This window comes from Arachis hypogaea, chromosome 12 (genome assembly GCF_003086295.3).
Source record: "Arachis hypogaea cultivar Tifrunner chromosome 12, arahy.Tifrunner.gnm2.J5K5, whole genome shotgun sequence".
Lineage (NCBI taxonomy): Eukaryota > Viridiplantae > Streptophyta > Magnoliopsida > Fabales > Fabaceae > Arachis > Arachis hypogaea.
This window is the reverse complement of record NC_092047.1, coordinates 108,490,974-108,563,062: the sequence shown is the minus strand read 5'-3', so window position 1 is coordinate 108,563,062 and position 72,089 is coordinate 108,490,974. Positions and strand designations below refer to the sequence as shown.

Sequence of the window (72,089 nt, the reverse complement as noted above, 5' to 3'; positions counted from 1 at the left end):
AAAGAATTTTTTTAATTTATTTTCATGTATGCTGAATTATGGCTGTGGCCATATGTATGTGCAAATTAATTAACCATTCTTATCGTATGTACATGTCACGTGATGCATTGACCCTTTATTTCGTATTCTTGTTTGAACTCAACCATTTTTTATCGTGGCCGAACCCATTTTTGAACTATGACGATCTTGCCTCTGGTCGATATTCGCCGGTCATTCTGCTTCTCTCGCACATGCTGCATAGGTTAAAAATAATTCATCACTACGTTCATAGCGTTGCTCGTGACAAGACACACATATTATACGCCGTAACACGGCAAGATCAACACACGGCTAAGCATAAACAGTTGCCCTCGAAATGCTCACTGTTGCACGGCCATTAACTCTCACGAGCAGAAATCGTGCCTTGCGCAGGAGGGTGTGAACAATACTAACGGTGCCATTATTAAAAATGTGATCTAAAAGGGGCGGGGGGCCGGAAGCTGTCCAACACAACCGCTTTCGCTCGCTAAGGTAGGCTGATCATGGCTCTCCAGTGCATGCATCCTTTAAACTTGTACATGCTCGGCCAGGTCAAACGCTAACTTTCCATGTCTTGCTGAATGGCTTCCCAATGCAACGCACATGCAACTGTAGCGGAAGCATATGCCGCGGGCAACCCTACAAGCATCAGATGACACGTGCATGCTGTGCTCCCACCGTCCGCAAGCCAACCCGGATCGAAGCCTACTTTAAACAAGAGCTAGTGAAGCATGCAACGACGTCATGCGAAGCCACATACCAGGACCTTGTTATTTGACTGTTGTAATACCCGTGTTAATATGTTGAGAAAAATTTTATCCATACAAGTATAAAAAATTTATTTTCATGAAAGAAACGTAAGCGATTATAAGCCACAGGATTTCATGTCGGGATTAGGCTTTCGAACTTGTAAAGAAGAAAACAATAACATTCTCGTAAATAAAATTATGAAACATAATTATAGGAAATCATTTTTAAAAATTAAAATTAAGTTAAGAATAATTTCCACCTTCTTTTTAGAGGTTAGGTATAAAATTATATAAAGAGAATAGGAGAGTTTAGTGCCCAATTTTTGCTTTTTCATCTTTACGCTATTAAATAATAAATTTTTAAGTTATTATTTCCAAATGAAAGAATTAAATTTTTTTACTTTATTTTAACATTCGTTATCTAAAATTTGAAAGAATTTAATATGTTTATTTTTATATTTAATTAGGTATTAAATTTGTTGCACAAATAGAGATAATTAATTTTTATACTTGCTATTTAAAAATAATATTTTTTTAGATATATAAAAACATAATTAGATATTAACATAAAAAAAATTTCTACTGATAGTTATAAAATAAATTAATTTTTTTAAAACAATTGAATCTTGATTCTAACTTCTAATCACAACATTAGTATTTTTTTAATTTATATGTAATAAATATTTAAAAGAGAAGAAGTGAAAATATATATTAAAATGATAAGCAGTAAAAATTTAAAGTCAAATAAGAAATATGTATATAATAACATTTTTATTTAAATTATATTATGTTGTTAATTTTATTTTCTGTAGAACATAAAGGTAGAGAAAAATAGAGACTGTGAGAAAACAGAGAGATAAACAAGAAGAATGAGACATGGAGTTTGTTAATTTTGGAAGTTAAAAAAATTTTAATTTTAATTATAATAAAAATATCTGGTGACACATTTTGATTAGTCAAATTACTAATATAAAATATGAATTATAAATTATACATAGAGCGAGAAGAATAGAGAGAAACAGAAAAAAGGAGAGAGGTAGATAAGAAAATATAAGAAGAATGTTTACTAATTTTAGAGGAAAAAGTGTTCTCCAAATTCTAATAAGAGTGTCCTGTGACACATTTTAGTTATTAAATTAGTTAGTAATATATTAATATAATATATATTATAGCTATATTTCAATTCTAGTATTTCAATTTTAATTTTGATTTAATTTAAATACAATTAGAGAATGTTATGTTGTATATTTTGATTGTAAAATTCGTAATTAGTCATTGATAATGATATATACGAGAGATAGAATGAGTGAAGGAATGAGAGAGATAGAGAAAGAAAGAGATAAGAGAGGAGATTCCATTTAATGCTTCCTTCGAAAGTTTTGTCCCTCTTCCATTTAATGCTTCCTTCGAACGTTTTGTCCCTCTTCTCTATCCTCTCTCTTGCTTTTGGTCAATTCAATCTATCAAAGATGAAGATAGAAGAAATTGGAAGTCACGGGAAAAGTCTATGAAGAAAGTCTAACAAAGATCTTTGCTTCAAAAGGAAAGATTTGAAGAAAGTCTTCAAGATTTTGTTACCAAGAAAAGACGCGATCGGATTCGGATAGGAAGCATATCTTCCTTGGTAAAAAGTTCACTTCTATTTTTATTCTACCAACAAGAAGATAGCCTCTGAGTCTCAGGCTTTGAAGAAGATGGATGAAACAATTATGAGAGAGATGCACGCAACAGATTCGGGCTATCTCTCTCTATCATCTGATGAATCTGCCGCTAATTTGATGTTGGACAAGAAGACAGTACTACGGTTGAACGTGATTCAACTTCGGAAGCTTCACTCTTCTATATTAAAGGTGAATGGCCGAGGGTTTAAGGTAAGGAGTGAGAGCCATGGTTCTAAAAACCGAACCGGACCGACTAGTCAAATCGGTTCAACCGGAAACCAACGATGCAAGCGGTCCACTCTTCCACCCATAATCGCTCGACGGAAAATCGCCGGAAAATTGCTAGAAAACCGCCGAACCGATTGAGAACCGGCCCGTTGGGCCAGACCAGTAACCTGCCGGTTCAAATAAACCAACGCCGGTTTTTAATTAGTAAAAAAAAAAACCGAAACGTATCCACTCGTGAACCAACCCCCCTCTTCACCCAATCCTTCATTCATTTGTCATTACTCACTCCCTGTACTGGACAACTCTTAAGCAAAGGAAAACCCTAGCCCTTCATTGCCGCCGCCGTCCCCAGGTCCTCAGCAACACCGCTGCTTCCTCTTCCCTGTGTTGTTTTCATCTTCACTGGCACGTTGTTTTCATCTTCCACTTCCCCAGGTAGCTCAGCACGTCATTTTCTTCTTCGCTACCTTCTCGGCACGGAACCTAGTTTAGTGGCCCTGCTTTCAATTCTTCGCCTCCGCTTCTTCCTTTTACATTCTGAATGTTCAGTCTTCTTCTTCGTTTGAAGTTCTTAAATTGTTGTTCAATTTTTGTTCCATTTCTCTTGTAATATTTTGTAAATTGTAATTCTATGCTGCTGATGGTTCTGTCTTATATTTGCTGGTTCCTGATGGCTGTTAATTTTTTTTCAAATTTACTGATGGCTCGCTGGCTCATGTAGTCTGTTGCTTTCAATTCTTTGCTCTGTTACTGATGACTCTGTTACTGATGGCTCCATGGCTCTGTTAGTTGCTAATGGCTCTTAATTTTTTGGTTCAAATTCACTGCTAACCATCAAATTGCATTATTCATGCAACTGGACTTCGGTTTGTCTCATCACTACATTCTCCCGCTCTTTCATAACTTCAACCGAATCGAAAACGTCCCCCTCCTCCAGACCGATCCGGATAGCTCTTTAGATTTTTCGTTGCAAACTCGGAATACCCTAACAACCAACTGCTTGCTGATTTTACACACTGCCATTCACCAAGACTTTATTCACTTCGGAGGCATACCCACATCTATACTGATCAAACTGACTCTTTCTATTGCCTTCTTTTAATTAATAGTAACAGCTAGAAGTCAACAAACCCAACATCGGAACACTCCATACTAATCTTATACAATGTTCAGTAACTATGGCGCCAACAAATACTTACATATTTAAATCTTGTACTATATTATTTAGTCTACGTTCTAATAAATAAATAGAATCAACACATTTAAACTGCATCTAAACTGTATTTATATTAAGATATTTTTACATCTCAACGTTCCAGCGATATTGCATGAATTATACTTTTACTGTTAATCTAGTAGTACCATACTCAGGTATTTAATATTCGTTATCTTTATTCATTACTTCTTAAATTATACAAAATTAACCTATAACGAGTATAGCACTAAAACAACTACTTCCTCTTTAATAAACTAACTCTTCAATGTTTCCCAAAAATTTTGTCCAGGCGCATTTGTCCTTTCTCTCCCTTTATTTTGTTCGTGTTCATTTGGGTCCTACAACCCTTTTTTTTTTTTGGGTCAACGGTCAAACAACACAAAATCACTTAATCTTGCACTATGCTTTTAACTCATTTCACCCTTTCTACCATGATGCCTCCGCGGCCCACTCATATCCAAGACCTCATATGGAGTCCATCCAACTGGGCCCAATCCTCGCACATCCAGGCACAGCACCTACTATCTAAACGGAGTCAATTTCCTTCCAGCATGAGCTACTCGGCTTCGTTGTCGCTTCACGTTACACCGTTCAGCAAACACTCAGCTACGGCTCCTCTGGACACCTGTCAGCACAAGATAACTCCAAGAGGAATATCTGTATCATCGCATCTGTACACTATAACTCCCCTTCTTTTTATTCAACAACGTCGTGGAGATATAATAAAAAGGAAAAGCATAGGTAGACAATGAAAATACTAAACAATGTGAATAATAGATATATCGGATGTTTATTTTACTATTGTATACGCATGATTATTCTAATATTAAGATTTAGGTAAGTAATTTAGAGGTGTAATATGTTTTGATTTGATTGGTGGTTGTTTATATTATTCAAAAAAGTTATTAGTTACCTAGTATAACTCTAAAAAAAATGGATATGAATATAAAAAGAAAAAGAAAAGAAAAGAAAAAGAAGCTTATTTGAAGGAACCAAGAAGCCTCCCATTCTCGAATCATGGTTCAGACGCGTTGACTCTGTCTCCATACAAGAAAGCAGTTTTGCTAATAATCAACTTGGTACACCAACAAGTAACAAGTAAGAACTTTCTCTGATCTGTTGCTCAAACCTCACACCAATCAATAGCTAAATAATAAAACAATTAAGTATGGCAGCATCACTAGTAGGAGGAGCTGCAGTAGGTGCTGTGTTTGGAGAACTGCTAAAAGCGGTCCTGGCAATGAAAGACAAGGCCATGATGTTCAGACAAACCTTAGCGCACCTGAGAACAACGTTAACAGCAATCGCTCCTGTGGTCAAAGAGATAGAGAACCACAACAATGAATTGGGTCGTCCAAAGGAAGAGCTTGAATCCCTCATGAGAGAAATGGAACAAGGCACCAAGCTCGTCTACAAGTGTTCCAAGATCCGCAAGTTGAATTTCATCGCCAGGATCCGGTACCAAGAACAGCTGGTGGCGTTGGTAGAATCTTTGGTCAAGTTCTTCATGATTGATTTGCAGGCTCAGACAGCCAGAGATTTGAAGGAGACTCTGCTTGAGGTCAGGAAAATAAGCAGTGAAGTGAGTAAATTATCCTCTGCATCACATTTACGGTGCTCTTCTTCTGGTCACGTCTCTTTATCCGCTGATTTGGGCCATTTAGAGATACACGAAACAAGTTCGCCGTCTTTGGGATCTAATGCTTTTGTGAATCGCCAGAGCCAATCCATTTTCAACACAAACATCAAAGCCGACGAGTCAAGTAGTCCAACTGACTCTGTTACAATAACGTTCCCCGATTTCCAAGGGTCTTCTAGTAATTTCCATATTGATGAGTTGTTAGGTGCTTCGGGAGAGGTTCTTGGGATGACGAGTTATGGAACGTTTGCTTACAAAGCGATGTTGGAGGATGGGACGACGCTGGTTGTGAAAAGGCTGAGAAATGTGGTGGTGGGGAAGAGTGAGTTTGATCGGCAGTTGCTGATTTTGCAAAGGCTTTCTAGGCACCCGAATATTATGCCCCTTCTTGCTGGCTATTATTCCAAGGATGAGAAGTTGCTCATTTACGACTACATAGCCAGCTGCAACCTTTCCGATCTGTTGCATGGTAACTGCTTTTCAACCCCTTACTCTCATACCATGAGGTTCTGCATTGGAATTCTTTTATTATAAAAGACAGAGACATAAAATTTTATAAAATGAATTCACTTATTTAAAATGAATACCTTACTCTACTCATACTAAAAATGTAATCAAATTTAACATAAGGTATATAGGAACTTCTTCGATCCATAGCCCCATGACTTTCTTAAACTTATATACCATGTGCAATATGGTTACAGAGAAAAGGAAGAATGGAATGCCACTACTAGATTGGGATTTGAAACTGAAGATTTTACTTGGAGTTGCAAAGGGTGTTGCTCATATCCACTCATCAAGTGAAGGAGAATTTGTTCATGGCAACATTAGCACATCCAATATACTTGTCACAGCAGATATTAAAGGTTGCATATCGTATTTTGGCTTGCATTCTATATTCAGTGGCAAATCAACCAATCTTTTTACACGAAATAAAGGGTATTACGCGCCGGAGGTTATTCGAACTGGAATTCTGACTCAAAAATCTGATGTGTACGGATTTGGTGTTGTTCTTTTTGAGATACTAACTGGAAAATTGTCATCTGAGTATAATAATAATGATCTTCAGAGCTCATTTAACAATTCGATTCGCGATGACATGCATGGTCGAATGCTAAGGAAGATGATGCTACTAGCAGAGGCATGCATGGCAATATCACCTGAATTGAGACCTTCCATGGATGAGGTTGTTAAGAAACTGGAAGTAGTCCAAGTTGTTGTGTCATGTATTGTGTATGGTTTGAAGCCTTTTCCATATTGAGCAGAATTTAAAGTGGTTATTAGGAAAAGTCTAGGGGCCAGCAACTTTGTTAAATTTTGGCCAGCATCTAACCAGCAAAGAAAAGTGAGTAATTGGATGAAATCTCACACTCATCTCATACCATTAAAACTATCATTCATGGCTATTTGATGGCTACAAATCACAAAGTTGCTGGCCACATAACATTCCTCGTAGTTATTATATACACTTTTTTTTTTAAGGAAAGAGAGGGTTAAATTCATGAGGAGCAATGATATTTATCCCTGCCATATTTTGTATATGGTTTGGAGCTTCTTCCATTCTCATTAAATTTGGATTGGTAAATACCCATTTTGCTAGTCCATGTGCTACCCTATTTCTATTTCTTTTCACGTGATTGAAACTAAGTGATCTAAATTCAGCAATCAGAGAGTCTATTGTCAATGAATGACCAAACCAAGTGTCATCTAGCTTACCTTGTTTGAGTGTTTTCACCACTTCCAAATTGTCACTCTCCAAAATAACTTCAGTGAAACAACACTCCCTTTTCCATATTCTTCGTTCAGTTTCATCACTGATGCCACTTCTTCCTCAATTGGCTTCGTGCTTCCTCTGAAAATCAAGAGATTTCAGGCTCTCTAGAGTTAGTTCAAGAGGAAGCAGAATAGGGACCACTGTGAAAGAATTAATTAAGTGCTTTTGAAAAAGTAGAAAGATATGACTTCTTCTTTCAAAAGTTATTTTATTATTTTTATTAAAAAAAAAATTGACTTCAAAATAAGAGAGACCATTGTGCTACTTTTAATTTTGGCTTTGTGAAAAATGTTTCCTATTTCTACTGGAAATATTGGTCTTCCACCGTTATTTTCACGCAATATTAGAAGTACCGGCCTTCCACTATTTTCACGCAATGTTCCATCTACTAGAAGTGCTGGTCTTCCACTATTTTTTTTCAATAGGGTCATTCCCTTATTTTGTAATATCTCTCCACTTTTTTATGTATCTCTTCATGTATGAAATATTTGTTTGATTTTTTTATGTTCTTCCTCAGTAAATTCATAAAAGTGGCAAGTCCGAAAGAAAATTTAAAGTTGATTGAAATGAACAAAATACTCTTATATTCATGAAATATGTAAAGAAGAGATGGTGATTAGAAATAGACATGTTCTTGTAGAGGTTGGCCGGTGTATAGCTCGTCTACCGATGAGTATCTGCAAGCTTTCTGTCGGGATGAGTTATAAATCAATGAGGAGATAATAAGGGGGTGGGTACCTGCAAAAGGCACTTCAAGACTCAAGTCAGTACGTGAATAATAAGTTTTGTAGAAAACGCAATGAATCAAATAAACGTTTTACCTCCCTTTTATATTTTGGGATGAAACATCGGCTGTTATACTCTCAATAATTTGCATTAATAGAGAGTAATAGCATATTAAGACGTTATAATATTTTTTTGTGTACCCGTTATTGATAACTGATCTATAAAGCATGCTGCTGAGTTATAGTATTAAGAACAAGTTATAATGGCCTGCCGAGTTATAGCATTAAGGACAAGTTATAACGGCCATATAATATATACTGTCGAGTTATAGTATTAAGGATGAGTTATAGCAACCATATCAAGTCCTGAAACACATTTTAACCAAACTGGTTGGACAAATTTAAAACGAAAGAGATTGGTTTGAATTATGAGTATAAACAATTTAAAAACAAGTGAGATTAGGTTATGTAAAATCAACATTTAATATTAGAAGGTATTTATTATCATCGTTATTTTAATATCTATTCTTTTGTGTAAAAAAATGTATTTTTTAAGTCATTTATTCAATCCCTATAACTTTAAAATAAATATTTATATAATTAAAAGTCCAAACAAAAAATAACTTATTCATAAGCTATTATTAATAAAAGTCCTTATATTTTAAGTTCTTTTTTCAAAAGAATTTATTTATTATATTTTGTATCTATTCTAAAAAAAAAAAAACAAAAACACTAATAAAAAAATAATTTATTTTTTTTAATATACTTATTAATTTTTTATAATTATATTTTTATTATTATATTTTTTTTCAAAATTTTTGAATGAAAAAATGAGAATTTATTCTACTTTATCATTAAATAATTTTAATATCTTATTTTATCCTATTTTTAGAAACAAACACGGTCTAAAGAGTTATGATCCTTCATTAGCCTCCACCTTTGTGTGGCTAAAAGTCTCCAATTGAAAGCTTCAATGTCTCTAAACTGAAGTAAAAGTGTCAAATTGAAAGTTTCACTGTCTCTGAACTGAAGTCCCCACGCTGTTTTGGTTGGCACAGCTTATCCCATTTAATCCAATGAATTTTTCGCTCCTCATTCCTTGACCCTCTAGTAGAATTGGCTGATCATATGGCTCCAATGTGTTAGCATAGACTGGTAGGTAATTTAAAGCATCCCATTATGCAAGTAAAGATAACTTGAGCTACGAATTTTATGAACACTTTATTTTTACCCTAGACAGCACCTTCTACTTTTAAGTTTTGACTTTTGAGTTTCTTCTTGAACATACTAAAAACCTTGTTCTTTGATCTACCTATATGCTTTATCTTTTATGAAAGTTTATTAATAAAGAGTGAAAAAGAAAATATAAAAAAAGTTTGAAAGATATTGTGTTTTTAAATAGATTAAACTACACAGTTGACTCCTACACTTTTAGTAAAATTGTAAATTGGTCCCTACACTTTAAAAGTTTGTAATTAGGTCTCTAAAGATAATTAAAATTTACAATTTAGTCTCCATCGTTCAAAAAGAGTTTGATTTAACAGCATATTCTTAACATATTCTCTATTTTAAAAGAATATTTTTAGCATATTCTGAAAATATTATGTTAAATCAACATTTTTTGACCGGCGAGACTAAATTAAAATTTTAATTCTCTTTAGAAATTCAATTATAAATTTTTAAAATGTAAGAACTAATTTACAATTTCACTAAAAATATAGAGACTAACGGTATAATTTAACTTTCTAAATATTGTGGTGTGTGCCTTAGAAATATGTGAACTTTTTCAGGCTCTTTATTATTTTATTCATTCTGTTCTATTTTATTTTTTATTGTTATTCTTGGTTCCGATGCATTTGTTTTCAAGTGTTTCTTGTTTTTTTTTTTTAATAAAAACCTCATTTGGTGAAAGTAAGAGTAATTAACCATTTCTGACCATGAAAGATTGAGGCGCTGACAATACTAACCATGACTAATTTAAATTAACTTTGTAACCATAAAAGATATACTCCGTTTGACATTTCTAACCAAACGTCAATTTTTTAAATTTGTCATTAGTAAGGCTTCCTACATGGCAAGTTTCCTTCCAACTTGGCTTTTCAACATGGCATTATTACCTAATTTTACCATAATGACCCTATGTTCTTCTTCTTCTTCATAAGTGTGTGGGTTATTTCAAAATCTAAAACCCTAGTTATGAAAGGTTGAGAATGTAGTTATAAAAGTAGAATATGGATTTATTATGATAGCTGTCATGCTTCTTCCTCTCCGTTTATCTTGATTCAAACGGAGTACATCTTTCATGGTTACAAAGTTAATTTAAATTAGTCATGGTCAGTATTGTCAGCGCCTCAATCTTTCATGGTCAGAAATGGCTAATTACTCGTGAAAGTAATCCATTTAAGATTTTGTTTATACTTTTTTTTTAGATTTTTTCTTTCACTGCAAAATAATAAATTAAATATAAAAAATAATAAAGGATATAAATTCAAAATTGTTTTAAAAGAAATAAAATACTCAACTATAACTCTTTTTTAAATAGATGTGCTAAATTCTTAATACCTAAAATTAAGGACAAGTTATCAAATTAACTAGATGATAACTTTTGAAAATTACATACGTAAATGCATTTTTTATAAATCTATAGAATCGTGAGAGGAGTCCTACGAATTCTAAATACACATAAACCGCTACACCTCTCTAGCGGTTTACATTGAAATTCGAAATGACCAGAAATTGCGACAGAGTCCAGTAATTTCTTCATGTTTCGACAAATGTGCATAAACCGCGATAGAAGTGTAGCGGTTTATGCATGTACAAAAACTCCTATAAATACCAACTAAGAGGGAGTGGTGTGATGGTAGAGGTTCATTTTCACAAATTCACAAATGGATAGTATGGAGAGTTTTTTTGTGCTAGTACATTGCTGTGAAAAAAAATGACATGGTATTAAGTTCACGGATAAAGAACCAGTGAGTGTTTTTATCCGGTCAACATCTACTTTGTCAGAGTTAAAGATGAGTATATTGCAAAAGGAAGGGTTGTGTGGGGTCAAGTGGGTAAAGAAGGTGTTCTATAAGATTTCGATTGCGGTTGTGTCAACTGGTGTGCAGTATGAAACATTTATGACGAGAATACTCCTAGGAACCCACTAACACATCAGGGGCCATCCAGTTCTGGGTCACAGCAACACCCGCCACATTTCTCAATGCTGAACTTGAAAGCCGTCGGCCAACAACCGGATATAGATCCCACTTTCGGAGGTCAAGGATTACACGAGAAAAATCATTGTGGGAAATTTCAGATTGGTCAATCTTTCCAAACTAAGGAGGAAGCTGTGTTGAGTGTTAACGATTATAGCATCCGTCGTGGTTGAGTACTGGGTAATAGAGTTAGATCATCTGAAGTATCATGGGAGATGCAAGGAGTTCGGGAACGGTTGCACGTGGATGATTCGCATCACACTTCGGTAGCATAAGGGTAATTGGGAGGTTAGAAGGTACAACGGACCTCACACTTGCTTGGCCACTTCGATTTCGAGCGATCACCGACAGCTCGATCACCATGTCATTTGTGCGAGGATCTTTCCATTGGTTAGAGTTGATGCAGCGATTATGATAAAGGTGTTGCAACTCATAGTTGTTAGAACCGAACCAGTGATCAAACCGGTCAGACTACTGGATCACTGAGTTACTGATTTAACCGGTGAATCACTAGTTCAACTGGTTAACCCAGTCCCACATAAGTAAAACATATAAAATAGCCAAAAAACTTAAAAATTAAAATTTAAAAAATATATCTCCAATAACATTTTAATAAACATTAAGTCTTAAATCCTAAAAATAAGTAATATGAAAATAAAAAGATTAAGTCTCAAGTCCTAAAATAATAAGTCTCAAATCCTAAGCATTAAGTCTCAGATCCTAAACACATCTCAATTTAACACAATGAAAATAATAATTCATGGATTATATCCAAAAAATAATTTCAAAGTCTAAATATCTTTCTTTATCTGACAAATCTGGAGCTACATCCTGATTGATTTCATTCTGATTTGTATTTTTCACAGAATTATTATTTGTTTTATCATCATCTCAATCATCTTCCAAATTCAATTGATCTAGCATTTCAATAATATTTCACAAATCATAATTAATAATAAGGCAAAACATTTGGTCAGGCATAGACCTAGTAATAATAATGAGGCGCATTTGTCCCCACTGTGATTTTAATTTTTTTTAAAAAATAGTTATATATAATATACTTTTACTTTAAATTTTAAATGACCTATTATAAATAAATTAAATTCAATTAGTCAAAATTGTAAATTTATTTTTTTCTATCATTTTTACTATTATTTAACCTAATCAAATTTAATTCTTATGCCATGACTCTTTTATTCCTTTAAACCATCTTCTTATTTTTATATTTTTAACCTTCTTTTTCTATTCCTTGTCTAATTATTCTTTTCATCAAAAAGACAAATTTTAAATTCTCCATATTTTTTTATATAACTCTCCATAACTCCATGTATCTTCCAATTTTATTATTTTTTTTTTTTGATATTTTCAATTACAAATTTAAATTCAAACAATTATAGTTTAGATATTAATCTAATTTTTTATTCTCTTCATGACTTTATATATTTTATTTTATTTTCAATTTATTCATTTTTATTACTTATTTTTTTATCTTTTGTTCTATTATATATACCTATGTTATATATAAAATTTTAAAATAAATTTATTAATTTAATAATTTAAAATATATTTTTTATTTTTAAAAATAATAATAAAAATATATTTTAATTACAATACATAATTAAACAGATGCATAAATTTTTTTATCTAATATTATTATTAAAATTAAATTAAAAATATATAACAAATTTAATTATTTTAAAATAAAGAAAGAAAAAAATTGTAAATTAAGATTTTATTATTTTATATAAACATACTTTTTATATACATATTTAATTTTTTTAGTATTTATATATAATTATAGTTTCAAATTATAAATACTAATGTATCATTAGGCGTTAATGTGTCAATTGATTCAGTCTTTTATTATTAAATGTGTATAAAAATTAATTAGGATAACAAGTTATCTATAATTTAATTAATTAAAATATTTTAAGTTCAAGTCTTAGAAATAAAAAATATTTTTTTATAAATTATATATAATGAATAGTATTTTAAAAATGAAAAGTGTTCATTAACTCTTTTTAATTTCTATATCTCCATATAATTAATAATGTTCAACAAAATTTCTTTTAGTATATATATTTTTGCCCCCACTCCTAAAATTTTTTAGGTCTGTCACTGCATTTGGTTAAAACATTTCAAAATCATCCCTAACAAAAACATACCAAAGTCATCTAAAGATGATTGAAGAGACATATTTGTAAGATCATTTCGTAAAGCATCAACTTTTTCGAGAGTTAAAAATGGTGGTGAATCTTCCATTATCCATTCTAAATGATCTCAAATGCATCAAGACAAATTGAATCATAACTTTACTTTCTCGTTCATTATTCTTATTGTGACTAAAAATTTAAAATAATACCTTCAAGAAAGAATAATAAAAAGTACCTTTGTTGTAGTCTTAAATTGTAATGAACATAAACAAGATCATTAAGCTATTGATGCTCTAACCGATTTCTTTTATTTGAGTGAATGTGTTAAAAAATGCTCCAGTTACGCTCACAACTTGAAGAACTACAAGTTTGACTCAAAACACGAATTGCTAATTTTTGCAAGTTTGGTGCTTCACATCCATAAGATTCCCATCATTGATCTTAACATAAAAAGAAAATAATATATCACAATCATAAAAATCAAATCATAAATATATCACAATCATAAAAGACTAATTTCAAAAAAAAAATTATCAGGCATCACTGTGCTTCACTCACGTATTGCAGACTGTCTTCCAAAATCTTGTTCAGCATTCTTAAAGAATCTCATCTCACTTGTCAATTTAGAATTCAAATCTGCATCACCGTAAGCATATCTCTCAATGACATCTAGTAGGCCAGAAGTTGTTTGCTTGTGCTTTTTAAATTCTCATTAAATCGAAAAGCTAGATTTAACCAATAACCAGCAGCATGAAGATTTTTTCGAAGTTGTGAATCCTAACGTGTATCTAAAATCTTCAAATAAGGATCAATAATCCTCTTTCTTTTTTGAAACCTCTTCACCATCTCTTTCCTATCCTTATAAATAGCTTGATAAAAGAAACCCATTGCAGCTCTATCTTCACTATCCATAATTCGCAAGACACGAACAAATGGCTCAGTAAGCTTAACAATATCAGTGCATTGATTCCAAAAATTAGAATCTAAGACTTGATTCACAAACTTTTTAGCTTTGGCTTCTTTAGAGTAAGCTGAGCTTGTCCATTCTCTAGATGTTACCATAGCTCTCAATGCATCCTTTTGAGCTAAAATACTTTGCAAAGCAATAAAATTAGTGGCAAACCGAGTTGGAGCTGGATAAAGTATTTCTCGACCACCTGTGAACTTTCTCATCAAGTACAAAGGATGGCAATGATTATAGATATACTTCGTAATCATTGAAGCTTGTGATATAATTTCACTCACTTCCTCTAATTTTTCAATATCCTGAAACATCAAATTAACACAATGTGCTGCACAAGGAGACCAATACAATCTAGGAAACTCCGATTCCAACAACCTTCCAGCAGCAATGTAATTTGTAGCATTATCCGTCACTACATGTACAACATTCTCAGGACCAGCAAATAATACAACATCCCTAAGCAACTTAAACAAAGCATCAATAGTTTTCGAAAGATGAGAAGCATCAACTGACTTTAGAAAAATAGTTCCTTTAGGATAATAAACCAAGAAATTAATTAAGGTACGCCTACCACGATCAGTCCATTCATCGGCCATGATAGTACATCCAGTTTGTTTTAAAATCTCACGATAATCTTTAATCATTTTTTTTACATCTTCAACCAATTTACTCAATAAATATCCACGAACTCTTCCGTAATTTGGCCCTTTATACCCTGCACCCATGTTTGCAATAGCATCAATCATCAGCTGATAATAAGCTGAATTAACTGCATTAAATGGTGAAGAGGCATTCATCATCCATCTCGCAATAGCAATATCACACTTCTCCATAATTTCTTTGCTTTGGAGAACACTTTTGATAGTTGGTTGAGCTCTAGGTGTTGCTGCCGACGGAAAAAAAGATTGTAAACCCTTGAGTTGTTTTCCTTTTCTAGAGCTAGGTGCTGGAAGCCTTGATTTTTGTTGTTGTCGCATCTCATTACGTTCAATCTCATCAAATTCTCTTTCAACTTCATCACAAGCATTATAACTTTCTGCATATTCTTCTTGAGTTTTCCTTTTCTTGTTTCGAAGATCTTCAATGTTTTGATTGAATTGGTGTCTCACTACAGCTGGCACCTTTCGACATGCCTCAATATCTCTGCCTTTTCCAGCCAAATGATGCTTAACCTGGTTAATTCCTCTACCCCTAATAATCTTCTCACAATAAATAATAACAGAACTGTTTTTTCTTTATCCACAACTTGTTTACAATGGCCCCATGAAGGATCTGTTTTTCCTCTGTTACTATTTTTTTTTCTTCCAATTGTTGCATCAGGAGTTGATCCTTTTTTCTGAGAAGCTGGTGTTTCTGATGGTGTATTTGATGAAGCCATCCTAAATTCCTAATCAGCCAGAACTAAAGGATTAATCTACAAGAATAATATACAACAACAATCTACTAACTTACTAAGAATAACATACAACAACAACTAACATATATAATAGATAATCAACAATCAACAATCTAACAACAATAGATAATTAACAAACTGAACAGAAATCAAACATAAATCAACAATCAAACATAAATCAAATAGAACTCAACATAGATAATCAACATATATAACAACAATATATTACAAAAAATTGAACAATCAACAATCTAACACAATTCAAATAGAAATCAACATAGATTATCAACATCATTAATCAATTAATTCTAACTAAAATACTAAATTATTGAAAATTTGAAAAAAAAATACATACCTGGCTGATGAGAAAGTTCACAGGCGGAGAAGAGGGAGACCAGAGAAGAAATTAAGGCACCGACGACGACGACTGGACACACAATGGAGGCGACGAGCAGTAGCAGTAGCAGGAGGCGGCGGAGTGACGGACACACAGGAGCCGACGACGTTCGAAATACTGATGGAAGTGGCACTGGCTGTGGTGGGTAGTGCGGTTGCGACATTGCGAGCACGGTGAGCACGGTGAGGTCTCAGACTCTCAGCTCTCAGGTGGTCTCTCTCTGTCTCTCAAACTGGGTCTTGTCGGTTCTATTCCTTGTCTGGTCAGCAAGCTCACCCGGACTGGCTTGGTCACCGGTTCGCTGGGTTTCTGGTCCGACCGGGAGGGTCGGTCTGGTTCTGACAACGCTACTTGCAAGAAGCAACTGAGGCAACTTACGGATTCAAGCCTGGTTACAGGAAGTTGTGGATGGCAAAACAGAAGGCTGTTGCGTAAATCTACAGGGATTGAAAAGAGTCGTATGTCGAGTTACCTCGTTGGATCTTTTGTGTGCAATCCACAATGGATGGAACCGTGGCGTTGTTGAATACTTCTCCGGTACATGTTAGTGATCAGGTTGATGAGTCTACAGTCTACTTTCATCATCTTTTCTAGACTTTTCCTCCATGCATTGAGGCATTTAGACATTGCAAGCCACTAGTCATCAACATCGACGGGACTCATTTGTATGAAAAGTATGGCGGGACTTTGCTTTTGGCTATCGCGCAAAATAGAAACTCGAATATCTTCCTCATTGCCTTTGCACTTGTGGAAGGGGAGAATGTGGAGTCTTGGGCTTTTTTCTTATCCCACTTGCATCAACATGTGACCCACAAATGTTACCATTATTTTTGAAACTAATTGTATTAAGTTGGGAAAACAAAATTACTAAACTTCTACATTTCAGTTTGAAACATATCTAAATGTTTTTTTAAAACAAGTGAAAAATGTCCAACTTTTAAATTTATATGTCCTACAATACAAAATTTAAAATAATAAAATACTAACCTTATAATTTTAAAATATTAAACTAGAAAACTTATAATTTTAAAATTTAAGAATATAAAATACCATCATTAGGTTCTATTTCAAAAATTTAATATTTAAATTTTAAATACTAAACGACTAAAACTATAATATTAAAATTTAAACCCAAATATTTAACTTTAAAATCCTAAACTGGCCAATCCTAAATTCTGTATTCTAATTACTGTACCCGAATACTACATTTCATGTTATATGAAATTCAATAACTAAAAGAAAACAAACTTACCTCTTCGTTGATGCTGCCGGCAACGTGCGCAACGCTGTTGAGTCGGTAAAGACTGCATTCGTCCACCATGGTCCCGCTCCCAGTTAAATCCGAATGGCCAAATTCTTTAAGCCTTAAGAACTTTGTCTTTCTCACCAAATTTTCTCTCCCCTTCTCTCTAAAACGTCACTTTCTCTCTCTAAAAATTTCAAATTGGTGCAAAGTGAATAAATCGCGACTCCCTCTAGCGTATTTATACTAAAGCATAAACCGCTACACTCTTTATCGCGATTCATGCACATTTGCCAAAACATGAAGAAACTGTTGGACTCTTGTCGCGGTTTTTAGCCATTTCGAATTTCAACATATACCGTTAGAGGGATGTAGCGATTTACGTGTATTTAAAATCTGTGGGATCCCTCTCACAATTTTTATAGATTTGTAAAAAATGCATTTGCGTATGCAATCTCTAAAAGTTATAATTTGATAAATTTAATTGTCAATTGATTTATTCTGGTAACTTATCCTAAAATTAAGATTGATCCGAAGTGTGAATTTGCTATAATTTCTAGAATAAATAAAATAAAATATCATCATAATTAAATGAGAATAATTATAAATTATCCCAATTTTTTTTAGTTAGTCTACGATAAAAATGAGAAGAAGGTCACATTACCAATTAAATTCATTCTTTCTAAGACTCAGAAGTTTTTATTTCAAATTTAACCATAACTATTGGTTAAATTTAATCTTCAAAATAATAATAATAATAATAATAATAATAATAATAATAATAATAATAATAATAATAATAATAATAATAATAATAATAATATAAACACTCATTGTTTCATAAAATTATTAAAATATAATATTTTAGTTATCAAGATAATTAAAATAAATAAATTATATATATTTTTTAAGACTAATAAAATTAAATCTACAAATAATAAAAGAATAAAAAATAACTATTAAAAACAAATAATATAAGTACTAATACATTTTTTATTCATAATTAATTTCCGAACTTAAATTTTAGTATAGCAGACTTTTTTATTTTTGACATTCAATCAGCTATTTCATTCTTGTATAAAAAAATTATGGCAAGCTCTCTATAGATAAAAAGATTCCATCTACATGTGTAGATTAGTGTTGAGAGTACTTAAATGTAATCTATGATGCACGGACACTGACACGGACACGGGACACGACACGATACGGAAAACGCCAACACGTGAATTTTAAAATCTTACATGACACGGGGACACGCATATATATATAATATAAAATATTTTTTAGATAAATTGTAATGATATTTTGATATTTTATTGATATTAAAATATAAATTAAAAATTTTAATTATTTTTAATGTCTTATTTTAATTATATCAAGTATTTAAAATATTTTTTGTTTTAATAAATAATAATATATACTATATCTAAATTTATTTTAAGAATATATGTTAAGAATAAGACTGGACACGCGGACACGTGATGGTATTTAGAATTTAGGTGTGTCCAGGCGTGTTCGGAGAAGAATTTTTTATTTTTTATTAAGACACGGTTGGACACAGCAGACACGCGTGTCGGACGAGTGTCGTGTCCAAAATGTGTTCGACACGTGGACACGATAATTCAGCAAAGTGTCCGTACTTCATAGAATGTAATAAGTGTTGATGGAGACATTTTTTGTATAGATGTATTGCAGTGATAGTATTTAATCGGTCACGTACATTGTTGAATTAATTTAGTGAGATTAGCAATGTGTAACAATAATTAATAATTAAGATCATTTTAATTATGCGTTAAGTAATATGGATTTTTTTATGTTTTTGATTGGATGAGAGCAATTAATTTTGGGCCTATTACAAAAAAAATATATATAAAACTAGTACTAATTCAAGATCCAAAAATGCAGCACAAGACTTAGTTTAGTAGCAACTATGTTTGTCTTGCTAGAAAGTGCACCAAATTCAAATATGTGTAAAGGTACTTGACCAAAAAAAAAATCCAAAAAATTAAAAACAAAAAAAATTAATGTTAATCTTACTACCCTAATAACTTTTTAATAAAGTTTTTAAGCTGCAAATATATTACTTGATCTCATTTCTTACCTTTTAAATCTTATTAGCTTTTTCTCACTAATAATATTATATTTCTATAGGTCAAATATTATATCAAAATTAAGTTGTATTATTAACATTAATGTTGTTAATAATTATATAACTTTTTTTACTATTAATATTATGACTAACAGTATTACAGTTGTTGTCGTGACTACAAATTTTGGATTAGATCAATACTAGAAATATATCAAAAAATATCAATTATAGGAAGAAAAATTTTAAAGTAGGGATAGATTTATGTATTAGAGTGTGGGGGCAACTGCTCCGACTACACATGTAAATTTTTTTTTAATAATAATAATAATAATAATAATAATAATAATAATAATAATAATTTACGCCATTAAAATAATTAATTTGAGAGCATTTTAGATATAAGGTTTTGTAATCAATTCTCGAACTTAAATGAAATTGGTGTTCTTTATTTAAATTTATTAACACTTGAAAGAATATTTTATCTATAAATGTTTCCTTTGTTAAAGTAAGCTTGAATTTTTTTATAACAACTATATCAGTTGAAAGAATTTTCTCAGTTATAAATACTGGTTTCGTAATAGTAAGAAAAATGAATTTTTAAATGATTATTTTATAACATATATATAAAGAGAGATTTTTAATTGTATTCATACCTTAAAAGTTATTCATTTTTTAAATATGAAACTTACAATAATAATCGAATTCTAAAGTATATATTGTTATTTAAATTACTATTTTAATATTTTAATTTGTTAATTACATAATTTTAAAACTAATCATATTTTACAATACCATAATATAATTAGAAGAATTAGGTTTAAGTCCTTATAATTTAAAAATTTTTTATTATGTTAAATCCTTATATTAGATCAAAAATTCTCAAGTAGAATCTTTTTAACTTTTTTAAAATATTTGTTTTTATATTTGATGTACAATAAATTATGAAATTTTTTAAAAGCAAAATATTTTAGGATTAATGTGTATTTTTTTAAAGATAACTACTAAGGATCTAATTAAACAATTTTTTTTACCTAATATAATGATTCGATTATAAACTTTTAAACTATAAGAACCTAACTAAAAAATTATTAAATTATAAGGATCAACAAGTACTTAAATCAATAAATTATTAATATATTTTATCCCAATTATCAAATTTGTTGAATTTGTCACTATTCTAAAAGCGGATAGATTGAAAATTTTATGTCGTGGGGCAAATATATAACACGTGACAATAAAAAAAATTATTTATAAATATATCAAATTTGTTGAATTAAATAACGTCAAAATATTAATTATTGAATAGTTTTTTATCTATTTATTATGAATATATATATAGCTACTAATAATGTGACTATTAATTCTTTTTTTTTATATAACTTAAATACATAATAAATGTAAATTTAATCAACATGGTAAAAAAATTATCTTTTAACCAAGATTTTTTTTTTTTGAAGTCACCAAAAAAAAAACCAAGATTTTTTTGTTCTATTTTCGAAATAGGAAGCATACTTTTTATAAATTATATATGTTCCTAAAACTCTAGAAGAAAAAATTATACACTAAACTCTTAATATTCCAATTATATATAGTTCTTTTTAATTTTTTAATTAGCTTTTTTAATTTTATTAATTTTTAATTAGATTCTTATAACTTAAAAATTTGTAATTGAATTTTTTAGACTAAAATTTTTAGTTAGATATTCTTTTTAATTATAATTTATTTTTTAAAATATATTTTTCTTTTTTTTTCTTGGTAAATAAAAGGGGCCTAAACCCAACAAAACACAAAATCATTGCACAGGGATTCCATGCCTATTCCTTTCAATTATGGGCCTGTTATAATTGCTTTCATACAATCAAAAACACAAAAAATCCATATTACCAATATATAATTAAAATCATCGTAACTACTTATTACTATTACACATTAAGATAATTCAACAATGCATGTGACCGGTTCAGCAGACCATTCCTGCAATGCCCTGTAAAACCCTGCAAAAAATGTCTTACTCCGTTAACACTTGTTGTACTGAGACCTCGTCAACACTTGTCTACACATGTAGATAGAGTTTCTCTGTCTACACAAGAGAATTTATCAAAAATTATTTGGGGAAAACTATGAATGTCTCATTTTTTTTGCAAATGGAGAAGATCATGTTGTAACACCATAAAATGGAGGCATAGCAAAATATTGCACTGCTACGGGTAAGAGACAAAACATAACTTACGTTTTGTACAATGTTCTGAAAATCGGATCGGATTGGCCGGTTCAACTAGATTAATCGGGAACCGATCATCTGGCCGGTCCGGTTGACTCCTAAAATCGTTTTGCAAAAAATCGGTAAAAAAATCGGTCAAACCGATGGTTAACTGGTGAACCGGACGAACCGGAAAATTTTTCAGAAGTCCGATTTTGCCACCCATATAGAAAACGGCGTCATTTTTTGACGCTTAAAAAAAAAACTTTCAATAACCTACACCCACCCAATCCTTCGAGCCTAACGCCTCTCTCTCCCCTTCCAACCCTAATTTCCTCAATGAGCTGAAGGCTGAAGCCAGGAGGAACGCCTCCACTCCAGCGTCCTTACCACTATCGGCACCGGCAGCGGCCACCAGTCGTTGCCACCATCACCACTCGAAGCTTCTGTCACCATCGTCGTCGTCGGGTGGTCCGTTTGAAGCTTCTGTCGCCCTCGTCGTCGGAAGGTCGGGGCATAGCTTCTGTCGTCAGCCACCTCTGTCCTGCCGAGCATCTCTATGCCACTTTAGGCTGTCTGCTTTCTCTGCCTCAATGAGTTTCTTGGTGTTTTAATTTTTTTTGATAAACTCATAATGATATGAATTGCTGGCTTGCTGGAGTTGCCAGTTTTTCAATTAATATTTTTTATTCTATTAATTATATGAATCACTGGCTTGTTGGAGTTGCTGCAGAGTTCTTTAGTTTTTCAATTAATTTTTTTATTCTGTTAATTTTGCTACAGAGTTGCTGTAATACTGAATAGAATTTCAAAACCGTTTTTTCAGAACATTACTTCTGCTCCATGATGTGCCAAATATTTGGTACATACCCTTCTATTGAAAGTAATTCTAACATTATTTTCTGTTTTGTTCTTTGGTTTTTGAAGAAACTTGAATTTTTCTTTTGAATTTATTTTCTGTTAATGGCTGAAAACTAGTGATCACATTATGGAATTCTATATTCTGTAATGTATTCTTCTAATAATCCTCCTAATTTTGATATAATTTCAGATCCTGAATTTTGAATGCTGAATTGAATTTTGGTATAATTTTGTAACGCTTGGTATAATTGCTGTAATGGCTGCTGAAACATGAAGTTTGGTTTTAAGGGGGCAGGGGATAGTTTGTTTTGCACATCTTGAAAAAATGTTGCTGCTAAGATTGGTTCATAACTATTTCTAATTAGTAATTTGATATTAACCGAGTGAGTTTTGTCTAATTAAGTAATTATTGATATTATTATTGATTGTTGGTGATTGTTGATTGAATATGGATATAGTATTTATGCCATTATAAATTATGATTTTTGAATGTAGAATTTTAATGATGATATGAGATATAGTTTAGTTAGTGGGGAGGTTATGAAATTTTAAATTTTATTATCATATGAATGATTGAATTTAAATTTTAAAAAATTTATATTATACTTTTAATAATTTTATTTTATATTTAATGAAATCGGTTCGATCACGGTTCAACCACGGTTGGACCATTGAACCATTAAACCAGTAACTTGACCGGTTCAATAACCGATTCGGTTCTCGCAACCTTAGTTTTGTATTTGTTTACTTTTTTTAAATTTTAAAATACACTAAACGTAGCTTATGTTTTGGGTTTTTCTTTTTTTTTTTTTCAGTTTAATACTAAACGCAAGTTGCGTTTTACTAAGTTAAAAAAAGAAAAAAATTTTTGAAGCCCACAAAATGCAGGTTGCATTTTGTTGGTGTCAAAAATTTTTTCTTGGAAGTCCCAAAACGCAGGTTGCGTTTTGTACACAAAATAATATTTAAATCCACAAGTTTGCCTATAAATATAAAGTCCGGTGATGTTCATCTTCATCTTCACTTCTCCTCTTGTTATTTCTTGCATAAAGTCCTTAGTGGGGTATTTTTTTGGCAGATAACTGTGTCAAAAAAATAGAGTTAGTTAAGACTGAAGTTATGGAAGGCGTTGCAAACTTGCGAGTATATTATAACGGTGAGGTTATAACAAACACACATGAAGGAGTGACTTTTGTTTGTGAATGTCCGTTGTCATTTGCCATTCCATGTACCATGGATTTTGTTGAGTTGCAAAATGGTCTTTGTAATAACATTCAAAGCCACATTTTGAAAAGGGTGAGCAATCTTTTATACAGAAGTCCTGTGCAAGTATTTGGTGGGTTAATATAGTTTCAAATAATGCCCATCACTGACGATGCCAGTATGCAGCAGATGTATATTTATCAACAAACTGGATCTCACGTGCCGATGATAGAGCTGTACGTTGAGTTTGAACAACAGTCGGGGATGAGTATGGTCGGCGACGAGATCAATGTTGATGAGCTTGGGGATATAGATTGGGAAGAAGATAATAATGACAGTGAAGACGAATTCGAAACTAACTATGAAGTCGATGACAAAAACAATGACGGAAACTTGGCAGGTAATCCGACGGTGCAAGATGAAGCAAATGCGATTGTAAGCCAGCACCCGTTTGGTGTTCCGTCCTTTATGCGGACTTTAGATCTCGAAGCCATGCATGCTCCGGAATTTTCTGAGTATGCGAATACAGGTATGTCATAATTATTAACTGAAGTTTTCTATAATGCTTATTTTATTTGCCTTGTCTGACTGATGACGGTGCGCATGTCGTAGGCGAAGGCAACGTTGCGGCGGAAGATGGCGAGTTTAGTGTCGGAATGGAATTTGGTTCGAGAGAGTCGGTGATATCTGCAATCAAAAGCTACACCATCTCTAGAGGAGTTGATTACACTGTGTATGAGTCTGAGCCGCAAACATTCTATGCGAAATGCAAGGGGTATGGTGCAGGGTGCAACTGGCTTATCCGAGCTAGCTTGATTAGAAAAAAAGCTTGTTGGGAGATCAGGAGATACAATAGCAAGCACACGTGCACCATGAACACGATTTCACAAGATCATGCCAAGTTGGATTCAGACACAATTGCAGATGCTATTAGGTCGTTGGTCGAAGCAGACCCCTCAATATAGATGAAGTCTGTTATTACAGAAGTTTAAGGCAAGTTCAACTATACTGTGAGTTACCGCAAGGTTTGGTTGGCAAAGCAAAAAGTTGTCGCAAAAATTTTCGGTTTAGGGTTTAAACTTGTTAGTCAGTATTCCATAATAATAATAATAATAATAATAATAATAATAATAATAATAATAATAATAATAATACGGTAACTAAACAGTATTGTTACTACTATTATTATCTTAAGAAATAATTATTATAATAACAGTAACAATATTATAATAATAATAATAATTATAATAATAATAACTATTTCATGACTACCGGTACACCAAAACATAATTATTATTCATATTATAGACATGATAATAATAATAATATCGGTATGATAAAACACAACTATTATTCATATAATAATAATAATAATAATAATAATAATAATAATAATAATAATAATAATAATAATAATAATAACCAATAACTAAACAGTATGTATTATTATCTTAAAAAATAATCATAAATTATTAATAAATAATAAACAATTATTAAACATTATTTACTTTTCATTAAAAAACAATTACAATTTAGTATTATTATTACACAGTATTATTTATTTATTATTAGAAAATATTAATATTTTATTATAAAAATTAATAACTTATTATTAGAAAATATTAATAATATATTTACACAACCGTATCATAATAATTAATAATAAATTATTTAAAAATAATAATAAATTTTTAATTTATTTTTTAATTTATTAGACAGTACGACTAGTCGTATGATAAAAAATATAAATAAATAATTAAAAAATAATAACAAATTTATTAAAGATAATAAAAAATTTATTACACAGTATTTTTTATTATTAAAAAATAATTATATTAATAATAATAATAATAATAATAATAATAACAATAACAATAATAACATTAATAATAATAGCAACAACAGTTACAGTAATCACAATAATAATAATAACAATAATAATAATATTAAAATTAACAATAACACTATCAAAATAAAAAAATTATTTACCCATTGAGGATGATCAAGATATTCAATAATGTGTTTTTTCGGTTTGGTAAAATTACGAATCATTATTTAATCCTTTACCGTAAACTTCTTCTTCTTCCCCACTTCTCCCACACTTCTTCACTTTCACTTCTTCAACTTTTTTCTTTTACTCTCGTTTCACTCCCGTTACTCCTATCTGCGTTTGGTTTTCGTCTTTATAAACAAATTTACCATCCTCCAAGATGCGTGTCACACATGCAGCTAAGGTGGCTGCCAAACGTAACATCCGATTTGCTTTGGTAGGCTGACAAACGCAACCTGCGTTTTGTCATCTCCAAAACTGGTCAAAAGTGAAGCTGTTTTCATGCAGGGGACACAGAGCCACATTTCGTTCTTTGATTGCCTGAGCCTGCCAAACGCAGGCTGCGTTTTGCAGCGTGCTTCTCTTCCTTGTTTTTCGTCCCTGCTAAAACGTTACTTGTGTTTTGTGCTCTCTGACAAATGTCAGCTCCACATTCAAGCATAACACACTATGCATCCATTTTTTACCAATTCACCATTTTCTAATCCATTTACAAATTAATTTCTGACTATGAATCTCATAATACAATTTTTTTTAAATGATGAATAACCTCCCTTAATTTTTTCGGTTGCATTTGGGTCGTGTCACCTGGGATTTTTTAATTTAAATTAAAAAAATATTTATCGATTTAAATAAACGTATAAGTACTTACCAAATTACATTTAGAGTCATATTTCGGATATAGTGGAGAAAACCAAAAATCGAACGTATCTCGGATGCACTGACCCCGTTCTGTGATACGGGACGCGCTGGTCATATCCTGAGTGCATCCTATATATGAACAAGAGAGCATCTCAGATACACTGCATCCGAGATATACTCATATTCTGACATGTAGCAGTGCATCTGAGATACGTGCAAGAAAGCAAAATAGGGGCACTGCATCCGAGATATAGTCAAGATCCGATGTTATGAAAATATTGTAATGTTGTAGATGAAAAATGGTCCCATAACAATCGAAGATAACTAGTTATACAGAAATTATGCTTCATTACACATTAAACACGTTTAATAACAATAAGTACATCAAAGTGACAACATTGGAACAAAAAGACCTAAACCCTAAACTGCATGCATTGTCATGGATCCGAGTGGGGCGCATTGGGACACCCACGTCTGGTGTGGCCCTTTCTGCGGCAAAGCCTACATCTCTTCTCCGCACGCTCAATGGCATCCATCTCATTCCGGATCTGAGTGGATACCGGCCTACCCAATACCTTCCTCCTCATGGCTGAGTTGGGCTTCAGGCGTGCACCGTACCATGGAGGCCACATCTTTTCGTCTGGTATCGGCGGAAAATCCCTTTCGTATACCTTGAATACAGAGGCCATCGTGTACACGGGATCCCAAAATGACCCCACTCAATACTCGTAACTGTACATGCCGCCAGGACGTGTCGACATGGGTAATGCAATGACTGGAACATGCCACAATTGCATGTACGTTCGGTCAAACAAACCCGATATGAAGTCTGTGACCAACCATCTACTGGCTCCACCTCTTCCACGCTAAAAACGGATGCCCTACGATCACAATGGGTGACTCACAACATCGGCAGACTCTCTCTGTTCTTATCTATAGCTGCCAACAGCCGCAGCGAGTGGATCTGTCCACCTTGTAACTGAGCATGTGCTTCGCATCCTCTGCGCACGAACAACTGTTGCAATTGCTCATACGTTGCCTGAACAATCGCTGCCACCGGAAGATTCCTCGTTTCCTTCAGCACGACATTTATACACTCCGATAGGTTCGTCATGTGATCATATCGACAACCTTCGTCGCAATGTTGCAACCACAATTCCTTCGTGAAACAAAGAGCCCAATCCACCATCTCATGAGATAGTGTACCTAAAGCATCCAAGTACCAGTTGCATCCTTCCTTACTCGGACTGTACGCCGCATTTATCAGGTACCTCTTACCCTCGGTCGACTTGAACCTGGAATTGAAATTTGAAGCCATGTGCCGTATGCAGTAAGCATGATATGCTGACGGGGGATGCCATCCACTGTGAGGTGCATTGAGAGCGGCGCGAATGGCCTGTGATCTATCTGATATGATCAGGATTCCTGGCTGTGGAGTAACATGTTGTCTCAAATTTGAGAGGAAAAATGACCATGACTCCGTTGTCTCAAACTCCACTAATGAAAAAGCTATAGGAAGAATATTGTTGTTACCATCTTAAGCCACAACAATCAAAAGCACACCCCTGTACTTGCCGTATAAATGTGTTCCGTCCACCAATACAAACGGCTTGCAATGCTTAAATGCTTCAATACATGGAGGAAATGCCCAGAAAACCTTATCAAACTGACTCCACTCTCCGTCAACCATATCCCCGTTGTAATAAGGGTAGCATTGCATTCGTGGATTGTACCTGGGAGGCACTCCTGCAAGGCTTGTAAGAATGCCGGAATTCTATTGTATGACTCTTCCCAGTCGCCATAGATCTTGGCGATTGCCTTTTGCTTTGCCATCCACACCTTCCGATACGAGTGATTAAAATGGTAACTTTGATGGACAACACTTTGTAACACTGGATAGACACCGAAGGATCAGTCTTTATCATAGGTAACACAACCTTGCAAATCAACCCACTATCCAGTTGCGCATGGTCCTGAGACATGGTTGGTGCCAGATAGGTATGCGATTCACCGAATTGACGTACCTCCCTACTAATATTGATCCAATGTCAACAACATGCCAAACAAAAAACAAACGTATAGAGTCTAATGCATCCACAATATAATGCAAAATATACCAGTAATTCAAGTTCTGTCATAATGCCACACGAAGACTCCACGGACAACCATTGGAGAACTGCTTGCATCGGCAGTGATATTTTAGCCTATCTGACTCTACCACTCTGTACTCCGTATTCCGTCGAATACTGTAGTTCTTCACTGCCAGTAGGACTACTTCTCGGTTGTTGAACCTATGCCCAATTCGGAATTCTACCCCACTATCTGTGTTGTAATCCTCCCTGTCCCCAGCGTTCAAAAGATCGTCCGAGTGCATTGCATCCAAGTTCAACGTCTAATAATGGCTAGGAACATCCGACAGTCGAGGAATGGCCAAAGGTAGAGGTAGCAGAAACCTACCAACGCTACCACTGCGAGTCTCCGACACAAACTCATCCTCTGACACTGTATCACTTGACGACTCGGACTCGGCAACATAGGTGGAATCGCCCTCACTGTCGGAGTCGTCGGCACTATCATAAGGCTGGGCATAGTGGATTGGTGTCGCCTCGAGCAGCACGACTTCAGGACCCGGAGGAGACGGCCAATCCCTAACAACTACATCACGGACCACAGCATACAACTCCATCACATGTTGGGGCATCAGTCGCGCATGTACGTCGAACATTACCCTCACATGCTGATCCCAATTTATCCAGAATAACGGGTTCGTAAATCCACCGTTCAGAAGCGCATACAGAAATCTATATGCAATCCTCCCAACCTCCTTTGTTCCTACTCCTCCCGTATTGGTCAGCATGATCGTCTTTAGCACATCCAGGGTATCAACCCGGTAAGTGCGCAACATCACAATATTGTTTGACTATCCCATTCGGATAAACCACCACAAAAAAGTCTTGATTGTTCTCCATCAGAGCAAAATCGAATTGAAAGAAGAGAAAGAAATGAATGGTTTGTGAATTGTGTGAGGAGAGGTATTGGGATGGTCTCTATAAATAGCTTTATTGTACAACATATCTTAGGTGATGAGACCCTAATTATAATCTTGACTATATCTCGGATGTAGTGCCCCTGTTTTGCTTCCTTGCACGTATCTCGGATGCACTGCTTCATGTCAGAATATGAGCATATCTTGGCTGCAGTGTATCTGAGATACTTTCTTGTTCATATCTCGAGTGCACTTGGGATATGACCAACGCGTCCCGTATCACAAAACGAGGTCAGTGCATCCAAGATATGACTCTAAATATAATTTGGTAAATACTTATACGTTTATTTAAATCGGTAAATATATTTTTTTAATTTAAATAAAAAAAATCCCGTCACTTGAGGCAGGGACGTTGTGACAAATAGTATATACTAAATCTTTTCCTATTAATACTAGGTCTCGAATATGAAATACCAGGTGGGAAGAAAAAAGCTAAACTCTTATACCAATTAACCTAACCTTAGTTTATACTTAACATCTTCTAATCCTCTTTATACTAAAAAATAGAAGAATAAATATATCGTTTGAAATTGTTAATATATCATACTCCAAACTTACTAACAAATTGCATTCTTTATTTTTATTTTATGTTACAAATTCAAATCACACTTAACTTTAATATTTTTTCTAAGGATTTTTATAGCGTACAGATGCTCTTTATACAGATTTTCTGTGGTTGAATACCAGAATGACACACGGTACCATGCTGGTACTCAGGAAGCAGCTTGCAAGGCTCACTGAACATATAGCAGAGTTTGGTTGACATTAGCAGAAATAGAAACAGAAGAAGCCACATTAGTTTCCATAAAACGGTGTAACGGTTACTAATGTTGGACTCTGTTACATATACTGATCCGTTCATATGGTTTGGGTTCACAGCCCATTTGATTGATTCAGGAAAGAGGATTTTGGTGGGCCTATCAATGGAGCTTTGTAAACATGGACTATTTTGGACTCTTTTTGTTTTTATTATCTTTAAAAACCTGCATGTTTACTATGTTTTTAAAAACTCATGTATACCAAAATTTAAATTCTTTTAACATGAAACTCTAATTTTTAATATATTCATTTAAAATAAATTAGTAAAAAAAATATACCGAACATATTAATATTGATACATATATTTACATTGTATTTTCTGATTTTAATATCATGAGAAAAGAAATGAATTCTAATGTAATTTAATTTTTGTTACATATTTTGTAACTATATTTAGATAGGAGTTGTTATAGGAATTAAAGCATGTTTCATACTATAACAGATGTAATAACTAAAAATAAAACAAGTATAGAATAGACAGAATATTACGCTTCTTAGGCTTTAATTGTAAGGTGCAATGATATTTAAAATTTGACGTGCCAATTACTCAATTAACAGATAAAAATCAAACTTTATTATAATTTTAAGATGGTATGGATTCAATTCATTATTAGGTGAAACAGTGAGAATTTTGTGTCCAAGGAAACAAGGCAAAACATCTTGATCATAACTAAATTTATTGTTTTTAGTTGTCCAACATTCCAACCTATAGACACTAGTAGCATACTTGAGAGATTAGGGCATGGTGAAAATTCACATACAACATTAGAAAATTATTTAGTCAAACCATCTATTGACTTTTTACTATCAACTTCATATGAACAATATCACAAGTAATGCCTCTGAATCCATAAAATAAACATTATCACAAGTAACATAGATATACGGCTCACATATTATATATGTATAAAGGACAAGGCATATATACGGCTCACAAGCAATGTTTTCTAACATATTGAAAACAAATCTTGATTTATGAACACTAAATATACATATTATATATGATGCAACTTCATATATGTTCTTTACTGTACAAGAAACTACATCTTCATTTGCGAAACTACATCTTCACCCTCAAGGGACATAGAGATCAGGATCTTCATTAACCAAAGGGGCATTATCAATCTCTTTCTTTGCATACACAAGGGCCTCATGAGGTGGCAACAACTGTATGTGTCTCTGAGAAATATATATGCATCAACTTATTGGTGAATTTATAAAAAAAAAAAAAGTGGTAGGTTCAAGGTCTCACCAATTTCTACCTGCTTATAAGAAGGAACACCAAGGGGTGAAAATCTTGTATTTTTTGTTGCGTCAGCAAGCTTGTCCTCCCTTTTACTCCTAGAGATTGAACTATTCAGGCAGGTTTTTGCTCTCTCAGACTCAAATGCGACTGATTGGACTACTTCATTTGATGAATTAAGTAAAATAACAGAGTAAGGAAGGCTGAAGCGAACCTGCTGAAGTATTGCCTCTTTGGTGGTGCTGCTATTCAAGGATGGGTGTGATGAATCATTTTCATAAGGAGACTGATCATTTAGTAAATATCTATGTACAAGCATCTGAAACAAAATACTAGATACAGTCAAAACAGCCGCCAGAAGAAACAATCTTCGCCAGTCGATTTTGTGGCCAAAGAAACGCCATGATAACTCCCTCATCAGGATAAAAGCAGATTGTCGGAGGGCCCTTTTCATCTCATTATACAACATATCAGAATTGAACCATTCAAATATCCAAATAAATGCTACAGATCATAAAAGTTAAGCATGCCATTTCGTACATCTCTGCAGTCCTAAATGGCACAAGGACAATTCAGATACCTCAGTTCGTCTGTGGGTGCATGACTGCACCAACATAAAGACACTCTGGAGCTCGACTTAGTCAAAATCCTACACTTATTTCAAGCAAAGTCTTCAAATTTCCCAACATCAAAACTGCACTATTTCGAGCGGAAAAAATAAAAAGAGAGACTGCAATATGAAAAGGAATAATATCCAACTTATTAAGTGCAATTCAGTCCATAGATAATAATCTGCACATAGATTCAAACAATAACCATGTAACCATAAAAAACTACAACAGGGTGAAAATTCAAGCACTATGTACTAGCAAGATTACATTATGTAACACTAACAAGTTTCACCATTGCTTGTTATATTGTTGACAAGTTCATCTCTAACACCATATCACTATATACTAACTATGCTGTCATACATTAACTTGGCTACTTATATGATATATCAAATGCAATCATGATCCAATCATGATCCAATTCCAAAACAGGGATTATGATATATAATTATAATATAATTGATACCATTAAGTGTGTGTTTGGATTACAGTTTGCAAACGGGAGTTTGCATAAAATTGATTTTGCAAACTTGATTTTGGTCAAAAGTAGGTTTGTGTTAAAGTGATTTATGTTTGGTAATTTTTGTATCAAAATGGATTATAGTAAAATAAATGTTGTTTGGCTTATACCATTTAAAATCACTTTTAGATAAAAAATTACTAAAATGGACATCAACTTAGATTTTTTTTATATTATCCTATTGTTTTAATTTAGATATTTAAATAGATTTTATTAGTTAATTTTATAATAAAATTAATATTTACTTACTAAAATAAAAATAACATATAAAAATAGACAAAATATTTTTTTAAATAAAAATAAAAATTATACATTTTAGATATATATATATATATATATATATATATATATATATTAATTTGAAATCCAACGTTTATGATTTTATTATTATATATGATTAATTTTTTATTTAATTTATCTTTTTTAATGGAATCATAATCTATATTATAAAAAATTACACTAAAATATAGTATAGGAGAATTACAATTATAAAAGATAGTCCTGAAAATAATAAAAAAAAATTAAATATTTACTTTATAGTGATCGAAACAAATCTAAAAGTTTTTAATGATCTTTTTATATAATATATTTTTAGTACTCTTTTTTTAGTATGTTATAATTTTTTACTATTATTATTATTTACAGTTAATTTTTTTATTTAATTTACTTTACTTAATAGAATTAATAAATCATATTATAAAAAGATAATAACAAACATAATACACAAAAATCACGATTATAAAAGTGTATAATGTCAAACAAATAGTTAAAAAAAATAAAAATAATAAATAATAAAAAATTAGAGCTCATATAAATAGAAATAACAAGAATTTTATAAATAATACAATAACATATACAAAGGATAAAGTTGGTAAAAAGTAAATAAAATGTTAGTATTTATGGCTAAAAGCCCGTTAAGAAAACGCAGAAGCTAGAAATAGTTGCTTCTTGTAAACGCTAGTTTTGGCAGCAGAATCACTTCTGCGTTCATGAGAAAAAAATTTGCCAAACCAAAAGTTGAAACTTTCAAGAAATTTAAACGTGCTTCTTCCCTTCCAACGGGTTTCCAAACACACCCTAAATCTACTACACGTGAAGGAAAGGGAAAAGAAAAATTCGGTAAAAATTGAAACAAGTTCCTCTAAGCTTAAGAAATATTTCTCAGAAGCTGATTCATGAACTTATATATTTTCCCTAAGTCATGCACACTGCAAAAAGCATAATCATCTGAATCTGAATACAGAACCATGTAGCGCAAAAGAAAAATAAACCTAAATCAAACTAAATTAAAGAAAAATTATATTTAATATTATTAATTAACCATGATTATGAGGAATTGAAGCTTAATGAGGGTACCTAGTTGAAACGGTGGATCTGAATTTGAGGCAAGAAACGAAGAGAGGTAAGGTGCCAAAAATAATAAATACTAATAAATAAATTAAAGAGAAAACCAAAAACAATTTGTTATTCCAATTTCAAAATATTAGAACATAGCATATTCCATTAACAAACCTGAAGGCTATATCCGAAAGAAGTAGCAGGACGGAATTCCAGTTGCCCTCCCTACATAAACCAATGAAAAAAATCAGCAAAAAGCTACCATGTTAAAGTTAGTTTAGTCATTAACTTCCAAGCAATTTCATTGAAAATTAAAAATGAAACAGAAAGTACTCTACCAACCCATGAATGCTTTGCTGAATTCCAAAAAACCCATCATGGCTAGGAGCCATAGAATTCAAGGGACCCTACAAGGATATAGATGTCAAAGCTAATCAATCGCTGGGCGGAGCAGCTCTTACCTTCGACTCACAAGCAAGGCGGACGACGAGCACGATGAGGGATGGCGGGCAAGGCGCTACTGAACACGGTAACCACAATGACGGGTCAAGGCACCACGACTACGCGACTACGACAAAGAATGGCGATTGGCGAACGGGGAGATGACCTTGACCACGACGAACAGACACAGATCTCGAGCGCCACTGACAGCCACAGTGACAAGACCAGAGGCGGCGGTCGCATTGGAGGAAGCTCGGGTTTGCTTTCACGAGAGGAGAAGAGTGACTTGAAGACCCAACCTGCATCTGTTTCATCCGTTTTTTTTTTGAGCGACCAATGGCCCAACTTGCGAAGCTGGCATCTACGGAACCCCAGCACAATGAGATCCCGTTCCAATGCACGCTACCAACTCGGCTCGGCCGATCATTCCATGAGCGCCCGCAACTTGCTGACAACCTGCTCCATTTTGCAAAAGAAAGACAACACGCGTCAACAGGAGATGCATGGAAAAAAAATATCTGTAAATCTGCATGAACTTACATCTGTACAGTAGTGCGATCCTTTTTCTAATACCTCTTATTATACTCTTCACTTCTTATGGATAATTATTCATTCTATAATTACTTTTTGTAAAAATTTTGAAAAGCAAGTCTATAGGTTTTAAAATATAATTAAAAGTTGTACAAAAAAAATATCAAAGCATTTTTTTATTGTTACAACTTTGGATTAAATTAATTGAAAGGCATTTCAATATTTTTTTCATTTTCTATTAGGCATATTTGTTTGTTCACCCCAATAATTTATGTACAGTTTGCTAGAGATCAGAGATGCCTTCTCTTTATCAAACACACAAGTTTTCAAAATAATTAAATAAGGTAAAAATAAAAAATACTTTTATATGCTAATATTTTGTCACGTATTGTTGTTAGAAACTACTCATCCCAAAAGCTTAAGATGATGGGAGAAGGTAACATTAATGGTTATATCTCTAACACTTCCTCTCAAACAAGAGCCTCTTTTGGGTTTGTTTGATTTTGCATAGGCCTTCTTTTTACTTTTATTTGCCTTATGCTATTTTTCACTTTTGGGGTTTACTAAGGATCGAACTTTTGACCTTTCGGACATAGAGCTCTGATACCATGTTAGAAACCACTCATCCCAAAAGCTTAAACTGATGGGAGAAGGTAACATTAATGGTTATATCTCTAACAATTGTAATCATATTATTCCGATAGGGGTATAAATGCGGACTTAAAATTTGAATACAAAAACTAATTTAATATTTTACGTTTCATCTATTATTATCCAACGACAGTTTGGCCGAGTGGTCTAAGGCGCCAGATTTAGGCTCTGGTCCGAAAGGGCGTGGGTTCAAATCCCACAGCTGTCATTATATTCACCATTTTCTTTTTTTATTTCGGCCCAAAACTCATAGCCATCCCCGAAATGACAATCGCATGAATTGGTCGCGGATCAACGATCATCAAGGTCAAGCTTGACAGGGTGAAGAAGGAAACATTCTCAGATAACCAGAGGTCACATATTCACAAGCAGGAAGTCAATTGGAACAGAGAACAACCATTTGAAGCTAGGCAGATGGCGGGGTGGACGGCGACGCGAACGGCGGTGTGGAAGTGGTCACGGAGGCTGCAATGGAACCAGAGAAGCGAAGCATAGGAAAGACCGACAATTGCGGAACCATCGGCGGTCGCGACGGCCATGCGAGCACGAGCATTAACCGGCCAAGCGGGTGAAGCGGGAGACGGTGGCATGTTCGCGGCGGATGAAGGTCTGCTTGGGAGTTGGGAGTTGGGAGCTGTTAGAGCGGCGCACACACGCAGCGGCCTTGAGAGGGAGGATGAACTAAGAAGTTTGAAATCCGGGTCGGGTTCCGGGTTGGAGCCCGTGTTTCCTTGGTTATGGGCCTGGATCTGTTAAAAAAAAAAAAAGAATGGCAAGAGTATGAAACCCTAGAAACAGAAGTATAAAAGAAGTGTGGTCTTTGTTGTTTGCACGGCGCAGAGCATCACCCTAAGGATGCAGATATTCGTGAAAACCCTAACCGGCAAGACCATCACCCTCGAGGTTGAGAGCAGCGACACAATCGACAATGTGAAAGCCAAGATTCAAGACAAGGAAGGTACACACGCACAAACTCACACTCCATTCTCTTCCATCCAAAGTCATATCCTTAACCTTTAAAATCCAGGGATTCCACCGGATCAGCAGCGGTTGATCTTCGCCGGGAAGCAGCTGGAAGATGGACGCACCTTGGCTGACTACAACATCCAGAAGGAGTCAACGCTTCATCTTGTCCTCAGGCTTCGCGGTGGCATCATTGAGCCTTCTCTCATGGCATTGGCCCGCAAGTACAATCAAGACAAGATGATTTGCCGCAAGTAATTATTCTTTTCATTCCCATTTTGTTTTCAATTTTACTCTTCCTTGGGACAATAACTTAGCCCCTTTAGATTTTTTCTATTGCTCTAGGGGTTATACTTGTTCCCTACATTTATGTCCATCTCTTACTTTGTCAGCTGGCCTTAGTTTATTACCAGTTGATTTTCAAGGTTGGTACATTATTTTTCTACCCTGTGCATGCATGCTATTATCTCAGATCCTTTATTCTGTTTGTTGAGTGGGGTTTCATACTTTAGGTTTGTGACAATTGGAGAACAATTTGTTATTTTACATTTGCCCAAGGTGTTTGTTTCAAGTGTCTAAATTATTTTACTATTTTAGGTGCTATGCTCGCCTTCACCCAAGGGCGGTTAACTGCCGCAAGAAGAAGTGTGGTCACAGTAACCAGGTTAGTGTATGATTCTGTTGTTTTTGGTTTCCATGCTGAAAATTTACATGAAATCTCTCCCCTTTTTTTATAATTTTTCTGTTTGCTTAATTGTTGAAAGTCTGAGCTGAACTGAAATTTTATTAAACTCTTGCAGTTGAGGCCAAAGAAGAAGATCAAGTAAATTCTAGATTATGCTGTTATTCTCTTCTTGATGTTGGAATCGGATCAGTTTTTGATATTATGTTTTCTGTTATAGCTAATGTCGAATTGTTTTGGAGTTTATTTTGGCTATTTTGGCAACTAAGAATTATATTGTTATGATGACATTATGGTATCATTTAAGTTCCTGATTGTGTTTTGTAATGCACTTAGTCACTTGAACGTTCAGCGGTACAGGGCAATATAATAACACCAAGGGACCTGTTTATCGTGCAATGTTTTTACCGTAGACTTGTTTTATTGGAGACCTTGGGGAAGATGAAATCCATTCTTCCGTTAACGGTTAACCCACTGAAGGAGAAAGAAAATTATCATACTGTTCGTTGTAGCTGGCTTCACATTATTAGGCAAAGCTTGTGTAATTGTGTTGGGGTCGGTCATTTGAAAGATCTCGTTGAAATGGAATGTAGGAAAAAGGAAAATAGTTCCCAAACAAATTCAATATACGTTCTAACTCCAACAATATTTTTGGTATTTTTTTTTGGTTCTATTTTGCTGCGTTATAATATTATTAGGCACAGCTTGTGTAATTGACTAATTGTGTTGGGGTAGGTCATTTGAAAGATCTCTTTGAAATGGAATGAAGGAAAAAGGAAAATAGTTCCCACACAAATTTAATATACATTCTAACTAAAACAATATTTTTGGTATTATTATGTTTTTTTTGGTTCTATTTCGCTGCGTTATAATATTATTTTAAGGTGCATCACTGTTGTGTAGGCAAGAATGTAATATTAAAAACAATTCTTTTTGTATTCTTAGCTTATTACAATTATTTATCAACAACTATAAATTGAAATAAACAATTAATATTAAATAAATATTACAAATAGGACGACTAATTCCATTTTGGAATTGAGGCGAACTGGAATTAATGAAATTTAAAGGATATATACACCATATAGATTTTATCGGTTCATTTTTTTAATGTTTTTTTACTTAAATTTTCATATAATAAACAATTCTTTAAAAATGACAAGGGAGTTATTTCACAACAAAGTTCTTAATATTTTATTTATTGAAGTAAATAATTTTAAAAATAATTACAAAAATATGTACTATGTTTTATCTCGTTTTCGGTGCGGCCTATTTATACATGCGATATTCAACTTTTTCACCACCTTCTCATCTCTTCTATCCTGACCATATTATCAGATATACGTGATCTGGAAATTAATCGACTGAACGCGACATGGCACGTCATCGAGGCAACCGACTTCGCAGTTAGTTTTGATCTTCACGTTTATGTTATCATATATATGTAAAAGCAATGGTTAGGATACTTGCCAAGAATTAGAATAGAATTTATGATTTAGGTGGCTAAATGTATCATTAGTAACAGGTCACTGATAGGGTATGATTTTAAAAATGTGGTTCTGGTTTTTTTGAAATTAAGTTATTAAGTACATAATTATTAATTTAGATATTAAATATTGTGATAGATATTTTTCTTGAAGTTAATTTATTAATGACATGTTTCTTAATTTATTAATTTAGTTATTAATTATTCAAGTAAAAGTTATTTTCTAAGTGAATAATTATGTAATTTTGTATTTACCTAAATTAAATTATTAAGTAAAAGTTTGTTAATTAGATTATTAATTACTTTAGTAAATGCTTTTATATTGGAATTGGTTTGATTTTGAAAATAATTTGATACTAGGAATGTTTTGAATGTTTGATAGATGCTTGGTTTGGTGGTTGGGACCTTTGAAGGGTGGCAAAAGTCTGAGTTTTAGAGGAGATACTGCCGAAATTTTTATGAAAATTGGAGGCTTCATTTGAAGTGGTTATTTAGAAAGATTTGGGTTTAGAGATTTTATGATTTGATTTTGAGCTGTTAAGAAAACGATTAAGTTTTGAGTTTGATTTATTTAGAAAAGAATGAATTAAGTTTTGAGTATGAATTTTTGATGAATGATGATGATATTGAGACTAATTGTTGACCCTCTGTCGCAAGATGTGACCGGACACTTTAACTTTCTGGGTTCCCCCATGGGCATGCATATGTATATGAATTTGAGCTTGGGTTGTCTCACCCATGGAATATTATATTATTGAGTTTGGAGTTTGACTCCATGAAATGTTATATTTGAGCTTGGAGTATGACTCCATGGATATTATTTTTGAGATTGGGGATGCACACACAGAGGAACTGTCTAATAGTTAGCTACTAGGACATGTCAGGTTGGCTATATAACTGACAGATGAGATTTATCAGCCATAGGACAGACATACATCATATGCATTTGTTTGTTTTGCTTGAGTGTGTAGTGTTTTAGTTTGCTTAATTGCTTAATTCTGCTTATCTGCTACTTGTTCTACTTGCTGTAATTGTACCTCTATCTGTGTTTTCCATACTTGAATTGTATGTGTATGTTTTCTGAGAGACCCCTCTTGGCGGAGGTGTGAGGGGGTTGTTCCACCAGTGATTCGGAGGATTGGAGGAGACAGAAAGTGAAGTATTAGGTTAAAGTTAGATTTAGAACTTGAATACCTTAGATAACTTACTTAATTTCTAGTTTAGTTGGATATCTAAGCTGAAATCTGAGTGTCGGAGTTCTAGGAATGCCTCTAACTTTTCCGGGACCTTTTATATTAACTATGCGGGCACTTTTACCATATTGAGAACCTCCGGTTATCATTCCATACATATTTCTATTGTATTTTAGATGTAGGTCGAGAGGCACCTCGTTGAGCGTCTAGAGTTTCCTGTCCAAGCGAAGTTTGGTTATTTTGGGTTGCTGTATTATGTATTGATGCTATATATAGATTCTCCTCCGTATATATTTTATGTTTGTCCCTCTTAGAAGTTGACTTGGAGAAACATGTGTTTATTCTATAGTTTTAGTTATATATTTTGGGTTGTATAAATATATATAATTGCATACTCTGGCCGACCTTAGCTTCGCAGGTCGAGTCTGGAGCTTGATATCTGTATTTTAGAACTTCAATCTGTATACTATATTTTTAGCCTTCTTTTGATCTTACCTATCCATTTTACGATTAACCTTGCGAGTGTGACACGATTTTCTGTTTTCTCTTTTGCTTAACTTTTTCTTCAAGGCTCCTAATTATAAATTCTTTCAACTATATTTATGTACGTATTTTATTTTTAGAGGTCGTAATACCTCGCCACCTCTACTTTACGATTTAAACGTAAGGCTCTGTGTGGTACGGTGTTACACCTACCCAAGTTAGAGGCGTAACCATTGAAAAACCTAAGTCCTCTAATCCACCAACAAACATTTTGCTTCTGGTCCTTCGCTAAAGTGAACACCGCCTTTGGTTTAGCCTACTGACCGTTATCAAGTCTCGTTAAGTTCATATCTGGCCGTCTGCAAATGTCTATCAAGTCTAAACCTTGCCATATCGTTATCCTTTGTCCTTTCATCGTCCATTACCGTATGCATGATATTATCAAATACGTTCTTTTCAATGTGCATCACGTCAAAACAATGTCAAACCAAATTGTCTTTTCAATAAGGTAAATCCCAAATACACTCTGCTTTGTCCAATTATACTCCTTACTATATCCCGGAGGTCTCACACTTGTATCCCGGAGGTCTCACACCTGTCCCGTTATCAACGATTCTTGGGATTCTACTAACACAATACTAAACTTGCAAACCATTCAATCTCATAAGTGCTTCTTCTTGCTCAGTTTTATTCTTCTTAAACGAGTCGTTACACCAAAAAGGATGATCAATATCAAGGAATCTTCGATGACAATCAAACCACGAATTCTTACCCCCATTTGTCAGCCAAAATGCATTTGTATCCTCCATTCAAATGTGACACGATATTCTACCTTGAGTGGACTAATCTGATAACATCCCGTACGCAAGAAAGTCGTTAATGGTCCACATCAACACAACATGCAGTTGAAAGTTTGTCTTTATTGAAATATCATACGTTTCTACACTATTAACCCACAAGTCCATCAATTTATCCACTAAGAGTTACAAAAAGACATATATTTTGGTCTTTAGATTGCTTGGACCAGGTATGATACAAGTTAGGAACATGTATGCATCCTTCATGCATATTTCGGGAGGTAGGTAATAAGGAGTCACCAGTACCGACTAACAAGAGTATGTGTTACCGAAATTAGAATTTGATGCAAATTCGTTAGAGTACAAAGCTAATCTAATATTTCTGGGATCACTCACAAATGTAAGGTGGATCTTTTCAAAGTGCTTCCAAGCATCTCCATATGACGGGTACGTCATAAAACCATCATCTCTCTTGTTGTTACTATGCCAGGTTATGTAAGAGACCGAACTCGTTACAGTAGGTCGAAATGAAGAGACTAAAAAATTTTACAATTTAATAAATTGGACAAGTCAAGAATTATATCTTGATTGTAAAAATTTTTTTACATTATCATTTATTATTTATCTGTACTTGTTAAAGTGTTTGCACAGGTGGAATAATGTCTCATTAACTTTTATTCTTGAGCTATTTAAAGAGGTAATTCCTGACATTAATATGCCTTCATCTTTCAATAAGACGAAGGCTATGATAAGAGATTTAGGTCTCAATTATAAAAAAATCGATGCTTGTCCTAATGATTACACCTCCTATATAGGAAAGAACTAAAGGATGAAAAATAATGTTGTGTGTGAAACTTCTCGATATACTGAAAATTCTAATAATAATAGCAAAATCCAACCTCCCAAAAAAGGTTATTCTATTCCTGCAAAGACTATGAGATACTCTCCTATAATTTCAAGACTTCAGAAATTATTTATGTGCTTAAAGATAACAACTAATTTGAGGTGGCATGATTAGAAGTGCGTTAAAGATGAGACGTTAAAGCCAAGTGCAGTATTCTTGCAAAAATCTGAAATTCTTTGGCCAATTAAAAAAGAAATACTGCTTGCTTAAAAATTTTCAGAAAAAGTAAAACAAATAATAATGATATGCTTCAAGGATTTAGCAATAAATGTATTCCACAAAAACTTAAAACCAAAGTGGGATAATTATCCATGCGTGACATTTTAGCATATTGGTTTTTAGTTTGTCAATCTTCTTTAGAATTCAATAAATCCAGAGCTAGTCCAACTAATTATTGATAGGATCAATAATATAGTTAAAAAAAAAAAAACAAATTGGGGTAACTGGATCGTGCAACATCTTACCTGCATCAACATCGTTTTGTTTTAGATTTATTATTATCTTGTATTGTTATAGCTGAAATTTATTTGTTGTTGACTATATAAAATGGATTCCATGATCTACAATACTTTTTTCTTCTTTGTTGCTGGCTATATAAAATGAATTTTGTGATTTATAATACCTCCTTCTTTTAATCATTCTTCTCCGGTTGCAGCGGTAGCTTTTAGGGGCATGTCTCGACTCAGTTTGTTAAGAAAGAGGAGGAAGAAGAATATGAGCTAAATAACTAGCTAGCTAGTAATGTTCTATTTGGCTATGATTTCTAAATAAATCTGTTTGATAAAATTATTATTTATTTATTTATTTTTTATAATTACAAATTAGTTTAGTCATTTTTATATATCTCTTATTTAATTTTGACACTATATCATTATAAATATTTTTTTAATTATTTTTTTATAACATTATGCAGGATAATTTTGAGGATATTGATGAAGATTAAACTCTTTATCATCATGATATTTTTTTGACAAAGATGGAACAGTGTTGAGAACTGATAGATGTATGTATGGTTGATTAATAATTTTTATTAGAAAATACTTATGTAGGATATAATATTTTGATTTTTTGTAGTTTATTAGTAGTAAACTCTAAGTGGTCTCATGCATATTTTGATATAGGTATATTTAATTTAGTGTGAGATATATAAATATTTAAAATTATGTTCATTCTAATACTTTTAGTTCATTATAAATATATTTAAGTTGTTAAAGGATTATTTTTATTATTTAAAGAAATTATTTAATATTATTATGTATTTATTTTTATTTTATAATATTTAATTAATTTAATTAAAAATATAAAATTATACACGTAATCATATTACTAAATATTAAGTTGTAAAAAAATTATTAGAATATTATATATATATATTATAGAAAATAAAAAATATTTGAGGGACATATCACATAAGGCTACACTTATATAGAGTAGCTACGATAAAAGTACGTGATTTGGTAAAAAATCCTAGCAGAGAAAGAGTACGTACTCCGTACTCAAAGAGAATGAGAGAAGGAGAGAGCGGGGGGCGAGCGGTTGAGGGTGAAACACGGTGAGAAAGATGGCCATGCCATCGGAAGAGATAAGGGGGAGAGCGTGGGTGGGTGTGTCTCCGGTGTTAAGGAGGGTTCTTCTCAAGAGGGGTTAGAAAAGCCATCCAAGGTCTCTTTTAGAGATAAAGTCATTGGTGCAGAAAATTCTAAGGCCTTTGCATTAGTAAGGTCTTTATCTGGGGATGGTATCGCGACGGTGACAGGTAAGCAGGGTGATTCTCGCCCACCAAGTGTCAGTTTTACCAAGGAGGCAAAGAGCTGTCTAGCTGAACCTTACAAGGAAGTCATCGTGATCAAGGTGCTGGGTAAGCATTTTGGCTACACGGCTCTTATGCATAAGTTTCGAATAGTATTGCGCATCAAAGGAGGGTTTGATTTGTTGGATGTGGGGTTTGGATATTTTTTTGTTAAATTTGATATTGCTGCAGATCGTGAGAAAGTCATTCTTGGTGGCCCGTGGTTGATAGACGGTCACTATGTTGCAGTAAAGCCATGGGATGTGGATTTTAGGCCATGCGAAAAATTCTTTGGATCAACGCTGGTATGGATTCGAGTCTCGGGACTTCCAATTTGGTGCTACCAGGAACAAGCAACGCTGCGAATTGCTTCTGCAATAGGGGTTCCGGTGAAAGTAGATTTGGCCACTAAGCTTGCAGAAAGAGGAAAATATGCTCGAGCTTCAGTTCAAATTAATCTTAGGTTGCCTGTAATCAAACATATTATAGTGGAGGGTGTGACTCATGAAGTGGAGTACGAGAGTTTACAGTTGATTTGTGCTACTTGTGCACGGTATAGGCATGATAAATCGTTGTGCATGGAGAAGGAGTCCTTGGAAGGAAACAGAAATTCCTTTGGTGATGGAAAAAATAATGAAGCCCCGACACTAGTGCCACACAACAATCATGAGCTTCATAAAGAGGTTGAATCAGAAGCTCGTGATTTGGGTGGGAATTCTCGTAATTTGGGTGAGAAATTAGGAGTTGTTAAAGGGAAGGATGTGGTTACGGAATCATTGGCTCCTCACGTGCCTGATGGTCATATTAATGAGGCATGCATGGAGGATGGAGAGGGCTGGCAACAAGTGCTGCGTAAGGAAAAAATCACAATGGGTCAATCATCAGGTTTGAAAGACCAAGATGGAAAGCAGCACAAGTATGGTTCGAGAAGGGTTCCAAGACCCAATTTGCATGGTGATGGAGGCAAATCAATTGGCATTAGGATGGGAAGCGAGAAAAACATGAAATTGCGACATCTCCATCGTGCATAACTCCTGCACATCATGGAATTTCTCTACGGAAGCGTCCTCGGCCTTCCTCCCTGCAGAACTTGCCAGTTGATTAAAATGGTGGCACAATAGAGAAAACCTTAGTAGATGGAAGCATGGCAGGTGCAGTGTTAGGGGGTCCGAAGGTGGCAATTATTGAGGATCAGAGTGTGCCAGTACCGCAGGACAAACCACCTATTGAGGTTGGTAATTCTGATTAGAGTTTATGTTCTTATTTATTCTGTCCCTATTATTTATGGATAGTTTAAATATGATTGTTTGGAATATTAGGGGTGCTTCTAATAAGTTAGCCCGGGTGCATTGTAAGGAACTTGTTAGAAAATTTAGACCTGTTTTCTTTATTGTGGTTGAAATTCACTCCCCCTTTTAGCATTTAAAATTATTTTGGGAAAGGTTGGGGTATCACTCTGTTGGTATAGTAGAAGCAGAAGGGCATAAGGGAGGTATTTGGTTTCTATCTTCTATGAAGGGTGTTTGTTGTAAGTTCATTGATGCTTTTGATCAGGGTGTTACTGTTGAGGTTCAATTTGATAATTTAATTTGGAGGTGTAGTAGTATTTATGGCAGTCCTCAATTTAATAAAAAGGTTCTCCTTTGGGATTATCTTGTTGCACAATCCATGATTTTTCAAGGACCTTGAATTGTTCTTGGTGATTTTAATGAAGTCAAATTTTCTCATGAATCTAAGGGCTGTCAATTTTCTCATCAAAGAGTAGACATGTTTGCTACTTCATTAGGGGATAGTGGTTTGTTTGATCTGAAGACTATTGGGAGGCGGTTTTCTTGGTACAGAAGGGTGAAAAATTATGTTGACGTGGAAAAAAATCTTGATCGAGTTTGTATAAATAGTAGTTGGTTATCTATCTTTCCAGAGGCTTATGCAGAAGTTTTAAATAGGCTTCAGTCTGATCATTGCCCTATTCTGGTGCGTTGTAAAAGTCGTCCTCAGCCTAAAGGGAATCGACCTTTCCGATTTGTTGCTGCTTGGGCTACTCATCCTGGGTATAGGGATATTGTGAATCAATCATGGTGGTTTGGTAATAGAGGGATTCATGGCAAGCTTTCGGAAGTACAGAAGAATTCACTAGAGTTTAACTCGAAAGTATTTGGTAACATTTTTGTTAAGAAATGTGAATTAGAGCAGCAGATTAATTATTTACAAAAGCGTTTAGAAGTGGTGGATAGTATTTATTTGCGTCAGAAAGAACAACAGTTACTTGATGATTATAATAATACTCTAGTGCAAGAAGAGCTCCTATGGTTCTAAAAGTCCAGAGAGCAGTGGGTAAGGTTCGGGGATAGGAATACAAGATTCTTTCATATTCAAACTCTTACGCGAAGGAAGTATAATAAGATTCATGGCCTTTTTCTCAAGGATGGAGTGTGGGAAACCGATCCAGAGGTTCTGAGTCAAGAAGCAGAGTCTTTCTATAAAAGCTTATTCTGTCATTTGGATGATGTTGATTTGGGTTGCCTTGGTGATGTGCCTCTTCCTTCTCTGAATGAGGAAGCTTGCAATAATCTTACGGCACCAGTTACTATGGAGGAAGTTAGAACAGCTATTTTTCACATGAACTCTTTTAAAGCTCCGGGTCCTGATGGGTTTCAAGCTTTCTTCTTCAAAGAATATTGGGAGATCATTGGTCTTGATGTTTGGAAGATGGTTAAGCAGGCATTCTCCGGTGTTACTCTTGATCCAAGAATGTTGGAGAATTTACTGGTTTTTATTCCAAAGGTTGAATCACCGGTATCTATGAAAGATTTCAGGCCGATTAGTCTCTGCAATGTAGTTTACAAGATCATCACGAAGGTCCTTGTTAATAGGCTTCGTCCTCATCTTGCGGAGATTGTCGGCCCGCTTTAAGGAGGATTTATTCCGGGACGAGGAACTCCTGACAACATCATTATTGCTCAAGAAGTTCTCCACTTTATGAAGAAGACTAAATCAAAGAAAGGCACACTGGCCTTTAAGATTGATTTGGAGAAAGCTTATGACAGAGTTGACTGGAGATTTTTAGCTCATACCCTTAAGAGCTTTGGTTTTCCTATTCCTACAATTAATTTGATTATGAATTGTGTCACTGCTTCTTCCTTATCTATTCTTTGGAATGGAAATCGTCTGAATGACTTTACTCCTAGTCGAGGTCTTAGATAAGGAGACCCTATGTCACCCTATCTTTTTGTGTTGTGTATGGAGTGATTGGCATGCTTTATTAGTCATCAGGTTGATTTGAACTTGTGGGAGCCGGTTGCTATTTCTAGAGGGGGACCAAGAATATCCCACTTAATGTTTGCGGATGACTTGCTTCTATTCTGTAAAGCTACAAAGAGACAAGTGCAAAATGTGATGTTAGTTTTAGAGACTTTTTTCAAAGCATCTAGGATGAAGATTAATGTGGAGAAGTCTAAAGCACTTTGCTCCAAGAATGTCTCTGCAACAAGAAAAGAGGTTTTCACTGGGATATCCTCTATCAGATTTGTCCAGGACTTGGGCAGGTATCTTGGAGTTACCCTTAGCCATTCTAGGGTGACTCGTTCAGCTTTCAATGGTGTCCTAGATAAGATTTGGAGTAGGCTAGCAAGTTGGAAAGGGAATTTACTCAATCAGGCTGGTAGACTCTGCTTGGTTAATTCTGTTGTAGCCGCTATTCCCACGTACCAGATGTAGGTCTCTATTTTTTCCAAAGGAATCATTAGTAAATTGGAGTCTATGATGAAGAATTTTCTTTGGAAAGGACAAGTTGATGGAAGAGGATTGAATCTTGTTAGTTGGAAGGTACTGGTTACTCCAAAAAAATATGGAGGTTTGGGGATTAGAGATCCTTATTGTGTAAATATTGCTCTTCTTGGGAAGCTAGTTTGGACTTTTTTCCAGCAGCCAAACAAGCTATGGGTCCAATTGTTGGATGCCAAATACCGATCATCTATATATGACTGTTTTAGTTATCCTAAGAACAAGGACTCTCCCATTTGGAGGTGTCTTTGCAAGGCTTGGGAAGTGTTGAAGGATGGGTTTGCTTGGTGTATTAAAGATTTGAACCAGAATTTTTGGTTTTCTAGCTGGAGAAGAGAAGGACGGTTATCTAATGAGATGGATTATGTTCACATTTCTGATTCGAATCTCCGGATACAGGATATTTGGTCGGTTGGTAGGTGGCATTTGGATACTCTTTATTCTCCTTTATCTCAAAATCTGAAAGGTAATATTCTCTCTTACAATCCAGATGAACAAGCAGGTTCGGAAGTGGGTTGGTATTGGTGTGGGTCTGCTGCCAAAGTCTATGACTCACGCAATTGTTACTTGTGGTTGTGTAAGTAGCTATTTGGTTGGGAGGAGCGGGAGAATTGGCTTTGGCTTTGGCGTCAACTAGTTCCGGAAAAGCATAAGTTTTTGGCTTGGTTGTGTCTTAAGGGGGCTCTTCCTACTGCAAGTTTTTGCTTTAGAAGAAGGATGTCGTCATCGGATAGGTGTCCAAGATGTCTTTCTAGCCAGGAATCGGTTTTACATTGTATTCGATATTGTCCAAAAGCTCAGCTTGTTTGGCATAGGTTGGATATTTCTTGTCATCCTTTGGATTTGAAGAACTGGTTCTTGTATCATAGCAGAGAGCATCCGTTCAAATTCTTTTCGGGACTTTGGTGGATATGGAGAGCAAGGAATAATGACATCTTTAATCCTCATGAAACTTGGCCTCCGGAAAAAGTGATTTGTCTGGCATTAACTTCAGAAAAGGAGCTTAGGAATTTTTTTGATTTACAATGTATGTCCCTTCCCTCTACTTTAAATGGTTTTTGGAATCCGCCATCCATTGGTACTTTTAAGATTAATTGTGATGCTAGTTATTTTGGTTCGGGTGATAGTGTTGATTTTGCTTGTGTTATCAGAGATTGTAATGGGAGTTGGGAAATGGGGTGTTTGGGAATGATTGAGAGTAATAGTATTCTTCAAGGAGAATTGTTTGCCATTTGGAGAGGATATCTCTTAGCTTGGGATGTGGGTCAATGAGATGTTATTTGTGAAACGGATTGTGTGGAAGCATTTAATCTTGTTACTCAAGATGATTTTGGGTTTATTGATCCATTGGTACTCAAAATAAGAGATATCATGCATTGAAATTGGCGTGTTGACTTTCGTTTGATTATGAGAGATGCAAACACGGTGGCAGATACTATGGCAAAGATGGCGATGAAGTTACAACTTTCACATGTGGAGCTTCTTTCACCTTGGGAGGAGTTTAGGAGTAGTCTTAAACGGGACTGTCCCTCTATTTAAACAGTTCCTTGTTTTGTTTGTTTTGTTTTTCTTTGTTTAGTTTATTTCAGTCACAAAAAAAATATAGAGTAGCTAAGATAAGTGTAGCTTATTCTGGTAAGCATGAAAGCTGAAAAACGTAACTTTTGGTTCTGAACAACATCACTTGAAAAGTGCACCATATTCTCAAATGTCAAAAGTATAGCTTTTGATATAGAAAAGTGTAGGCTTTGAAAATAGGCGGTCGAATAGGCATCTCTACTAAAGCATCTCCATAGCAAAAAAAAGCATAGCTTTTACTTAAGGCATCATTTTTTTTCATTTTCAGCTACATTTTTCAAATGTGGCTTAATGAATATTTTTCTTGTAGTGTATTTCAGTTTATAAAATTATTTTTCCCAAAAGTTTAAGTTGATAGAAAAAGACACATGAATAAGCATAATCATATCAATTTTAATTTATTATCGGATTTAAGAGTCATCTGCCAATCTCTAATTGCAATATGAGGAGTGCTAGGGGCTAGTAATTTTTGGTATTTGTAGCCATCAAATAGCCATCAATGATGATTTTAATGGTGTGAGATTGGTTTGAGATTTCATCCAATGGCTCACTTTTCTTTGCTGGTTACATGCTGGCCAGAATTTGGAAAAGTTGCTAGCCCCTAGACTTTTTCTTGTAATATAATTGCGATATAATCTTTTATGTCAAGCATATCATCATAAAGCTTATTTTATTGTGTTAATTATTTGGTCCAAAATGTACATACATGAAGGATAGTCGAGTTGTAATTTTAGGCTACAGATGAAGGGCAAAATTCCCAGAAGATCCCAACAAAAAGAAACTCTCAAACTGAAAGAGCCTACTAGTCTAGCCATGCTCAGAACTTGGCACCGGTATCCCTTTTACATCACATGAGTGTAATTAAAATCACTAATGGTAACATACCTAATTACAGCTTCCGTACGAAATCTTAAATGATGGAATATAATTTTTCCATTAGAAATATGTGTATGGCTTCATCCAAAAAAGATTAAAAAGAGTAATGGAAAGAATTTATGACGGATTTATAAATTTTTAAAAAATAAAGTAGTAACCATATTGTGATGTCATGTATTATGTGTGGTTTGAAGCATTTTTCATATGGGGGCTGCTATGGTGCTGAAGGATAGATTCCTCAGCAGGTGCTTATACTGCGTGTCTCAATGTGGTGGAAACACGCATCCACCTAAAATATTCATTTCTTCAACATCTGTTGTGATTGCAGGTAGCCATTGCAGATGTGGATCCTACGACTCAGAATAACTGGTCAAAATCGAAGTGGTTAACAGGTAAGTTAAGAAAGATTAATAATTTAAGCAAGTGGAAAATAAATATAATATAATATAATATTTTTTTGGTTTTTATATTCAGGCTTTAGTTTGCTGGAAAAATTGAGTGGGCCTGGGGGCGTGCAGATACAAAGGAGCAAAAGGCTCCATGTTTTTAAAACCCAAAAAAACAAAAAGGAGAACGTAACCCGTCCAGCACCCCTCCACACCCGTCATCTGTGAAGTTCCCCCCTTCTCCCCTGCCCGTCTGACGCAAAGCAAATTGGTACCATACCAAAACCTTAGCCTTAGCTTCCTGCGCATTGATAGTGTTCCCCAGTCGTCCGTCAATGTAGGTTCCTGCCGTGCTCCAAGTGTTGAACCACTGTTGGGTCATCGATCGCAACTGCTTGGTAGAACTTGGTGTCCGTCGTCTCTGTCTTTGCAGCCGAGGTTCAGGAACCGACGATTCTTTGCCGTTCAGGTTCGCTTATGCTATCAGCGTTCGTCTTCGTTCCCAATCTCCGCCGTCCTCTCTTCGCTTGGCGTTAACCAAGAAGCGTTCACCTGCCATTCACCCATCGATTTTTAGTTCGCGTTCCTCCGGAAGCCACATCGGTCTGTAGTAAACATCTGGGACCAGACCTCGCGCTCCACTTGGCTGGCGAACTGATCTTATGTCGCCTGTGTGAGTCCCCGAAAAACGCCAGTAGACAATACACCCACACAACACCAATACTCTCCTTCAACCTCTGCAACTTTTGATTTGGCAGTTATTTGGATTTTTTGCATAGACTGAATTAAAGTATACAAGAGTTATGTTGTCATGTCTATGATGTTGATACTAAGCTGTGAATTCCGTTATTATGTTTAATTTCACTGCACCCAACGTGTTTGATGTAATGCTTTAATGGTATCTCTGGTTGATTTTATAATTTCTAGCCTTTACAAACTTAGTAACTTGAGTGCATGTGAATAAGTTCTGGGTTAATTAAATATAATATAGTGAATCTTTAATTTGGATTATCATCATGGAAATAAGTTCTGGGCTAATACTATGCTAACAAATGACATGATAGTTGTGTTAAATTAAAGTGTTGGGACAGAGTGTGTTACGAGAACGATAATAATGAGTATACTCTGATTAAACTTGACTGAGACTTGCGTGATGTGTGGGAGCCAAACTAAAGATTGTTCTTGTTATGAACGGGGCTATTTATTTGTTGGGTAAAATGTTTTAGAAGATTGTATTTAATAGCTTCATTTTGAGCTTTTCCTCAGTTGGGTATGTGTTAAAAGAAAACTAGTAGAAAAAATAGAAAATAATGTAGCATAAAATTATGAATAATTATTTATTAATCTTGTTATATTAGAATTCTTTCATGAAGTACATGATGTTGTGCTAAAGTTGCACACAGCTAAAGACACATTGAACTATTTGTTGGAGAGAACATTTGAGATGGCGGAATGAAGGAAAGAGTGTTACTTAAAAATTATTACGTTTGAGGAGACCAATTAATATATAGTTTGAATAGTTGTAAGTGGAAGTTGTTATTAGTATAGTTTTGATGTAGATGTTAATTGTATATTAGTTACTTGTAGATGGAGGTGTCTTTAAGTGATGGGAATGGTGAGCTCCTGGGTACCGACAACGAGGCTGATGTGGAATCGAACCCAAAGGACATGTGTGGTCAGCATGTGGCAGACGAGGATTTGGGTGAATATGAAAATGTCGCTAGATTAGATGTGGAAGACATAAAGCGGATGCATTGGGATAGTGTTGATGCCGCTTATGAGTTTTACAGGAGGCTGGGAATGTGTCATGGATTCGGCGTCAGGAAGGGTGATTCAGGCAAAGACTGTAGCGGAAATTTGATTAGATATAGATTTTTTTGTAACAAGAAAGGGTTAAAGGATGGGAGACACAACGACCAAGTTGATAGACGGAGGGCACACAAACCTGAGACACGGACCAATTGTGAGGCTAAGCTCTCCATATACTTTGATAAAACTGAGCGTTGTTGGAAGGTGCGGAAAGTCGTGACAGAACATAATCACGACTTGACGCCCGCATCGATGGTCCATCTGATTGCCAACCATCGTGAAATGACCGATGCAACAAAGGCTCAGATTGATGGGTTGCGTGCTAGTGGCATTGCCACATCGAAGATTGTTGGATACATGGCTGGAATGGCTGGTGGGTACTCGTTGTTGGGTTTCTTGAAGAAGGACGTGTACAACTACACCGACAGAACCCGGTGCGCTAACATATCGAATGGCGATGCAAATGCAGCTGTTGTTTATTTGGAGGGAAAGGCTGGTTCGAATCCCATGTCAGTTGCTAGATATAGTGTAACAAAAGAAGAAACGCTGACAAATTTAATTTGGGCCGATGGAGCTAGAAGAGTTGATTATCAACATTTTGGAGATGTGCTGGCCTTCGACTCGACATATAAGAAAAACAAGTACAAAAAACCTCTTGTGATTTTTTCAGGGTCTAACAACCACAAGCAAACCACGATTTTTGGGTTTGGTCTATTATTTGATGAGTGTCAGTTCTTACAAGTGGATGTTAGAAAATCTGCTTGAGGTGATGTGCAAGAAGAAACCGTCTGTGGTTGTGACTGACGGGGATAAGGCAATCATAAAGGCGGTCCGATCTGTTCTTCTTGATTTGACACACCGACGTCGTGTAAATTCCCGGATGTCTGCCCTTCCTCACGGCGTAAAAACGGAAACACCCATTGGATACCATAGTGCAACTAAAACCGAGTTTGTTCTTCTACTGTCTTCAACACGATGTCCCTTATATAGGAGGAGAGGGTCACCCCTGATTACTGCATGATTCCTACTAGGCGGGCCCATGTATCTTTCTATTCGAAACTCACTTTTAAATATGCACACGAGGAGAGCCAAAGAAAAAACTTAAAAACAGTAATTGATAACATTCTCCTCATACAGTCCGCCAAAAATATCCCTGCTCCGATAAGCCTACGGGACTGAAAATAATAACTATTTTTTAGTAACCCTTGACCAACTACTTAGCCACCCGTTAGTATCTGTTGTTTTCAGAAGGCATTAACCTAAATCCTAAACCTCTAATCTACGCTGTGCATCAGTACGTGCACATGACTTTCGCAACTTTCCATCATTTACACTAAAAAAAGTATGTATCGGACAACAAGTAAGCGAATACCCAAGTAACATGAAGCGACGCAGATGTGACGGGAGGAGTAGGTGCTATATCAGTAACATACGCACGCTAAGCACGTAACCTTTACTTCTTATAACTTACCTAACCATTTAGCACCTTAGTGATATAATTAAAGATACTGAGAAATTAACTCTACAAATAAGTACATATTATTCTCCAAATAAAATAAAATAATATATCACACATGTAAAATAGGTTCTTTATAATTACCCAGTATTGATACAAAAAAGATGACCGTAAAACTAAAAAATATAGTGCTTAACTTTTTTATTGACATATAAAAAATAATAATGTTGACTACAAGTATTTCACATATTATACGTTACTTGATTTTTTCTATAGTTGTTTTATTCTTATGTATTACCAACATAAATTTAAACATAATTTATTGTTACAAAATATCAACGTTAAAAATATCATATATGAAAATAATACACAATATATAATTTAAAATTATACTAATTTATAAAATTATTTAATATAAAAAAATTACTTAATATAAAAAAATAGTAAAACCTTTTGTAAAGGGTATGAAGGAATATATTTTTATGTAAATAAATTTAATTAATTATAGTTTAAGTTAACAATAAAATAATATTTAATGTCGAATTAATATAATTATTTATATTCATTATTATTTACATAATGAATATAAGTAAGTGCCAATGAGTAATAGCTCAAATGGCATAGTCTCCCTATACTCAATTAAGTGGTTGCGGGTTCGAGTCTCCTATCTTTGGTAAAAAAAAAAAAAGAATATAAGTAAGTAAGATAATCGTCCGTTGGTTATAATTCGTCTCGTTTTACTCTCCTAATGGATTTATCCCACTGTAAATTATTAATTCAATATAAATATAATTAATTATTATAATTATCAATAAGTTACTTCAAATTTAATTATTTAATTAATTTTATTTTCTTTATAAACAATTTCTTTTATAATAACTACCATGTGGTAAGTTATTATTGAAAGGAGAAAGTCTCTTTTTAGAGGGACTCACTCGTGCCTCTCTCCTTTTGGATAGTGTGCTGGGACTCTTATCTATTCTTCCTCAATAGTTGGTCCCTGCATATGTCAGAAAGAAAATTTCAACTATTGGCCCCCTGGAAGTGCCTTGAGTCTTTTACTCATTATCATTAACGTAAATTATAAAGTAAATGTGGGAGAAAAAAAAAGATAATTAACACACTCTGTATCATTTCATATTTTATTTCGATAATTATCCTATTTCGTAAACCATTCTTCTGAAAATCGAACCGAATCGGTCGATTCAACTGGATTAATCGGGAACCGATCACTTAACCTGTTCGGTCAGGCTTAAAAACCGTCTGACAAAAAAATGGTTATAGAATTGGTCGAACCGATGGTTAACCGGTGAATCGAAAGAACCGACCGGTTTTTTGGAGGATTTTCGGTTTGAAAACAAACCCTCCAAAACGGTGCCGTTTTATTTATGAAAAAAAAAAGCAAAAAAACAAAACGGCTAACCTGGAGTGCAACCCTAGTCCATTTCATTGTTACTCCCTGACCCGTAAACCCATCTCCTCTCCTCTCTTCTCTGAACGTGAACGAAATCAACGAACCATAGAGCGATCGCAGCCCCCAATCGGCGCAGTCACCGCAGCCCACATCCACCGCAGCGACAGTTTTGACCAACGCAGCCCCACAGCCCCCACTGCGTCGTTGTGTTCGCCGAGCTCGCCTTCTTTCTGTTAGCCGGTGTCGCATTGTCTGTGTTCGCCGTTGCTCGCCCTCCTCCTCGCCGACTTCGTCTTCTCTTGTATTAACCGGTAAGCCTTGATTAGCCATCTCCTCTGCGTCTGCTTGCTGGTTTAGTGTTTAGGCGTTTAACACTTGATTTGATAATACTTGTTAGTAATTGATTTGCTGATTAACTGCATTTTCAAAGGTTATTCTTTGCTGGTTAAGTAATTGTTTGCTGAGATTATTGATTTGTCATTTATTTGTTATTTCTGATTTTCTGTTCATGATTTTTTCCTGAGGTTATTGTTTGTTGAGGAACCTGCGCCTCTCGATGGAACTTGGGTGTTGTTGTAGATCTGAGCTGAATTTTATTCAACTATGCTTTTTTTCTGAAACTGAATTGTTGTACCACTCACTCATTAATATTGTGTCGATTGATCAGATCTAAGTCTGATGGATCAAGCAGCCATGTGGGACTTACTTATTGAGGAACTCTGCATCCATCATGTGAGATGACCCCCACTTCTTTCCTAATTAGCTACACATGCAGAACATCAAATATTTCTGGCCTCTAGTGACATCACAAGGGAATGCACATTCCATATGATTATACAAAAGTCAGAATTTACATTCAAAGAAAATTTATTTGAGAAGAACTCTGAGGACTAATAAGGAGGATCAAACTAAACAAACTTATGAATACTCCGAAATTTTTCTTTTATTTTTTTACCTCTCTAATCTTTCTTTCTTGAGTGGAAAAAGAGGTGGCAAAGCCCTACTTTTGACCTGGGTGTAGATTGAAACATTAATTATTGGTCTAATTCTAATAGTAGTTGATCTTGTTCTCTCTAACCCTTTCTTAATCCTCTTTACATGATGCTCCTTATGATTATTATTATTATTATTGTTCCTGATGATCCTTCACATGCGTTTCAAATTATTCAACATGTTTGTTAATGCATATTTAGTTATGAATAGTTGCAGCTCAAGTGAACTATGCTTCTCGTTGAGTAATAAAACTTTGATTTTGATTGATATGATCGTTGCATGTTGTTGTGTAAATGAAAGCAATTTGGGTCATGCCTTGGGGATATGGTTGTTTTTTTGCTATGAACATTGATGATTGAAGTTGTTTGTGAACTTTTAATATTAAATTATGGATAATTTATGATGTAAAATTGTAAAATTTTGAATTTTATTAAGGTAGAAATTATTGAATTTATATATTCAAAATTATATATAGATTTTTTAATAATTTTATTTAATATTTAATTAAACCGGTTGAACTCCGGTCGAACCACGGTTGAACTCCGGTCGAACCAGTGAACTATTGAACCAATAATCTCACCGGTTTATTGATCGGTACGGTTCTCACAACCTTAATGTAAACTATAAATTCCAAAATGTAACTTACAAAACCTACTAACTCTAAAACATAACTCCTAAATCGTACACCGTCAAAGTTTAACCATGTTTGTCTAACTCTCTATCATAAACCCTTTCTCATCAACCCTAAACTCCAACCGTATCTCTAGTTGGTTTACTAATTTATAGCTTTTGAAAAGTAAGTAACTTGAGTGCATGCGAAGGTAGAATAATTCGATCTTAGTAATCAGGATAATGTAGCTGCACAAATAGCATTTTTGCGAAAAACGTATTAGCATGATGATTCCACTTGCATCAGTTTCTACTGATAAAGTTCAACTGTCATCTGTTTACAAAAATATTTAACTTAACTTTATTACGTAAATAAATTTTATTAACTATAATTTAACTTAACACTAACAAAAATATTTAATTTTGATATAGTATAATTATGTATATTAATTATTACTTAAATAATGAATATAAGTCATTAATATAAATTTTTTATTAAATAAAGATATACCTATTTATAATAATTAATTGTTATAATTATTAATAAGTTAAACATGAATAAATTATTCACTTTCTTCAATAGATAATTAAATTATTTAATCATGTCTATCGTTTAAAATAATAATATAAATTATTAATTAAGTATACACATAATTAGTGTTTATAATTATTAATAAATTACTTGAAACTTAATTATTTCACATAAGAATTTCAATTCCATTATTTTTTCCTACTAAGGCCCATTAGTTTTGTTAGGGTAATGTAACCTCCATATATTTTGCGGAGCCCATAATTATATCCATGGGGTTTTTGTCACTTCCCACAACCCACCAAAAATCCAACTTTCAAGGCCCAGCGGACCAATAACACAACTCCACCAAAAACCAAATATTACATTCCAAAAAAATTTACTTTTGCAAACTTAATTAATTAGCCTTTCTTAATGATTATCTAGACATTGTTGGGTTTTTTGGGCTCCCTTCCTATGTGGAGAAAAAGTCCAAATACTAGTATCCAAGTTCATGAATAGTTGAAGTGGCTGAGGTGAGTTAGGGTTGAGTGAGAGAGGTCATTCTTGAAAGGTGAACACCAAACACTAGAGAGAAAAGAAGAGAGAAAGTTATTTTCGCACATACACAAAGCTGTCTCTGTAAATTGGTCGCTGCAGATTTGTTAACCGTTGGATCAAGCTCAAATTTGGACAGTGTATTCTACACATCTGGTTCTTCGATTTCACCGTTCGGATCTTCGATTCGATGTCTATAGCTGGAGATATTGGCCACACACAGTAGCTCTATTTTTGTGGTATTTTCATCTTCTTGTTCTTGTTTTGAAAGCTTTGAAGCTTGGGTTGTTTGGCTTGTTGTATGCACGTTTTGTGCAGTAATTTGTGACTCTCTTGTACCCTATTTTTTTTATCATAGTGAAGCTATATCCTGGTCTTGGTGACACGTGGTTTTTACTTCTCTCATTGAGGAGGTTTTCCACGTTAAAAATCTTGGTGTGTTAGCTTGTTTCTAATTTCTGGTTTATGTGATTTTTCCGCTGCTATTGGGTATTATTGTGCTAGTGTTAATACTTGTTATGAGTGGATATTGTTGCTCCTCTAATTCTTGCAAGTAGGAAATTGTGTGTTTTATTCCTATCAATTGGTATCAGAGCTTAGTTTTGGGTATTTGGTTATAACTTGCTTGAAAGATGGAGGCAAATAATTCTACTAGGATGATAAGTTTGAATGGCACTAATTACCATCTATGGAAGAGAAAAATGAAAGATTTGTTGTTTGTCAAAAATCTACATTTACCTGTATTTTCTACACAAAAACCAGAATCTAAAACAGATGAAGAATGGGAGTTTGAACACCAACAAGTTTGTGGTTTTATTAGGCAATGGATGGATGATAATGTTTATAATCACATTGCTAATGAGACTCATGCTAGGACTTTGTGGAATCAAATTGAATCCTTGTATGCTTCCAAGTCTGGCAATAATAAATTGTACTTGTTGAATATGTTGATGAATTTGAGATACAATGAGGGGTCACATGTAAGAATCGCAACTAATCAACCGGTTAATTAAGTGATTAATTGCCCAAATTAGATTCCAAAAAGTTAGAGAGAGAATTTGGGGATTTAAAGGTGATTTTTGGACTCAGTGAGTCTTTCTGAGTCAGAAAATGTGCTTTCTACGAAAAATCGTGAAAAATCACGAACTGGCAGTTGAACCGGTTCAAGTCTGTCTGATACCGCACGAGAAAAGTGAAAACCGTCAAAAAACCTTAGAAATGGAAAACCGGGCTTTAATTTTAAAGATTTGGCCCGAAGTTAGGCCAAACGGGCTAAAAACGCTAACGGGTTGGACCGGGCCTAAGTTGGGCCCAAGCCCAACATATAAATACACTTAAATGAACCCATTTCAGCCACTTTCACCCTCATAACCTAAACACAACAGCAGCTGAAGTGAGGAGAGAGGTGAGAGCTTTTCACCATTGTTACTTTTCACTTCAAACTTCCCAAGCTCATATCTTGAGCTACGGAGCTCCATCGCCGCACCGTTTGCGGCTATGCGTTCCTTGTGAAGAGCTCTACAAAACCCATCCAAGAAACCCTCAAGGTAATCACGAAATCTTCCCAGTTTCTCTCTTCAAAATTTCGGGTTTTATTAGAGTTTTGGGTTAAATGGGTTTTTGTGATTTTGGATGTTTAGGTTTGCTCTAATCCTTGCTTAGCTTTGAATTTGTGTTATAAAATCTGTTGGAAAAGGTAAAAGCTCTTAAACCCTTGTGAGATTATGCTTATGTTGAACCCTAGGTTGATTTGTGGTGATTTATATGTATATAGTTTGATTATTGTGGCTTTGGGAGCTTTTGGAACTTATTTGTGCCTGTTGGAGTGGATTTGAAAGCTTGGATTGTGGTTGGAAGCTTGTTGGTGCTCATTTTGAGTTTGGGTGCATAAAGGGAATCGGCCAAGGTATGGTTTTGGTTTCCTCTATGTAGTATATAATATTCATGGACACTTAGGCTAGTTGACCCTAAGATAGGATTGAATGTTGTTGGTATATGAATGATTATGTGTAAATTGATGTTAATTGTTGGTATCCTTGGAATATTGTGATTAAGGATGATTATGGAGAATTGTTGGTGTTAATGAGTATTGATGATTAGTGTTGTTGATGAGGTTGTTGGTATTTAATGATTGATGATGAATAATGATGTTTTTGGAATTTAATGATTATACAGGTTGATGAGGGATGTATGATTTATTGTTGTTGATGAGGATTTGTTGGTGTGGTTGATAATGGATGATAAATATTGATATTTTTGGTAATTGAAGGTGAGTGTTGGGATTGTTGATAAATGGTTATATTGATGTTGATAGTATGATGTTGGAGTTTGATGTTGAAATTAATAATGATGATGGTTAGTAAGGGTATTATTATGTATTTGATAGTGAGAATTGATGATTATATATGGTGGAGTGGTAAATTGGATATGAAAAATGGTAAATTCTGATATGTGATAGAATTGATGTGGTTTTGGTTGGATTGGGTTATGAAAGTTGGTAAATTGAGATTCTTGTGAGTCTTGGTAAAAGTTGACTTTTGGTGAAATTTGTCTAATCATAACTTATGCCTTGGTTTTCAAAATCTATTGAAATTAGTTTAGCATTAAAGCTTATTGAAAACTGTTCGAATCGATATAAAGTTTGTAAAAAATTGGAATTTGGTAGAGGAAGTTATGATCATTCAAAGTTGGTGTTAAAAATCTGAAATTTTCCAAAGTTGCAGAATTTCATTACTTCTGATATGTGCGGGTGCACACGTCCTGTTTCTCAAAAATTTATTTGTTTTCAACTATTTTGCCTTTTCAACAAGGTTGTAAGCTTCTATAACAGCATTTTAAGACGTTTGGGCCTAGTTTTGAGTATTAGAACATGGGATATAAATTAAGGGCTCTAGTACATGATTTTAAGGTAAATTAGAAAACGGAGGCCTAGGTTTCTGGTGTGCTGAGAATGGTTTGACGTTAGGTGAAGGATGATTGGTATATAAGATGAGGAATGATAGACTTTTGGTTTTTGGAAACTGAGTTATAAAGGGACAGTGGTTGAGATGAGTCGGGGGCTCGGATTGAAGTGATGGATCTATGTATGCTGAAAATACTTTTGAAAACCATTAAAATAATATTTTTACATGATATTTTGAGACGCCATGCGCCTGGCAGGGACGGTGGTTAATCTCGCTTACGTTGAGATGTGAGGTCTGAGGCAAGAATATCCCGCTCGCATCCCTTCGAATCTATAGGGCGAGCAGGCGCCGGTACCTGGACAGTGATCCGGGCACTATATCTCGGGGGTTTTCATATGAGAAATCCGAAGGGCGACGTCTCCATGGAGATGTGTCGGGTTGGCAGTTGAACCGACAATGTGATATCACAGCCAGTAGGGCAGGCATTCATCATATGCATTTCCTATCTGCTTGTATGCTTTGTCTACTTGTAATGGTTTGCCTAATTGAATAACATGCTTACTTGCTATCTGAATTATTTGCCATATATGCTACTACTTGTGCTTTACTTGCTTTGAACATTATCTGTGTTTTCTGCTGGGATTGAGGAGGTTCGGAAGGCGGTGGCGATGGGATCGCATGGAGGATCGGTTGGTGAAGGCTGTGGGACAGCGATGTTTGGTTAGAATAGAAATTCCTTAAGATAGATAACCTGGTTTATTTAAGTCAAGTTGGTATATTATGCTTAAATGTTTTAGAATGCTTTAAGTTGAATCTTGTGATTGATATGAAGCTTAGGATTGCCTTTGGCGTCCCGGGGTCTTATATCCTATATCACTGGGAACTGTTACCATACTGAGAACCGCCGGTTCTCATACCATATTGTTGTTGTGTTTTTCAGATGCAGGTCGCAACCCACCTCGGTGAGTTGCTTTGGTTGGTGACAGGAGCGGAGAATCTTGGATCATTTTGGAGTTCTTTTTTGTTTATTTTGTTTATACATCTCTCCTTTTGTATTTTGTTTTGCCTAGAGGCATGTATTTGAGAGAACAAAACTTGTATAAGCTGTTTTCACTGTATGGTTTTGTATATCAGTATATGGCTAGCCGGCTTAAACTCCGCGAGTCGTGACTAGTTCCCTATGATATTATATACTTATCTTTTGTTATATCTTCTCTGTTTCTTATGCCTTAAGCTAGTAGCTCCGTTAGTACGTTTGTGCTTCGAAATTCTGTTTTTGAGCTATATCTTTCATCGGGCTTCTAGATTATACTATTCTTTCTATATATATTATGTATGAGTTTAGAACTGTCGTAATCTCTGATTGACCTTGGCTTTACGATGCGAGGTAAGGCTTAGGCTAATTAGGGTGTTACATCACAAGTATTAGATCACTTGAATGAATTTCAAGGGGTTCTGGATCAGTTGTCAAGCATGAGAATCAAGTTTGAAGATGAGGTTCAAGGATTGTGGTTGCTGAATACTCTTCCAGATTCTTGGGAGACTTTTCGTATTTCTCTTACTAATTCTGCTCCGAATGGTAAAGTGAGCATGCAACTTGTTAAATGTGGCATTTTAAATGAAGAGATGAGAAGGAAGACGCAAAATTCTTCGTCACACTCTGAAATGTTAGTCACTGAAACCAGGGGGAGAAATCAGAATAGAGTTCAAAAGGGTAGAGGTAAAAGCAGGAGCGAATCCAAGGGAAGATACAGGAATGTTGAGTGTCACTACTGTCACAAAATGGGTCACGTTCAAAAATATTGCTATCTTTGGAAAAAGGAAAACAAAGGTAAGCAAGAAAAGAAGGATGATAGTGGTAATGATCGTGTATCTTCTATTTCAGATGATCTTCTTACTGTTGATATTGCTGATTATGAGTACAAGGTCAATCTTGTTTCTGATGATGAGTTCAGCTGGGTAATTGATAGTGGCGCCTCAATACATGTTACACCGAAGAAGGAGTTCTTCATTTCTTATACTCCAAGTAATTTTGGAGTACTTAAGATGGGTAATGATGGCTTGGCCAAGGTTATTGGTGTAGGAGATATTTGTCTTGAGACCAATATGGGAATGAAGCTACTACTTAAAGATGTTAGACACACTCCAGATGTTCGCTTGAATTTGGTTTCAGTTAAAAGGCTTGATAATGAAGGCTTTGTAAACACTTTCGGCTTTGGACAATGGAAGCTTACTAAAGGCAACTTAGTGGTGGCTCGAGAAAAAGGTACTTCAAGTTTGTATGTGATGCATGCCATAATTGCAAAAGGTAGTGTGAATGCGATTGAAAGTAAAGAAGTTTGTAGCTTGTGGCACAGAAGACTTGGTCATATTAGTGAAAAAGGACTTAGCTATTTGGCTCGAAAGGATGCTCTTTCAGGTTTGAAGAATGCAGAGTTGCAGAAATGTTCGCATTGCATGGCTGGCAAACAAAGAATATTATCCTTCAAGAAGCATCAACCTTCAAGAAAATCAAACTTCTTGGAATTGGTGCACTCCAATATTTGTGGTCCTTTGAAGGTACGGTCTTTTAGTGGAGCTATTTACTTTATTACTTTTATTGATGATCATTCAAGAAAGCTTTGGACTTATGCTTTGAAAATAAAGAACCAAGCTTTGGAAAAGTTCAAACAATTCCAAGCTTTGGTTGAGAGGCAAACAGGTAGAAAGCTTAAATGTATTCGCACTGATAATGGTGGTGAGTATTGTGGACCATTTGATGTGTATTGCAAGCAGCAAGGCATTAGGCATGAAAAGACACCTCCTAAAACACCTCAGTTGAATGGTTTGGCAGAAAGGATGAATAGAACGTTGATTGAAAGAGTTAGGTGTATGCTTACTGAAGCTAAGCTACCTAAAGTCTTTTGGGGTGAAGCGCTACTTACAGTGGCTCATGTGATTAATCTGAGTCCTACAATTGCTTTGGACAATGATGTTCCGGATCATGTTTGGTCGGGCAAAGATGTCTCGTATGGTCACTTGAGAGTCTTTGGATGCAAAGCATTTGTTCATGTTCCAAAGGATGAGAGGTCCAAGTTGGATGTGAAGACAAGGCAGTGCATTTTTATTGGATATGGTCAAGATGAGTTTGGCTACAGGCTTTATGATCCAGTTGAAAAGAAACTTGTAAGAAGCCGTGATGTAGAGTTTGTTGACCAGACCATTGAAGACATTGATAAGGCAGAGAAGAGTCAATCACAAAAGAGTAGTGACTTGACTGATGTAGATCCAGTTCAGCTGCCTCCTTTGTCAGAACTAGCAGAGAATCAAGATCAGGAGCATATGCAGCAAAATGAGCCTTTGGTTCCTGATGACCAGGAGATGAGAAATCCAATTGATGCTCCAGTTGATGATGATGCTAATAATCAACCTGAGCTACCTGAAGATCCACCAGGTTTCCATCCTAGGAGGTCTACTAGAGAGCGACGACCTTCAATGAGGTATCCTTCTAGTGAGTATGTAACATTTACTGATGGATATGTGACCTTGACTGATGGGGGAGAACCTGAATGCTATGCGGAAGCTATAGAAGGTGACGACAATAAGAAATAGTTTGATGCAATGCAAGATGAAATGAAATCCTTGTATGATAATCAAACATTTGAGATTGTGAAGTTGCCAAAAGGGAAGAAAGCTTTGCAGAACAGGTGGGTTTATAGGTTGAAGCATGAAGAAAATTCTCAGTGTCCGAGGTACAAGGCTAGATTGGTGGTCAAGGGCTACAGGCAGAAAAAGGGAGTTGACTATAATGAAATTTTTTCACCGGTTGTGAGAAGATCTTCTATTAGGACTGAAGGATTACCATGTGTTCATAACACGCAGCGGAAGAAAAAAAAGGTAATCCTAAAGATCTATTTTGTGCTTAAATTTTATTTTAGTAATATTACATAGATATATAGATCATATCTAAATACCTTTAGACGACTTTAGTAAAAACTTTATTCTTCGATTGTACGAAGGCGCTATGCGTATCCACACCGAGACCAACCTTTGCTGTCAACTCCTTGACCAATGGACATCTGATCTAAATTGAGAAACCTCTTACAACTCTTTGCACGCCATAAAATTCTTCTCCAAGAATCAGGCTCACATACGTTTATGTGTGTAGAGGTAACGGAATAAAACTCTTGTTATTCTCTCATATATTTCCTGTACTCTTGGCATACATATATATAGTATGAGATTTGTTATTGATTTTAAATTTGAATCTCAATTCAAATTTAAATAATATCTTGAAATTCTAAATATGATTTCTTCAAATTTATGAATCATATCATAATAACTCAATTTGAAAACAGAGTCAGTTAGGATCTCATCCAAATTTAGAAATAGAATAACTAATTATTCTCAAATCTCATTTAATATTCTCAATTATCATACTATTATTATATTCTTGGTGCTAGCAAAGAATATAATAATATTCCATTTGAATTAATATAATTATTTATTTGATCAAATCAAATTAATAATTAAATAATTCTACAGTAGAGATTAGAACACTCGTTAGTGTGTGACCCCATAGGTTCAATACTAAGCGGGTAGTAAATTAGTCATACTAAATTTACTAATTAAGGTTGGCGTCTAGCAACACTCCTCAACGACCCGATAGTATGAAGTAATATATTTTTACTAAGAACCTCAGAAGAACAAAGTATAATTCCTTCCATCTTTCCAACTCTTGGTTAACCCTTAGAGTATGGTTTAATTGTCAAACTCTAACTTGTTACCATTATTATAATAAACTGTGAATGACCTAAGAAACTCATTTCTTCATTCATTCAATCCCCTTGGCCAAGGTTTTATTCATCTCAGTCATTATAATCATAGAGCTCAAACTCTTTACCGAGAGTTGACAGATTCCTTATTGACTAATCATTAATTCTACAAGTATTTAAATCATACCCAATATCCATTCAACTAGCACCCTAGGGTATTAGGTGTCCGGAATCAAAGTATAATAAATACATTGTTAATTACTATGACAGTCGCAGGTCAAAGGAAACTCTATTACTGTGTTCATCTTGAGAATATCCTATTGACAAATATACGGTAATTATAACCATTAGGAATTCTCAAAGTGAGTCAGTTCAATGGTCATATCTCTATATGCACCATCTATATATATAATTTAATAAATGAGATCTATTAATCTTCATCCAATGAAGACCATTATATATATATTGATCTTTTCGGATTATTAATGTCCTTTTTAATAATCCTATGACCAAGAACAATTTAGACTAAATTATAAAAGATTTATCCCTCAATATTATGATCACTATCACAATGATAAATCTCTAAATTTAATCAAGGACCTTATTATATTAACATTTTAATATAATAACAATAACGAATTATTTGACACGTGATTGATTGGATTGTGGTCATACTACTTATTCCCAACAATCTCCCACTTGTACGAGAGCCAATCATGATGGATTGGATCTTGGGCATACTATTATCACAATAATCTCCCACTTGCACTAGAGCCAATCAATCATGTGTATAATTTTTCAATGCACATCTGTGTTTATCAAAACTCTTTTGACCTTAAACACCTTTGCTCTTGAGCATGTTTGCTTGACCTTTTGTAAAATATATCTAGTGCATAATAAATATCACGTTTTCTCAAAACATGAAATCTCCCACTACAATAGTGCATAATTGTATTTTAAGGACAATCCTTATTGAACATGATTATAAAAAATCTAAGTAACCATTAGATCTATCTTTATAGAATTGTACCATTATACAAATAGGCTACTTTTTCAAAATGTTAGTTTGACGATCAAACCTTTTATACTTTCAAGAGAAAGTATATCCTCTATTGAGTGGTATACAATTCTAATAAAAGTAATTGTATTTCCACTCTTTCTTTAAGATGGAATCCCTTTTCTAAAAAAGGAGTTTAACCTCTTATCACAGACACTTTGTCATAAAAAAAATGATAAAAATAATCTCATTATTTCTTTAGGGTAACCAATAAATCTCATTTATTGGACCTAATATCAATTCTATTGTTGTGCAATCTCTTAACACATATAAGATATCTCCAAATTCTAATTCTCTTGAGTTTCAGCTTATGCCTTTTCCATATCTCATATGGGTAAAAATTGATTTAGTGAAAAATTTGTCAATTTAACAACATTTCTAAAATGTAGTCCAAATATTTAACAAACAGTGATCCTCAGCTAAATCGAATTTCATGTTTCTTTAAATATGATGGAGTACATAGAGTATTAGTATTTATGCATGGAGAGAATCTCATTCTCTATTCAATAGAATATCAATTAGATAATTAGAGATTTTACTTGAAACTCTTATAATAAAAATACTCAATATATTTATTATTGGTCAAACCAACCCTTAAGAGCAATTTTGATACGCATCCTCAATACTCATATTGAGCTTTTCCAAAAAGACCACAAACATTAATCATATTAAGGCCAATTATAAATTATTTGTAACAAAATAAATCTCTAAAAATGCTTGTAAGAACAATTCTCGCTAAAGCCATTTGGCTAATGGCATTCCAACTTCTAAAGTTGTTTAATTCAAAATATATTATCCAATACTCCCACTAGTTTAAATAAAATCTTTAATAGTCGTACTATCTTACTTTGGGCACCATACATCTTCTCAAGATGTTCAATAATAAATAGTGGATATATGCTTTTGAAATTAGAATTCATGGTTGTCAAAATAACCCATATTATAGTAAAATAATATTTCAAATACTTCACAAGTACTGACTATTCCATCACCAATTTTATTGGACAATATTATTTTAATAGAATTATCAACTCCATGATAACCCTTTCATACACGAGAACAATTCTCAAATATCAGTATATTACTTTTAAATATGCCATACAAAAGATGGACATATTTAAAAAGTTTAAAATATGAAAGTAAATCAAGAAATCTATATTTCTGCCAAAATTATTTAGAATCGTGAATGAGTACCTTGATTGTCAAGTTGTTATTCATACCTATTCCAAATAAATATGATTAAATTGTATCACATACAATTATAATCCTAAATAATTATCTGGTTGTCAGACAATTATTTAACTGAATTATATTTTATACCCCTAGGTTGTCTAGGTTCAAGTATAAAATTAATTCCCCTTATACATCATCATATGTATAAATAAATTCTATCTTTGAGTACAAGTCTCCTGGTTGTCAGGTTGCTCCTTGTAAACAAGAGATAAATTTATTTTTGACAATATCCTAACTTTTAGGACTTATCTCTATTGTTAGAGAATTTCTACCAGTATTCTTGGATTAAATTTTATACTCCCAGGTTGTCTAAGAAAAAATATAAAATTTAATCCTTAATACATCAAATGTATACACTGATTATTATCTTGAAATAAAACTCCTGGTTGTCAGGCCGCTCTTTATAATCAAGAACATTAGAAAACTAATTTCTAAAATTATAGTGTTCAAAACACATCAATCAAATCAAAATTTGATTTTTCATGTACTAACATTTAGCCTTAAAAACTTATCAAATCAAATTTGACCTTTATATATACACTTATATATATAAGAAACAAACAAAAAATATTTTGCATCTTATTCCTTTTATTGTGATTAAAATCACAATAAAATTTAATAAATAAATTGAACCAAACAAAATATTTGATTATAAATATAACTATTATATTTAAAGAATGGTAATTTAATCATAATTAAATAATTAAAATAAATTAACTATTAATTTATTAGAAAACCATTTCAATGGAAATAAATACATCACATGTTTAAAAATAATTTGAATTAATCCTATTAATTCACAAACTTTAAGAAAATAGGAATAAAAATTTAAACACAAAAAGCCAAAGCTCTGATACCACTGAAGGATTACCATGTGTTCATAACACGCAGCGGAAGAAAAAAAAGGTAATCCTAAAGATCTATTTTGTGCTTAAATTTTATTTTAGTAATATTACATAGATATATAGATCATATCTAAATACCTTTAGACGACTTTAGTAAAAACTTTATTCTTCGATTGTACGAAGGCGCTATGCGTATCCACACCGAAACCAACCTTTGCTGTCAACTCCTTGACCAATGGACATCTGATCTAAATTGAGAAACCTCTTACAACTCTTTGCACGCCATAAAATTCTTCTCCAAGAATCAGGCTCACATACGTTTATGTGTGTAGAGGTAACGGAATAAAACTCTTGTTATTCTCTCATATATTTCCTGTACTCTTGGCATACATATATATAGTATGAGATTTGTTATTGATTTTAAATTTGAATCTCAATTCAAATTTAAATAATATCTTGAAATTCTAAATATGATTTCTTCAAATTTATGAATCATATCATAATAACTCAATTTGAAAATAGAGTCAGTTAGGATCTCATCCAAATTTAGAAATAGAATAACTAATTATTCTCAAATCTCATTTAATATTCTCAATTATCATACTATTATTATATTCTTGGTGCTAGCAAAGAATATAATAATATTCCATTTGAATTAATATAATTATTTATTTGATCAAATCAAATTAATAATTAAATAATTCTACAGCAGATATTAGAACACTCGTTAGTGTGTGACCCCATAGGTTCAATACTAAGCGGGTAGTAAATTAGTCATACTAAATTTACTAATTAAGGTTGGCGTCTAGCAACACTCCTCAACGACCCGATAGTATGAAGTAATATATTTTTACTAAGAACCTCAGAAGAACAAAGTATAATTCCTTCCATCTTTCCAGCTCTTGGTTAACCCTTAGAGTATGGTTTAATTGTCAAACTCTAACTTGTTACCATTATTATAATAAACTGTGAATGACCTAAGAAACTCATTTCTTCATTCATTCAATCCCCTTGGCCAAGGTTTTATTCATCTCAGTCATTATAATCATAGAGCTCAAACTCTTTACCGAGAGTTGACAGATTCCTTATTGACTAATCATTAATTCTACAAGTATTTAAATCATACCCAATATCCATTCAACTAGCACCCTAGGGTATTAGGTGTCCGGAATCAAAATATAATAAATACATTGTTAATTACTATGACAGTCGCAGGTCAAAGGAAACTCTATTACTGTGTTCATCTTGAGAATATCCTATTGACAAATATACGGTAATTATAACCATTAGGAATTCTCAAAGTGAGTCAGTTCAATGGTCATATCTCTATATGCACCATCTATATATATAATTTAATAAATGAGATCTATTAATCTTCATCCAATGAAGACCATTATATATATATTGATCTTTTCGGATTATTAATGTCCTTTTTAATAATCCTATGACCAAGAACAATTTAGACTAAATTATAAAAGATTTATCCCTCAATATTATGATCACTGTCACAATGATAAATCTCTAAATTTAATCAAGGACCTTATTATATTAACATTTTAATATAATAACAATAACGGATTATTTGACACGTGATTGATTGGATTGTGGTCATACTACTTATTCCCAACAAGGACTGTTTTGAGTTTGGCTGCAAGTCTTGATTTAGAGATAGAGTAGATGGATGTGAAAACTGCTTTCCTTCATGGTGATCTTAAGGATGAAATTTACATGGAACAATCTGAAGGTTTCATGGTAAAAGGCAAAGAAGATCATGTTTGCAAACTGAAGAAGAGCTTGTATGGTTTGAAGCAAGCTCCAAGACAATGGTACAAGAAGTTTGAGTCTGTTATGGTAGAACAAGGCTACAAGAAGACTACTTCTGATCATTGTGTATTTGATAAACAGTTTGCTAGTAATGATTTTATTATCCTTTTGATATATGTTGATGACATACTTATTGTTGGTCAGAATGCTTCTAGGATTGATATGTTGAAGAAGTAACTTGCAATGTCATTTGCAATGAAGGACCTTGGGCCAGCAAAGGAGATTCTTGGTATAAGAATCGAGCGTGATAGAAAGGAGAAGAAACTTTGGTTGTCACAGGAGAAATACATAGAGACAATGTTGCACAGGTTTCAAATGGAGAAAGCAAAGGCCATTAGTACTCCTCTTGCTACACACTTCAAATTGAGTTGCAAGAAAAGTCCATCAAGTGATGAATAGAAGAAAGACATGGAAAAAGTTCCATATGCATCAGCCGTGGGTAGTTTAATGTATACTATGGTGTGCGCAAGACCGGATATAGCTCATGCTGTTGGTTGTGTTAGCCGTTTTGTTTCAAACCCGGGAAGAGAGCATTGGAATGATGTAAAATGGATAATGAGATATCTTCGTGGTACTTCTAACATGAAGTTGTGTTATGGAAGTGATAAGCCTATTTTAGTTGGTTACACTGACTCAGACATGGCAGGAGATATTGATTCTAGAAGGTCCATTTCAGACTTCTTGATCAACTTTGCAGGTGGAGCTGTGTCTTGGCAATCAAGATTACAAAAATGTGTTGCTTTGTCTACTACCGAGGCCGAGTTTATTGCCATTACCGAAGCGTGCAAGGAGATGCTTTGGATGAAGAAATTCTTGAAGGAACTCGGGTCTAGTTAAGAGAGGTATGTGTTGTTTTGTGATAGTCAAAGTGCTATACATCTTGGTAAAAATTCTACTTTTCATTCTCGGTCCAAACATATTGATGTGAGGTATCATGGATACGTGATGTTTTGGATGCTGAGTTGTTGAAACTTGAAAAGGTTCATACTGATGAGAATGGTTCTGATATGATGACCAAGGCATTACCAAGATGGAAGTTTGAAGTTTGTTGCTTAATCGCCGAATTGGCGGTTACGTCCACATAGTCGTGAAGGAGAGATTTGTTGGGTTTTTTAGGCTCCCTTCCTATGTGGAGAAAAAGTCTAAATGCTAGTATCCAAGCCTATGAATAGTTGAAGTGGCTGAGGTGAGTTAGGGTTGAGTGAGAGAGGTCATTCTTGAAAGGTGAACACCAAACACTAGAGAGAAAAGAAGAGAGAAAGTTATTTTCGCACATACACAAAGCTGTCTCTGTAAATTGGTCGTTGCAGATTCGTTAACCGTTGGATCGAGCTCAAATTTGGATAGTGTATTCTACACATCTGGTTCTTCGATTTCACCATTCGGATCTTCGATTAAATGTCTATAGCTGGAGATATTATCCACGCACAATAGCTCTGTTTTTGTGGTATTTTCATCTTCTTGTTCTTGTTTTGAAAGCTTTGAAGCTTGGGTTGTTTGGCTTGTTGTATGCACGTTTTGTGCAGTAATTTGTGACTCTCTTGTACCCTATTTTTCATCATAGTGAATCTATATCTTGGTCTTGGTGACTCGTG

General features: G+C 34.1%; 3 protein-coding genes, 1 long non-coding RNA gene and 2 other non-coding genes across 6 annotated transcripts; 4 read left to right on the top strand and 2 right to left on the bottom strand.

Moving 5' to 3' along the window:
* The first annotated feature begins 4,826 nt into the window (after positions 1-4,826).
* On the top strand, positions 4,827-7,176 carry LOC112728161 (probably inactive receptor-like protein kinase At5g41680). Its single transcript, XM_025778203.3, has 2 exons — positions 4,827-5,980; positions 6,216-7,176. Exons 1-2 carry the CDS (start codon positions 5,041-5,043, stop codon positions 6,770-6,772), a joined length of 1,497 nt encoding a protein of 498 aa, XP_025633988.1. The 5' UTR covers positions 4,827-5,040; the 3' UTR covers positions 6,773-7,176.
* Positions 7,177-13,916: 6,740 nt separating this feature from the next.
* LOC112730493 (uncharacterized) lies at positions 13,917-16,286 on the bottom strand. Its single transcript, XM_025780576.1, has 4 exons — positions 16,082-16,286; positions 15,797-15,804; positions 14,149-15,529; positions 13,917-14,002 (listed from the first exon to the last, which is right to left on the bottom strand). The coding sequence occupies exons 1-4, from the start codon at positions 16,284-16,286 to the stop codon at positions 13,917-13,919; spliced, it is 1,680 nt and encodes a 559-aa protein (XP_025636361.1).
* A 14,817-nt stretch (positions 16,287-31,103) lies between these two features.
* On the bottom strand, positions 31,104-32,889 carry LOC112728159 (uncharacterized). The gene is made up of 2 exons (XR_011869202.1): positions 31,539-32,889; positions 31,104-31,455 (listed from the first exon to the last, which is right to left on the bottom strand). It is a non-coding gene; the product is annotated as an uncharacterized lncRNA (long non-coding RNA).
* A 2,850-nt stretch (positions 32,890-35,739) lies between these two features.
* TRNAL-UAG (transfer RNA leucine (anticodon UAG)) lies at positions 35,740-35,819 on the top strand. Its single transcript has one exon. It is a non-coding gene; the product is annotated as a tRNA-Leu (tRNA).
* On the top strand, positions 35,766-37,655 carry LOC112728158 (ubiquitin-ribosomal protein eL40 fusion protein). The gene is made up of 4 exons (XM_025778197.2): positions 35,766-36,569; positions 36,639-36,828; positions 37,172-37,238; positions 37,375-37,655. The coding sequence occupies exons 1-4, from the start codon at positions 36,467-36,469 to the stop codon at positions 37,399-37,401; spliced, it is 387 nt and encodes a 128-aa protein (XP_025633982.1). The 5' UTR covers positions 35,766-36,466; the 3' UTR covers positions 37,402-37,655.
* Positions 36,911-37,011, top strand: LOC112731769 (small nucleolar RNA snoR99). The gene has a single exon (XR_003167531.1). It is a non-coding gene; the product is annotated as a small nucleolar RNA snoR99 (small nucleolar RNA).
* Positions 37,656-72,089: the final 34,434 nt, after the last annotated feature.

Excerpts from the sequence above, each read along its gene's own strand:
- LOC112728161 (XM_025778203.3), top strand. The coding sequence starts at position 5,041 with ATGGCAGCATCACTAGTAGGAGGAGCTGCAGTAGGTGCTGTGTTTGGA. Across the intron at positions 5,981-6,215 it reads CCTTTCCGATCTGTTGCATG|AGAAAAGGAAGAATGGAATG; the intron begins GTAACTGCTTTT and ends ATATGGTTACAG.
- LOC112730493 (XM_025780576.1), bottom strand. The coding sequence starts at position 16,286 with ATGTCGCAACCGCACTACCCACCACAGCCAGTGCCACTTCCATCAGTA. Across the intron at positions 14,003-14,148 it reads TTTGAAGATTTTAGATACAC|ATTTGAATTCTAAATTGACA; the intron begins GTTAGGATTCAC and ends ACGGTGATGCAG.
- LOC112728158 (XM_025778197.2), top strand. The coding sequence starts at position 36,467 with ATGCAGATATTCGTGAAAACCCTAACCGGCAAGACCATCACCCTCGAG. Across the intron at positions 36,570-36,638 it reads CAAGATTCAAGACAAGGAAG|GGATTCCACCGGATCAGCAG; the intron begins GTACACACGCAC and ends TTTAAAATCCAG. Across the intron at positions 37,239-37,374 it reads AGTGTGGTCACAGTAACCAG|TTGAGGCCAAAGAAGAAGAT; the intron begins GTTAGTGTATGA and ends AAACTCTTGCAG.